This window comes from Carassius gibelio, chromosome B5 (genome assembly GCF_023724105.1).
Source record: "Carassius gibelio isolate Cgi1373 ecotype wild population from Czech Republic chromosome B5, carGib1.2-hapl.c, whole genome shotgun sequence".
NCBI classification, from domain to species: domain Eukaryota; kingdom Metazoa; phylum Chordata; class Actinopteri; order Cypriniformes; family Cyprinidae; genus Carassius; species Carassius gibelio.
In genome coordinates this window covers 25,140,997-25,211,334 of record NC_068400.1, presented here as the reverse complement: position 1 = coordinate 25,211,334, position 70,338 = coordinate 25,140,997, and the positions used below count along the sequence as shown (strand labels likewise).

Sequence of the window (70,338 nt, the reverse complement as noted above, 5' to 3'; positions counted from 1 at the left end):
GCAAGGGATGAGTTACTTTTTATCTATATTATTTTATTTATTATTTATTTATTTATTTGATGTCACAAATTCTGTCAACTGAGGTTAACTTGTATTAAACCCATGATATACTTTTAAAAATGCTGGGCATGAAAGTGCATGAGGAAAATGATAAGGAATGTAACGTGGAAATAAATAAAAAATGTAACCTGAAACCCTAAAGATCCTGAGCTTGCCACATTAATGAAAAGAGTGTTCTGTCTACCCGTCAGAACGTCAGATTTTTTATCCGTACCCAAACTGTTCCTGACTATTCACAGCTGGATTCATTTTCCCGCTCTCCTGTGCCCCAGCAATAGCACATTATTGTAAACATATAATTTCATAGTGAAAGCAGCTCAGGTTGTTGGCTGTTTGCCGCCATTTCATTTAGAGTAAAACTGGGGATGTTGCCAACATCTGGTCTATGTCAGTGTTAAGGGTTTCAAACTGCCAGTGTGAGGATACAACGCAGGTTTTTGTGATTAATCAGAGGTACAGCGTTAATCGTGAAGGCCCCTTGTTCAGTGCAAAGGAAAGCAGGCCAGATTAGAAGGTGTAGAGCTAAAGTGTTTATTCATTTCAAGTTTACATGTTACAGTGTGTCAAATGATTATATGAAATATGACAAAATAGAACACATCTGGTAGGTCTTTATGCTGTGCCATTTAATTTGACATTAGGTGTTAAAATTTTAGAAGTTTTACTTTTGTTGAATATTAGAAATGTGAAGCATTTATAACTGCAAAAACACATAATTGTTACTGGACAGTTTACCAAAATTCGAAAAATCTAAAATGAAACTGAAATCATTTTCATATGGAGGGCCATTTCTACCATGAAAAAAAGAGAGAATAATAATAATAATAATAATTGCGACTATTTATTTCACAATTCCCAGAATTGCGAGTTTATATCTCACAATTCTGAGTTTATATCTTACAGTCAGGCCTTTATAACATATAATTACTAAATGTAAAATTCAAATTCCTTAATATCTTTTTTGCAATTCCAATTACGAATTTTGCAATTTTGTCTTTATTTCTTGCAATTCAGATTTTTTCCCCCTCAGAATTCCTTGCATTTTTTTTTTTTTTATTTCTAAATACTAAATTTACACTCCCAATTCTGTTTTGTGTAAGTATATGTGTCCACCACATAATAAAATTTTTAAAAGATAATTGCGCCTTTTTTATATCACAATTCAGATTTTTTTTTCTCGCAAATGTGTTTGTATCTCACAATATAGACTTTTCATCTTAGCATTGTGAGTTACCATCTCACAGTTCTACAGTTTAAGCGTGCAGTTCTTAGTTACATCTTGCACTTCTGAGTTTGTCTCTCAATTTTGTCTTTTTTTCTCAAAAAGTCTTGATTAACTTTTATTTAATTAATTTATTTAATTATGGAAACAGGCTTAAAGAAATGTTTGGAATGGCGCGAGGAGCAGGCCAGGTGAAGTTTACAATTGCTCAGATGTTACAGTGTCATCCGGACATAGACTTTTACTTAGAATGTGATGGTTTAAGACAAACTAAGTCTAGTAGCTAATTCAAAATATTGCAGATGAACTGCATTAAACCTGCCCTCGCCATGTGCTCTACAACAGTCATGCAGCCTTGTTGTTGTCTTTTATGTATTAGTAGATGTTGAGAGGAGAAGTTTTGGCATCTTATACAAATAGTCACTCAAAGTCACTTTGACAAGCAAACAGCAGATGTGTTTTCAAAGACGTCATGCTAGATGCTTTTCAGAAACCACTGGAGAGAACATCCTTAGATGATTTTTCCTAAACAACTTCAAATATTGGACTAAAAGCAAAATATAAGGCATTAAATATTTGAATGTAGCATTTGGAGAAGATCTGCTTTTCATTGCAACATTTACTTATTTGAATACGTTATATGTTTGCATATGTGTCATTGAATGTTATATATTATGTTACATGTGAAATGTAGTGAAAGAACAGCCAGTAATGTGTCTGGATTCCCATAGCTCCTGTAAGAGTAGAGCATGACGCTAGCGACGCCAAGGTCATGGGTTCAACTCTACTGGAATGCACGGATTGATAAATTGTATACCTTAAATGTGTAAAATAAAATCTATTTTGCAAGCATGCTGAGACTTATGATAGGAGTCAAATTTGTGCTGCTCTAAAATTGGGAAACATTTGGACCAAAACATGTTATTGATATGGATGCTCTTTCGGAAAACACTATCAGCTCTTGATTGTACGTTTTTTCAAGAGCTTTAAGTGCAATCATTAAAAAAAAATAAAAATAAATGCAACCACTATGTCATTTTTTCCCCGCAAGATGGCAAAGTATGTTATTCTTATTATTGTAAACCTTGCCGTGTGAGTTATGGCACAGAACATTCACTCCCTTTGGAGAATTTACTGGCTGTGTTCCATGGCAGCTGGAAGCCATCACAAACTCCAATTACTGTCTGTCTGTGTCAACATCTGGAAACCACTTCTGCTCCTTTGGCTGTCTGCATCCTAGTGTGAGTAAGGTACTTGGCCATATATAGCCAACCTTTTGTATATGGAATGTAGGGACAGTGCCGTAGACGAAAGAGAGTATGTCGCGCCACTTACCTTCCACACTGACTAATGACTTGACAGATCCATCAATATAGTATCATGAATTACAAGGATTTGTGAACTGCCACCTGTGGTTTATGTAGTCTGCGGGACTTGACCTTAAAGAACTTGGGTCTCACTTTAAGGTATTTCCCATCACTAAATCTAGATGATTTAGCTCCCATTGCGGACTTCAGATAAAGGCCTTTTATAGTTCAGGAATCGCTTTACATGAATTTGACTTGTTTTTACAAGGAAAATTCGACTAGGTTCTTTTATAATAAAACTAAATGAGAACATCGCGATCTATCAGAATTTCTCCCTCAGGACTGCTCCATTTTTATCTTCTTGTGAGTTCATACTCGCCTCCACTGGATTTGTGTTAGTCACTAGTTCCTTCAAGAGCTGTGAAGTTGGAATAGTTGCCACTTGTGATTTCAATACGATGGCAGAAATTTGCCCATGCAAATAAAGGCAGTCAGGATTATTGGTTCTCTGGTAGGTATACGACCAGATAAGTGTTTTGCGGAGGTGGAAGATTTCGATGTGCAGCTCCATTTTGCAGACATGACAAAAAGCAGTGTAGAATTTATAACCTTATTTCCCACTCCAAAATAATTATTGGGAATTTTCAAGATAGTAGGCAAAATTCTATTCAGTATTATATGCTGTATTATTAGGGAGAAGCGCATGTTTTCCTCATTTCACGATACGTAAATTGCAAGTTAGAAATTAGGCAGAGCAGTTTAGCCAACACATGTTTTCAATTCACTTAACTGGGATGGATTTGTGAACAAAAAAATCTGGATTCAGGCATTTTCTTCAATTGATTACATTTTTTTTTTTGTATGAGTCAGACATGAGAAAGATCTGACTGGTTGGAGTCCAGTGCATAATAAAAAAAATTCAAGCAAGTAAAGTTAATTATGAATTAACCACAATCTCCCATTGTTTGGATAATTGTCTGGACATAATATTGCATTTGCTCTTAAAGCTGGACTTCCATATGGAAATCTCATCACGTCGCCTGCCAAACCCTCTCTTAAAAAAAGAAGACTTGCATTCCTGTTATTGAATGTCATGATGTATCAAATTCAGTTGACTTTAGTTGGATTAAAATAATACACAGACGGAGAGATGAATGGTCTTATAGTGTTGTTCTCTTGAGGCGTCACTGATCTGGGACTATGGTTCACTGAATAGACAGTTGAAATTGGGACAATCTGTTTTAATACTCTTCTTTTGGCTTAAATTCCAGAAATGCATTAACTGTCAGCTCTGAAGAAAACTAAAGCAAAGTGCAATCTTCCTTCCAAATAGGATGGCAATAAAATTGTTGTTTTTTGAATAGTAAATTATGTTCTTTAGCTTTGGACATGGTAACACAACATACTTCACAAGAATTAAAAATGTGCCTCTTCTGCCCTCCTGTGTCCAGTGGGAGCAGATTCCCTGTGAGGGGGCATTCATCCGTCCCGCCTGGAGGGGGAGCTAAAGAGGACATGAAAATAACTTTACCATTAAATGAACCAAATATTTAGTCATGAAAATTCAGCAAGCCTAGTCAGTGGCAGCCTTCATTCCCACAGGTACATGAAACAACAGTAATTGCAGTGGATTTTTATTACAGTTGTGATTCATCCCAAAGAGAAAAAGAGAGAGAACATTGCCAAGGGCACTTGAAGATCTCCCATTATGCGAGTAATTTATTTGTGACCATTTCTTTCTGTACAATCATCGATGCTAAGTTTAAATAACAGGGAACATGGATAAATGTAGAACAAAACAAATATTTTAAAGATGGGGTCGGCTCTTATGTGAGTGAAAAGTGACGTGACATTCAGCCAAGTATGGTGACCCGTACTCAGAATCCGTGCTCTGCATTTAACCCATCCGAAGTGCACACACAAACACCCCCTGTGAACACACACCAGGAGCAGTAGCCATTAATGCTGCGGCGCCCGGGGAGCAGTTGGGGGTTCTATGCTCTGCTCAAGGGCACCTCAGTCGTGGTATTGCCGGCCCGCGATTCGAACCCACAACCTTAGGAGTCAAACTCTCTAACCACTAGGCCACACGACTTCCCCTAATATATATATATATATATATATACACACACACACACACACACACACACACACACACACACACACACACACACACACACACACACACACACACGCACGTTTATGACTGAAAAATGTAATGTAATTTTAGGCCACTTAAATGAAAGTCTATTTAATTAAAAATGTAACAGTGTGTTCACTTTAATTTGAATAACAGTCAAAGTGCCTTTAATCTAAATCGAGTGTACAATAAGTAGGTAATTATGTTTTTAAATACAATACTAGACAGATACACATTGAAGAAATATTAGCACAACCCAAAACCTCTTCCGATTAATATGGTTTTACTGTTATAATTGCATAACAATACATCAGCTTGATGCTGATTTACACAATAGCTAAATATGATAAAGCTGATTCAGCTACTTTACTAGCTGTCTCACTTCCCCTGTATTTACTCTATCATATCATATCTTATCTCAGTCGGTTGTGTCTTGTGAACTGAAAAGCTGTGTTTTTGTTTAATAAACAAATCCATCATAAGATCATTTAAAGTACTCCTCTATCCATAATACTGCTTTCTCCAGTGAAAAAGTCTTTTTGTCTGTATCAGGAGAGAGGTCAGTAGAAAGGGACATTTTCTTAAACTGTTTACAAGCAAAAACAGTTCTAAACAATGCTGGTGGGTTTTTGATGCGGGAAGATAAGAGAGGATGACTTTTGTTTTTTGTTTTTTTTATTGGAGGAAGTGTTATGGATTATGGACTGGTATTTTGTCCAGAAGCAATACATTTTTACCAAACCTTTAAGAAAGAAAACTTGTGACAACCAACTCGACTCTATCTTCCTCTTCCCGTAGCTTTTCAGCTCAGAGTATATATTAGCTATAATATTTAGCTATATATGTGCTGAGACTTTTATATTAATTTGCAGTAAAATTCCTCATCCTTTCTTTCAGTGAGACTCTAGTAAATCTGATTTAAATGTTTCAAGAAGATATTCTGAATGAATGTCAAGTAAATTAGGGAATTTGATCAATGGTTTGCAGTAACAATAGGCCTGGTTTACGATATAATAAACAAACTTATCTTACTTAAAATGCCTGGTATGATACAAGTACATTTAACATGTACTAAAAAAACTAAAAACTAAAAAAAAGGCTTATTGTCCTGTGAAGCATCACTCTGAAACATTTTTTTTTTTTTAAATACAGTTGAATGGCAAATTAAATGAGAGAACTGTTATTATCCGGTCCCATTCTTCTCCCTTTCCCCAATGCTTATCAGGTCAGAAAGAATTTACTGTGCTTCAAATGAAAGTGAAGATAATATTTGAAATCGTTACTGCATACTGTTTTACAATGTACTTCTAAACACTGTCTGCTACTGCTTGCACTAAGTATTAATAGCATTTGGCACTTAGTGCAAATAAGATTGTAACATTTATTTACACTTAGTTCAAAGAAAACATTGCTATTTTCACCTGCTTTCCACTTATCCTAGTGGAAATGTGAAAGAGTGAATGGTTTAACAAGACAAATACTTTGCACAATTTTAGCGAATGAGAGAAATGTTACACAATAATTTCAGTAAAACATCTGTTTGACCCGCTAGACTTCCCATCTGAGATCATGGCAAAAATAGAAAGTAAGAGTGCTAACAGTTTGAGTTGTCACAAAACGAGGAAACCAGGTAAATAGATCCCTTTTTGCTCAGTTACTCTTACTGTTTTGTCACACATTTGTATTTACTGCTGTGATTAGATTTATGCAGCGTTTAGCTAGACACGTGTGCTTTGACTTCCACATTTACTTTGCAATAGCACAAACCATTTAGCAATTCCTCATCCTGTTTTCAGTGACTACAGTAAATCTAAATCTAGATTTCAAGAAGATGATCTTAATGACTGTAAACAAGTACAAGTAAGGGAAATGAATCAATCATTTGCATTATCAATAGGCCTGGTTTACTCATATAATATAACTTCACTTACTTAAAATGCCTTGTATGATACATAAAGTAGTAAAAAAAAAACAACAACCTTCTATTAAGCGAGTAAATCACGCTGAAGCAAATTCCTGTGCCAAGCAACCAAATAATGTCTCTGATAGTTTTGGAAACTCAGAAACGAAAACCAGGAGATGTTGGGATATCTTTCATACAGAAGTGACTCTTTATTGAGGACTCGCTGTGCGTCGCTGCAGTCATCCAGGTCTAACCAAAGCAATGATACTTTGGAGATCATATAGATTCAAGGGGGAGGGATACATACAGCAGAGGTGGAGACAATCGACTCAATAAAATGCAAATGCAGTTCAGGAATCAGACACTAGCACCAAATGCGTAGATGTTAATCCAGTCAGCCTGACAGTCTCGCCCATACCTTCACATTACCATAGAGACATTAGGCACAGCTGTGCCTTGAGTTTAGCAGTCACCTTTATCTTGGGACCCTGACCTATAGTCAGGAAGTGTATGAAGACAAAAGACTAATGTCTCAGAAACCTGGGCTGCCTGACTTGATCATCTCAGAATGTCATCATCTTAACCTCAAAATGTAAAACACATGTACATAACGTTTTAGTTTATAAACTATTACCTTGGAACCTAGATTTAACATTTTACTTCTACATCACAGTAACCCAGCGTTCAAGACACAACGGTGAGATGTTTCCTGTTTTTGTCTTTTGAAAAGGAAAATCTGGTCCTGTCCATGCCAGAGGAACATAAACACCCCCTGTATCAGTCCTGAGCCTGTTTTTGATCAGTACCATTGTTATACCACCTGCAAACATTTACAGGAGCTGCAGCCGCTCATGGAGAATCCAGTCCATGAAACTAGAGCAGACGAAACAGCAGCCGCAGGGACTTGAGTGGCCAGATTCACCTCAGAAGTTTCAAGCAAAGCTCATGCAATGCGTCTCTTACATTGCTGGAGACATGCCTGCGTTCGGTGAATAGATAAAAGGTACAAGTATAAGTTAGATTAGACCTTATGGGTGAGCCAAAGTTATAAATCATTAATTAATAATTGAGTAAGGAGAGTTACTCCACATGTTTAAAGAGTAATGTAGGTAAAAGCCTTCTTCTGTAACCTAACTAAACATTTATTGCATGAGCTTTGCTTTAAACTTCTGAGGTGCATTTGGCCACTCACCAATGTGCTTTCAAAGTTTTCGATCGTGTGAATTTCTATTTAAATGACTGGATATCACCCATGAACATTTGCTGACCAACAGAAAATGTGATCACAACTTAAGCGCCTTAAAAAAAAAAAGAGAACATGGGTGAGATCAGATCACAGTGAGGTAGATGTAGGATGAGATATAGGACAGTTAAAAGATCCAGTTATAGTGTCGTGTGAGGATGAGGATCACATTGGTTGTCTGCTTTGTGTGCAGTTGTTAAAGGTCAGCTGAGGCCAGGAGGAGAGTAGGTCACTTGTGGTTTGCTAGCCGTTTTTAAAATCACCAAAAACCGCAAATGGAGTGTTATCTATATGGGAAAGTGTACGCCTGGCTCTTCAATGATGTTGAGTAGTTGACCTTGTGGCCAGTATATAACTATAAAGTGAAATTTAGCAGGATCCGTAACCGTAATTACTGCCCTGTTAGACAAGCAGTGTGGGAGAAGGTGAAATTACAGAAGAAGACCACATGAATTAGACATTAGACTGGCACTGCAAAAATGAGAGCAGGTGATCACTCGATCCATGATAACATTTGTGCTTCATTTTAAGTTTTCAAATAACTCACAAAACTTCCTTCAAGCACTAAAATCAAATCTGCATTCTTAAAGTTCTTTTTCTGACATGCAGTCACGGCCAAAAGTTTTGCAAAATTTGCTGCTTTGTTTTTTGTTGTTGTTCTTTAAATGTTTCTATGGTATACTGAAAAACAATGATGAGCATATCAAAAGTTTTTCACGGCTTTAATTGGCAAAAAAAAAAAAAAAAAAAAAGAGGTGTCAAGATTTAAAGTGTTGACAACCCCTGTTCTTCATAACCTTTGCAATTCGCTCTGATCACAGGTTTTCTATGGGATTGAGATCAAGAGAGTAGTCTGGACACAGATCCAAAATTCCAATGCAATGATCTTCATACCACTTCTTTATCACTCTTGCTTTGTGACGTGGTGCTCCATCACGCTGGAAAATACACGGATCATCACCAAATTGCTCATGGATCGCTGGAAGAAGTCGCTCTCGCAGGATGTTTTGATATCGTTCTTTATTCATGGCAGTGTTTTTGGGCAGAATTACGAGAGAGCCCACTTCCCTGTTGAAAATCAACCGCACACATGGATGGTCTCAGGATGCTTCACTGCTCAAAATGCACGTCAAAGGACTCATGATAGCGTTCACCTTTTCTTCTCCAAACAATCCATTTTCCAGATGTCCCAAACAGTCGGAAGTGAGCTTCATCCAAGAAAATAACTTTGCGCCAGTCTTCTGCTGTCCAATCCTTGTACTTCCTGCAGAATTTCAGTTTGTCCTTGACATTTTCTTGGAGAGAAGTGGCTTCTTTACTGCTCTTCTTGACACCAGGCCACCTCTCTTCTATTAACAGTCCTTTTTTACTTATTTCACATGATGTTTTCACTGATTTTTGCACCTAAATTTTTTCTTTGGGAAAAGAGAGAACAAGCTGCCAGAGAAGAGAGAACAGTGCCATCTACTGAAGGTCTCAAACGAAAACTTGCAGAATTTGAGCACAAAACGTTATTTTTATTTCTTTTTGTCATGTATAAAGAAGGGTCAGTAGTTTTCCGTTGTTAAGCGAGACCTTGAAAACCTAGAATCCAGACCCAAAGTTTAACAACTTAAGACAAATTCCCATCAACCTGTTGAAATAAATAGCACTTTTTTTCAGGCATGAGAGGTTTTTCACAAGCCATTTAAAATACCGCAAATTTTTCACAAGCAAGTATATTTTTCCTTTTTTTTTTTTTTTGCCATGGTTAACAATTTAACGACTGAAGTGTGTGCCAAAAATAACTAGGTATTCTTAAAAGCAGCCTCTGACAGTCACAAAGGACGTTTCAGGGGGAAAAATCATTACATAAACTTATTTTGTGAATGGCAGCCAATAACACAAAACACCTCAGGTTCATATGAATCCTCAATTATGACAGAACAAATTCCAGAAAACAGATTCAACAGAAAGATGCACTGTAATTTTAACATTTCATTGTGTTTAATGAACCATATCCAGATGAATTCAGGTAATTACAATCATAACACTTGTTTAAACAGATCCATAGTAGCAAACATGAATACATACATCGATAACTGTAACGCTCCAACCTGACATTGGAAGTGTCCATTACAGCGTAACAATGCTGCCGTTGTCCTTATTCATTTCTATCACAAATACATGAATAAAGCTTATGATCAAGCAAAACTACAACCGCTATATACAAAATGATCAGAATGTACCAGTCATATTTGACATTTTATGAGGTCAAATCACTGAGCTATAATCAAAAACCTGGAAGTAATTTAACATGTGCACTATCATTTGAGACCGTGAGCACAGATTCTCACTCTCGGAACAAAACTAAAAATGTATGTATGAAGTTAGAATTATATTAAAAAATACATGCATAAAAATGGACATTCACGTCAGCAACATCTCATGATCATTTCTCAGTTTTTGTGCATTAAAGCAAAATAATGTGCATGTATTTGTGGACTGTAACATGAGTTTACAAGAAGCTGAATACATGTGCACTTTGACGCATACATTTGTGTGAGGTTGTGACATTTAACATTTTCAAAAACAATTCCTGACAAAAACTAAAATTAAATGAGCACACACACACACACACACACACACACACTTAAATCCTTGAGGAGTACAAATCAATAGCAACCAGTGAAGAATGTAACAACTCTCAATCAGTGATGCGACTTTAGAGCCCATTTTTTTTGTCTTGTGGCAATTTGACAAGTTAACTAAAGCTCTGTACATGAAAACTTGCTCACAAATATATTTCTACATGTCAAATCACATGGGTAAAACCACAGTTTTACTCGTTACCTCTTTTATATGTATTGCAACAGAACTGTGACTGTGCGTAGCAAAACTCAAAATAAAATCTGCACCAAAATGTTTAAGAAATGCTAGTATAATAATTCCAATGACAAACCTTTACCTATATGCAAAGCCTGCAAAAAAAAATACTTAATATACACACTCATCTCTAATTTAAACTCTAAAATACATCTTGTGCAAAGGATGAAAGGTTATGGAACATTTCTAAGGCAAGAGCATTTCCACAGTGTTGGATTCAAGCATGGCAGACAACACACGATTAAAAATTCACCACCACATACAGAAATAAAACCTTGAAATTCAGAAGAAAGGGGGATTGTGATCACCCTCGTGTGGCATAATTTCAGAATTATTATTATTTTTCTTTTTTTGGCAAATCGTGCTAAGCGCATATTTAGGAAACACTGATGGGAGGTTTTGGTCTTTAGCCACCACCATAAAGTAAAAGGGTGTAAAAGCATCATGATATTTTAACAACAACCAGATTTGCCCTGAGCAAGCTGAATCTTTGAATAGTGCAAATAGTGCTCGAGGCCAGAGCCATACAAAAACTGAGTTGGGCCCCAAGTGAACCGCAAAAAGACAACGCATCAGCCTTTTCCCGAGCTGTAACTAACACTAGAGTTATGACACAGGAAATCATATAATGACTATATGGTTTCAATTCACTTTGAACTTGGAGAATAGAAAATACATACGCTTTACAATTCATATCCAGACTTGTTAATTTACATAAGCTCGCATTAAAGGCTAAAGGTTCTCGGCAGATATCTGGCAAGCTTCTGGCTAGTTTACAGCTCACTGGAGAACTCTGAAAACCCTGAAAAGAAATGCTTTTAAATGGCCCTTTACATCCAGGTAAATCTGCACTTCTGTCTTGAGTTTGGCCTAACGTTGTACATTTATGGCTCTGGCTGTTGTGAGCGCATTATCACTCACACCTGACGTCACCTGAGAGAGTGAGAGGCACGACAGAAGAGCCGTCTCCTCCTCACACTATAACCAGGTCTGCAGCGTGTTCAAGTTATTCTCAATCCATCGCATGTTCAGCTTAATGGTCTCAATGGCCTCCTGCACGGTCCTCATCTGAGAACCTTTCGCCCCCAGAGAAGTGAAGAAGTTCTGGGCCTAGACGAGAAAACCAGAAATGTAGTGAAAATACTTCAAGTAACATTGAACTGTTTTTAAGGTATGGGGGATGAACAGACCTCCTCGAGATGTGTTTTTGTGGAAAACTGACTGGTTGCGGACATGATGATGCTCTGAATGGCAAAGGATCCGACAGGAAATCTTGCAAGAAGAAAAAAAAAAACCCACATTAAATTGCAGACCGAATACTTTAAAGTATAAAACATTAGTTCAGTATAGAAAAGGGCTTACATGCAAATGCATCAATAATAATGATTAACAGCAGTACAAATGTACATACTAAGTACACTGAATCAACCAGTTTGGGATCAGTAACGTTTTTCATGTTTTTTTTAAAGAAGTCTCGGTTGCACTTTATTTAACAGTACGTGTACTAACATGTACTTATAGTGTACTTATCTAAGAAAGTTATGGCAATACAAGGTAACTACATGGGGTAGGGTTAGGTTTAGGGGTAGGTTCAGGGTTAGTACCTAGTTATTACATAGTTATTGTACTTACTATAATAAGTACATAGTATGTACATGAGGAAAAAAAATTTTTGTGTCAGTAATATTGTGTAATGTTATTACAATTGAGAATAATAGTTTTACTTTTATACATTTTAAATGTAATGTAATAAACTGATTTTTTAGCAGCTATTACTTTTGTCTTCAGAGTGACACAATCTTTGAGAAATCATTCTCAAATTATGATCTGTTGATCAATGAACTTTTTTTCCATTATTAACATTAAAAACCATAACATATTTTAAAAATGTTGTTGTTTGATGAACAAAGTTTCAAAGAACAGCTTTTTGAAAACTTTTTGTAAAAATGTAAAAGCCTTTACTGTCACTTTATTTATTTTTTATGCATCCTTAAACAAAACAAAAAAACTAATTTCTTTCTCTTTTTTTTTTAAACATTTTTTACCTTTACCCACTAAATAAACACTTTTTAAGGTTTTTTCCTGACCGTATACCTTATCGTGTTATTAGCACATTATATGCATGACTAAAAAGTGTACTGACATTAACATTAAATGTGTCGGTTAAAAAAAAAAGTAACCGTTTAATACAAGTTCACTCACTTCTGAGTGATTTTATCCCAGTTCTCCTTCACAAAATCCCAAGCGTAGAGGTAGCCAGCAAAGCTCTTGCAAATTGTGTTGATGACCAAAGGAAACTCTTGAGTTTGAATCTCACTCCCATCAAGACTTTTCTGTAGAATCCTAAAAGGGGAAAACCAAATAAAAATTCAGGTATGTTTGTGCTGACAGCTCAAATATTTTCAGGTTGTTCAGCCTTACATTATGATTTTCCGCACATCCTGAGTGCTGGCCAAAGCTTCCAATGTCTTGCGCTTCACTGGGTCATTGATGGATTTTTCATACACGCCGAAAAGCTCAACCCATCCTTCATCTGTCTGAGCAGCAACTTTGAAGACTGTTCGCACGAGATCACTGGGAATCCTAAAACAACAAAACGTGCATCACAAGATGTTCCTCTGTTCTCAAGAATAACTGTACAAAAGTCAAGAGCTTTAGACAACAGCTCTCTCCTTCTCCTATTTGCAAATCACAAGATTAAAAGAGAACTGATTCAGCCAAGAGTCAATCAGCAGACAGACTTACTGAGAAGTCTTGTTGGAAGTGAGCCACTGCTCGAACAGATGCTCGGCCCGTGTCGAGCAGTTACCGATGTTAAGAGAACATGCCATCTCCAGCAGAGCAGACCGGAGCGTCATATTTGACACTGAAGTTTCCAGATCCCATGACTGACTCTCCATTAAACCTCCAAAATGCTCCTCAATGTAATGCTGCAAAGAATGAATTCCAAGAAAACATTCAAACAAGATGAAATAAAGAGAGCCATTTGACTACAACGGGCAGACAAGATGTTCCACTAACCGTCATTCTAGAGGCCAAGTTCAACTCGGATCTTTTGTCCAGCAACCTGAAGATCTGTCCAAGCTGGAAGAGAGCTTCGGTCAGAGGAGCCGTCTCGGTCTCATTTTTGATGTAATTCATCAGATTTAAGACCTGTTTGAAAGACACCTTGCCCGATCTGGAGGAAAGTTGAAGAATAGATTTTTAAATTTTCACCCTCTACTAAAAAAAAAAAGAAAGTACACTACTGTTCAAAACGCTGGGGTCAGTGAGACTTTTTTTTGTAAAGAAATGAACACTTATACAGCCAATGCATTTTTTTCTTTTGAGCTTGTTATTGATTAAAGAATCCTGAAAAAAAAAATCATCATGGTTTCCACAAAAATATTAAGCAGAACAACAGCTTTCAACATTTATAATTGTAAAAAATGTTACTCGAACACCAAATCATAATATTAAAATGATTTCTAAAGGACCATGTGATGTTAAAGACTAGAGTAACAGCTGCTAAAAAAAATGTAGCCTGATATCACAGGAATAAATTGGTTTATAAAATTTTAAACTTATTTTATTATATATACTGTATTTTTCGGACTATAAGTCACACCTGAGAATAAGTCGCATCAGTCCAAAAATACGTCATGACGATGAAAAAAAACATAGAAGTCGCACCGGACTATAAGTCGCATTTATTTAGAAACAAGAACCAAGAGGAAACATTACCGTTTCCAGCCGCGAGAGGGCGCTCTATGTGTTCAATGTAGTCTACAGGAGCACTGAGCAGCATAGAGCGCCCTCTCGCGGCTGGAGACGGTAATGTTTTTTTCTTGGTTCATTTCTCTCAGTTCATGTCAAATTAATTTTGATAAATAAGTCGCACCTGACTATAAGTCGCAGGACCAGCCAAACTATGAAAAAAAGTGCTACTTATAGTCCGGAAAATACGGTAATTGATCTGAGTAAAACAAAGAGAAAAAGAGTTTATGTAAAAAAAAATAAAAAATATATCTGAATCACACTCATAATTGATAATGTTGTTTTCAGGTTTTCCAGATCTACCTGGAGAGAGCAAAGATGTTGTTGATGAGAGCTGCTCTGTCTTTACAGGTGAGGACATTCACATCCTTCTTCAAGGCATCGATCAAGTCCGTCCATCCCTCTTCATAATGTACTATGTAGAAGCCATCACCCATGAAGTTGAACTTCAACCACTTCACTTGATCTGGAAGCTTTAACGTGGCTGGAAAAGATTTAAAGCAATACATTACTGAATATTTCCAGAAGTTAGAAACCTCGGTCTATGCCAGTACACTCAGTCCTGAGGACAACACTCACCCGTTTTCTCCTTGAGATGGACCACTTGCTTGCAGGAGCGGAGAACACTACATTTGTCGGTCACGTACGTCAGGGGAATATGCCACAAGCTGCTATGGGTGAATCACAAAAGTCAATCAATTAACATTTGACATCTAGAGAGGGTGAGTTCATATGAAGCTTGCTTTTTAATAGATCAATACTGGGCTTTGACTCGGATCAATAGAAAAGTCCTTTTTTAAAACATTCACACCTTAAAACAAACAAGATTATTCCTTCCCATGACATACACCAGTGGGGTCGGTACGTTTTATTTCGTTTCCATTTTTGAAAGCAGTCTCTTATTCTCACTGAGGCTGCATTTATTTGATAAAAAAAAAATTCAGTGTCACATGATCTTGCAGAAATCACTCCAAAATGCTGATTTGTTGCTCAAGAAACATTAAGTATTATACAAAAAAAATTTGATATGGTTGCTTAAAGCGATACTTAATCTAAGAATGAAAAATTGCTGTTAATTCACTCACCCTCAGGCCATCCAAGATGTATGTGACGCCTTTTGTTCAGTAGAACACTAAAGATGATTTTCAGCCAAAACCATAGTCCTCGGTTATTCTTAAAATGCAAGTCAATGGCTACCAACACTCGAGTCAAAAAAGCATATACAGGAAATACAAAATTAATACCTGTGGCTCTGATGATATCTTATGAAGCGAAGAGATTGGTCTGTGCAAGAAACTGAACAGTTACAAAATTATTACCTCATCATATCATCAGCAGCCACAGATATAAAAAAAATGTATTGTCTGAACATCCTTTTTTTGACCTGCGAAATGCCGGTAGCCATTGACTTGCATTTTATGCAAAAAAAGGACCATGGTTTCATCTAAAATTCTTTGGTCTTCGATCATAAAACACTTTACTTAAAGCCTTCATGTATAATGCATTATAAAGTGTTATTAAAGCGTATAATTAATTATAATTATTCATAGTGTATAGTAATATTTTATATCTTGTTGTTAATAATTCTAACCAAATCTAAAATGCATGTGTAACAATTAATTGATAAGTGTTAGAATGTATTAACTGTGGTTACAATTATACAATTATTAAATGATTGTACAATGCATTACAAGGCATAATTAATGCATAAAAACTACTTCTATAATGCACTAAACAAAGGCTCTAAGTAAAGTGACACCAGATCTTCTTTACTGTTCTACTGAAAATAAATAAATAAATAAATAAATAAATAAATAAAGTAATCTACATTTTGATGGCCTGAGTCGCTTTTATATTTTTGTGGAAACTGGGATACATTTCTTAAGGATTATTTGATGAATAGTAAGAAACACTTTTGAACAACGGATAAAGATATTAGTAAAACTAAAACAAATCTTACTGAACCCAAACTTTTGAACACTAGTTTTTAAATTGCATTAACAGCCAACAGCCCCATAATTCATTTGGATACATTTTTTGATCGATGTTCACAGCTGCAGTAAAAGTCCTCTACCTGTCGTCCTTGCGGTTTTCAGCATTCAGAAGGAAATGTTCTTGAGTCAGTGTCACCTGAGTGCCACTTCTCTTCACCGTGACCAGAGGAAAGCCCTTAAGAACAGTCCAGGTGTTCATCATCTCAGATACACTCAAGTTTTGTTTGCTCACCTATGGAGATCATGGATGTCAGCTCAGTTATGTAGAAGTGCACATTGTTTTGTAATTGCATTCATCACACTCAGAAGATGTGTTTGTTTTGCTCTCATAAATAAAGTTCATCTCGCTTAAAAAAAAAAAAAAAAAAAAAAGAAAAAAAAAGAAAAAAGGCTGACCTGGGAAAGACTGTTCCATAAGTTTTTACTTTCTGTGTTTGATAGTTGATACTTTTGTAAGTACTCAATCACTCCTTTTCGAAACTCCCCATCTCTCAGTGTTGCATTGAGCATCAGCAATATCGAAGCCCCCTTGCATGAAAAGGCAACCAAGAAACATGTTCAAGTTCTGAGAGAATAGCTATACAATCAATAACATCTAATGAACAATGATTACATTCCACCGCAGGAAGAGGGTTTATTAAAGCCACTTTACAAGCAGCAGGTCATTTATGAAGTACCTTCTCATAAGACACCGAGTCAAACATCTCTGCCACCTGCTCAGGGGTGCTCACCACAGTAGACACTGGGTGGGATGAGTTCAATGCATCTTTGGCCAACGCTTTAAAGCGAACATTTAAGAATTCAGTGTCCTGGAAAGGAGAAAGATCAAAAAGGAGCATTATGAAATGACACACATTCTCAAAGTCAACTACCACCATAATGAAAATGTCTCTTTAACAATTTACTTCACATAAAAACCAAGGTCAGGTTTAAAAAAAAAAAAAAAATAGAATATTAATAATACAAGATTGCATTCATTATCACACACTTAATGTATAATTTTTTTCCCCAGCATGAAACATTAAATTCAATGTATTAAAACAACACATTTTTTGCGTGACTGTCCAAATTAGCCCAATTTAGAGATCAAGTTAACTTGAGATGTTGACTAGCCCATCAACGTTATTAGCTACCGTATTTTCCGAACTATAAGTCACACTTTTTTTCATAGTTTGGCTGATCCTGGGACTTATGGTCAAGTGTGACTTATCAAAATTAATTTGACTTTAACCAAAAGAAATGAACCAAGAGAAAACATTACCGACCCAACGCAAATCTCGCGGGAGCGGGCGGGAATGGGCAGCTAAAAAAAAAAACACCGCGGGATAGGAGGTTGCCTAGCGACATGATGGAGAAGATGTAAATAGATGATGTAGAAAAGAACCTAATGTTATTAATTAGTGTTGTTTTTTGAGCACAGCCCCTCGTTGCCATTTGTTAATTAGGTCAAGAGGCGTGATGATGCCAGTGTTATTGAGCAGGCTGCCTAAGTTTGAATGTTTTTATTCTTATTTGTATTTTTCAAACAGAATACCTGCGACATTTGGCTAATAATTGTAAAACTGTTTTTCATGTAGCCTAGTTTATCATATTATGTATATTTTTTCGCGAAGCAGTCTATTTTTATGTGCAAAGTTTTTGATAAAAACGAAATTGTATTTGTATGTATTGTGTGTTTTGTCTTTTTTTTTTTTTTTTTTTTAATACATGCAGGCCAGGGAAACTAAACAAACAACCCCATGAATCTCTCTAATAATGTCAATACAAATACGTGTTTTGTTTTTTTTCCTGCGGGACGGGAGAAGACACAAAATCAAGTTTTGCGGGTGCGGGCGAGAGTGGACATACATATTGCGGGAGCAGGCGGGAGTGTAACGCATACGTTGCGGGAGCAGGCGGTAATGGTCAGAAATTCGGCGGGAGCGGGATGAAGAAAACAGTCCCGCGCAGGGCTCTACTGCTCAGTGCTCCTGTAGTCCACTACTGAGTAGCGTAGAGCGCCCTCTCGTGGCTGTAGATGGTAATGGTTTCTCTTGGTTCTTGGTTCTAAATGAATGCGACTTATACTCAGGTGCGACTTATAGTCCGAAAAATACAGTAGTTGTTGCCAATACCTAATTTTACAGAACTAAAGTCACTAGAAACAGCCTTGTTTGAACATTATTTCTGAAGAGAGAAATTACTATAACATATTCTATAATGAATTCAACCAAGTTACAACAGTTGGGTGATGGCGCTAAATGCCCATAATCATCTCTTCATCATCAGCTCCTTGGGCTGAAGAGTTCTACAGTATATAATAAAAATGATCAAAACAATACAAGAACTATTTTGGAATTGATTCCCCATCACTACATTTAAACATCAAGAACATAAAAAAAGTGCTTAAAGAAGCAAAGGGTATATTTGAGGAGTTCTAATGAAAAAGCCACTAAGTGCCCTTTGAGATTTTCTTCTAAAATGAGCATTTTTCTCAGGCTCCTGTGTGTAGGCTCAGTCATTTCCCTTTAATGGCATTGAATAGTTGATTTTTTCATCATCATTAAAGTGCAATGACTGAACCTACACATAGGAGCCTGAGGAAAAATGCTCATTTTAGAAAAAAAATTTCAAATGGCACTTAATAGGCTTTTGTTTCATTTCATAATTTAGAATAAAACTTACTATGTCAAGGTCTGGGAACAGGGTTTGAACTGACATGTACTGCATGTAGGTTGCAAATCCTTCATTCAGCCAAAGATCGTTCCACCATTGCATAGTGACCAGATTTCCAAACCACTAAACGGAAAAAGAAGAATACATGATAATGAACACAGCATGTCTGACTAGTCTTTTCAGCTAAAATGATATCAAAGACATTACATTGATTTTAGACTCATTATTTGTTTATTTATGCTAGAATTTGTTTTATGTCAGTATCACTATTGTCATTCACTTTACTCAAGAATTTGGAGTAAAAGCTTAAATGAAACTCCAACATGAAAATGGTCATCATTTATTCACTTTACTGCAGTTAAACTGTTGCTTTATTTATAAAGTGAATTACCTGGTGGGCAAGTTCATGAGCAATGACAGAGGTCACCAGTTGCTTGTCTATAGAAGAGGAATTACTCCCTACAAGCAAAGTGGTCTCGCGGAATGTGATCAGTCCCCAGTTCTCCATGGCTCCGGCGAGGAAGTCAGGAATAGCCACTAGATCTATTGATTTGAAGGACATTTGGTCACGTCATGTCACAGAAGTGAACAATTTTAGGTTTGTTATTTAAAAAAACAACATTAGCCTGATTGTCCAACTATTCTAGTTGAAGAGTTTCTTTATAGAAAGTCGTCTCACCCAGTTTGCTTAACGGGTAATGGTAGTTAAAGAACGTATTGTAGAAGTCCAGCAGTTTGCAAGCTGTGTCCAGAGCATACTGCACTTGTTCCTTTTTGTCTGGAACAGCATAGACAGTCACCTGCACAACATTTGAAAAAAATCAAAACCAAAACCATGATGCAACATGTTTCCAATAAATTTTATTAACACAAGACTAATAGATTTTTTTAAGAAGAACACATACCATAGTATTAGAGACGTTTTTACTGACGCTGATGAAATCAGCCACAATAAATGCAACTAGGTAAGTGCTCATATGAACACTTTTCTCAAACTCATCTTCTTCAAGCCCATTTTTTAAATCTGTGGTTTTGACCTAGAAAAAAAAAAAAATAAGAAAAATAACATTACAAAACTTAGATATTATAACGAAGAAAAACTTGCTTAAAAATATTTATAACTATTATGACAATTTTTGTAAAATTACATAAACATAAAAGTAAAAAATAAATTAAAAAATGAAATAAAACAAATATATTATATACGTGTGTCTATGTATATAGCGTCTATATATCTGTAAAAAAAAAATATATCCATCCATCCATATAGATATATTATATATTATATATTATTAAGTCTCAGTTTTCTATTAGAAAGATTAAAATGTAAAAATGTAACAATATAATGACATAACTGAACAGCCATTAAAATGTTTTAGATATTAACGTCATAACAAAAAAAAAATATATAAAAATAAATAAATAACCCAACAACAGAAAAAGAAAAGTATAACAAAATAACTACCTTGGGCATGTTTGAAAGGCTGAGGTACTTTCTTTCTCTGGTCATCTTAATTGTAAAATTTGATTTGAAAGCTGGCTCGTCAAAACAAGGAAACGCCTTGCGGGCTGCCAAGGGCTCAAACTGAGTAGCAGCCAAAACTCTAGAAGAAGATGAAGTGAATTAAACGATGTGACGGAGAGGAATAAAGACACAAGTAAGCAGAAGTAACAGTCAATCAACACACTGAAGCCAAATTCAGTTCAGAAGGTTAAACAAAGGTTAAATGGGCTGCAGATACCTTTTTATACCATTTGTGTCAACATATGAACTGTTGTAGAAGCCATCATAGCTGCTGGAGAAGCTTGCCGTGTAGTTAATCTTCAAAACGTATTGTCCCTTCTTAAGATCTTCTGGAAATTTGAAGGCGATTTGCTGCCAAGGTTTGTACTCCAGGAAGTGGACCTCTTTGCCTTCAAAAGTGGCCTTGGTTATGTTCATATCAGAGCTGTGGAGGACAATATTCTTCGTTTCATTCAAGACTCGCACTAAGATGGATACACTGCCTTGGAAGGTCATGAGGGTCAGGTTGGGATGGAGTGAAATATTGTAATGCACAGGATACACACTGAGCGGTAACCTCAACTCGGCCCATGGGAAAGGTTCACCGTTTGTGGAATTGGGATAGATGTGGTCCATGGTCGAATTGGTCTTCTGGCAGCCCGCTGTGGTGAAAGAGCAGCCTAGCAGGAAGTAGAGGACCAATACCATGGAGACCACCAGAGCCAGGACAACACCACCCATCACCATAGTCTTAGTCGAAGGCATGGGGCACGGCCCAGAATGCTGCTGGCGGGTGTAGGATGAGGCAGCGCTGCGCAGGTTGGAACTGCGATTCATGAAGGACATTCCAAGAAGACGGGCAGACGATTCGTAATCTTCCTCGTCTTCATCCAGGTCGTTTTCTCCAAGGCCCCGGACTAACAGTCGCGAGCTGCGGGGTTCATAAACCACATCGTCCGAGTCGATGGGGTAGGATGGGGACTCCTTCGCCAAATCCACCACATCTGGCTCTTCCTCAAACATGCTGTTCTCGATCATGTTCCTGGGCTGTGGAGCTCTTTCTGTAGGTTATGGTGCAAACAGAAAATGGTGTGTGAATACAAAAGTGGCTTCCTGTTGACAAGAGTGTTGCTGTATAAGACAACTGAAAACCTTTCCGTGAAAACTGTGATTTTGTATTCAGCCCACACAAGCGTTCTACGTCCGAGAGTAAAAAGTAGAAGGCAAATGAAAGTGAAACTAAAGAGGAAAGAAAAGCTACTTTCAATGCATGTGTGCAGACAATCATTAAGACCCTTGGCCCCCGTCTGTCACCCATGTTCAGCATAACCCATTTCATACTCTATTCGATGTGCCTCAACGATTGTCTGAGATTTGTTTAAGATTTCTCAGTCCCCTGAGAGAAAAAGTGTCTGAATTGTTCCTCTTTTGCTTCCTTCTTCAACAGAGAATCAGACTAAATAAATTCAATAACAAATCAAAGCAGTGCCAAAGTTAACGGTTATCAAATTACCATTTAACATATTGCTTTAGCTGTATATTAGTGATATTATATTTTTTCCCATATCGCCCACCCTTAATTACAATAAAAACATGAATTCAGTTTTTTTTTAATTCTTATTAACAATAGTGATCCTCATTAAAATCTCAATACTGTACAACTCCATGACCCAGATATGGTTTTGATATGTTTTGTCAGTTAAACTCTTTTAACACTCAAACTTTCATGCAGGAAGTCAACAAAAACAAGAAACGGAAGGACTAGGTTTTTTTGTTCGTTTTTTGGGGGTCTGCCATGGATAGACAACTGTATTTTGTGACTGTTATATGGTTGAAACTATTAAGTTACCTAAACTAGGAGACAAGTAAAGACAGTCCTAAAAAGTGACAACCAGCTGGCCAGCATGTCAAACTTACACAAGACAATGTCACCTTGCCAAGACTGGGAGGAGATTTTGTGCAAAACATGAACCCTGGGACTCTTTGGAGATTTGGGTCTGATGCACGCAGACAGAAAGATCAGATGTGATGACTTTAATGGAATAAAGTCAAATGCAGATGCTGACAGTAGATCATTGTGAGACATCACGTGAACGACGGTCGGTCACCAAAACAAATAAACCACTGATCTGAATTAGCCTACTGTCATTTCCAAGCCCTCATAAACACTGATACATTTTAATTTAATCAGAGGTCCCGTTACGACCTATTGAAGCACACTATGAATTTTGCAAAGCAGATGCACTGATAGCTATTTAAATTGCATTCATATGTGACTGTTAGCCTACTTGAACAAGCATACATGATATCTTAATCAAACGAGATCATTCTAAAATCATTGACACATAATGAGGATCACGATGGAAGCAAGTTAACACACTATAAGAGAAGTTCTTGAGGAGATTGAATTGCATTATACATAAAGCGACACGGATAACTTAGCCGTAGCATGTTAGCGGATAACTTTTCGCAGTGCACGACCTCGCGTACAAATAAAGAGTTCATATTAGCTGCAGCCTTACCGCTTTCAAACGGATCCATGATGAAATGTTTAAATGCAGGTCTGAAGTAAAAAAACAAACAAATCCTGTTTCAGTTGAAAGCGCGGGTATTTAATTCTGGGAAGGCGGAAGAGTCACACAGTCAACTCAACGCAGGTACACCTCAGATCAACTGGTGCTAGCTTAGCATCGTTAGCCTGATCTACAGCTCTGTCACTTCACCGCATTAAATTAATCGATCAGCGTTTTATTGAGCCATCGCTGCACACTATTTATCGATACGACAGCGGACGCAAGCTGGAAGTAGCAATCAGTGCTGTCAAACAAGCGACACGAGTTTAACTTCCCTCTTTTAGCTGCCCCGTTTAAAGAGACAGTTCCCCCAAAACTGGACCACTGACATGCTGTTCCAAACGCGTATGACTGTAAGTTTTCCTGTGTATTAGAATTGCGAAGAGCGAAATAATATTTGCCAATCATTTATTTTGTATTCTTCTGATTTTGGTTTCCAGACATTCTGGCTAATGTCCCATTTTGTGTTTCAGAAGACAGAAACGCATACGGGTTTGGGACGAGTAAAAGATTATAATCTGTATACAGACTTTTCATTTGTTGGTGAACTATCCCTTTAAGACCCCGCAGCTTCTGCACTCCTCGAGATAATACAGCAGCTGACCTTGCTGCAATATTGGTTATGTTATTTTAAAGACGACATCAGATAGCCTATACAATCCCACAGACACATAAAGATTGACAAGATCTTTGAATAAAACAATTACAAAGTTTTTAAAGCGGATTATATTAATGCAGTCTTAATTTGTAAGAAAAAAAAGTTTATTAAAATATTATTTCATACCAATAGCTCCATATTCCTGCTGATTTAAATGGTTTGCCGATTCCATGTGCTAAAAAGACTGCCATGCTCAACAGTGAAAACTGTAACACTGTTCAGCAATTTGGACAATCACATGCAAACAATTTGACTCTGTGAAAACACACTACAATAGGCTGGTGTATTCTCGTGAGTCTGCAGTGTGCAAGCACATTTGGGCACCAGTGGATCCGTTATGAATAATCAGGTCTTTGTACTCTTAGAACAGCAGAATACTGTTTATTGTAAAGGAACATTGGAAAAAAAGTTCAAATTGGAGATACAATACAGGATTGATTACCCAATATTCTCACCAGACAAATAAATAGTTATCAGAAAACTTGCAATTTTATGCTTGGTACATATTTAGGCTTTTTTTAATCATTGTGCACTAGCTTGATGCCGTTGATTTGGTTGGGAATGAAAATCATTTTAAAATAATGATTTAATTTATTTATGTTTATATTTGTTAGCTGCATTGGCTTGAATGTAGCCTATTGTGAACTGAAGTATAGCAATACTGCCTCCTAGCGACAGTAAAACACACACGACTATAGACTTTTACTGTTCATACAGATATTTATACATGATATAACCTAGCCTAAGTATTTCACAAATGAGGACATTCCCAAAATGAGGTTTTGAGAGATTTAGCTCACTTCTGGGTACAAATTTGTCTCCAAAATATGGTAGGCATACATGTTTATCATCATCTTCATGCCCCTCCGTTTATTTGCTGTCAATTTGTATTACTTTATCAAGTTTTGAAATAGATGAATTTTGGTCTATTGATATCTGCATCACATAACTTGTGATATAAACCAACATTAAACAGTCCGAACAAAGCGAATCTGAAGCAAACCTTATTAGATGTAGCTATATATAGCTGAACACTTCTGAATCAATTCCAGATTTCTTAATATATTTCAACTTATATTTCTTCCTGATACTTTACAGTTGACATAAGTACCTGTGATGACAACAAACAAGACTAGTGAAGGTTAAATGTGGTCAAAAAGGTCAAAACGTGCTATAAGTAAATGAAAACTAAAAGCACTGTTCTTTTAACAAAAGTTTACATTTATTGTCATACCTTAGTTTAATACATTTTCTGTAAGAACACATTTTTGTTTTTAGGCTAGACTAAAAAAAAAAAGTCTAATTATTCCAAACCCTATTCAGTTCATTAATGTTCAGTGTCTTCAAGTATGATTTTATGCCACTAATTAATAGGCAGAGTCCTTTTAACTTTCGTAGGAAAATGTGGCACAGGTGTCAAGAGACCAAGCAGACGCAAAGAAAAACACCAAGACGAAACCATTAGAGGTTTGAAACGGCATAGCTGTTTCTGAACCTCATTATCTAAATAAAAAAGCAAACACATCATGCATTATATGTGACGTTAATCTATTTAAAAAAATGAAAAACAGTAGAAAACTTGAAAAGTGGATGTTTCTGAGCTGATCCTGATACTGGTTAATAACTCAACAATCAATATACTAGTAAAAACTAGTATAGTGCGAAATGTTGGTCTGCTTTTTGCATTTTAGTTGAGTCTTTGCTGCAACCAAGTCCTCATGGTCTCTAGATTCCTTGTGAGCCACATAATGTTCTTCTCCACGTTTTCTGTGGCCACCTGTATGACACGCAGCTGAGATACCTGCTCTGTGATGGACTTGAAGAAAACCTCGACCTCAACACAAAAAGAACAAAAAGCAATGCTGTAAATGAACCATCAAAACAGATGACAATTCCTTCTAAACAACAAATACACAACCCACCTCTCTCAACTCTTCAGTGGATGAGAACTGAGTTACAGTGCCTACAATTATACTTCGGATTCCAAAAGACCCCAGTGGGAACCTTTGATAATGAGACATACAGTAAGTATCTTATATTCATGGTAATGAGCACATCACAGCTAGTGTTATCCTGCACCTTTCTAACCTAAATAAAAAGCAGTGGATGGCACCTACTTTTCTACCAGTTCATTCCAATGTTTCTTTACGAAATCCCATGCTAGAAAATGGCCCACTGGATTTCTGGCCACCATGTATATGAGACTGGGTAAATTCTGTGTTTTTATTACAGTTCCACCCATTCCAAGCTGTAATAATCTACAGGAAAGATGGAGACACGCAAGGCATCATGTTAGACCTCATTAAAATGACCTCATTGCATTCATATCATGTTTTAACCACTAGTAAATAAAGTCCAAAATCAAGCATTGTATATATAATATTGAGCAATCCTGCATTTCATTTTCTATCTGTGTATTTCATATATATTATCAATAGGACTTTGTAATGTTCTTACGGTATAGCTCACGCAAAAATGAAAATTCTGCAATTAATTACTCACCATCATTTATCTTTGGACAACTAATTAAGGTATTTCTGATGAAATCTGAGAGCTTTCTGACCCTGCACAGACAGCAATGTATCTACCACATTCAAGGCCCAGACAAATAGCAAGGATATCTCCAGACAAAATAGTAATATTCTCATAAAATTCTCCATAAAATGACAGTTGAACGGCTGATTTCAAATGGACTATTTTATCGATGCCCTTACTACGTTTCTGGGCCTTGAGTGTTTCAGTTGTTTTGCTGTCTATGGAAAGTCAGAAAGCTTTCAGATTTCATCAAAAATATTTAATATGGGTGGTGTTGGCGCAGTGGATAAGACACATGCCTTTGGTGTGAGAGACCCAGGTTCGAATCCACTGTGAGACACCAATGTGTCCCTGAGCAAGACACTTAACCCCTAGTTGCTCCAGAGGTGTGCAACCTCTGACATATATATATATAGCAATTGTAAGTCGCTTTGGATAAAAGCGTCAGCTAAATATCTAAATATAAAAAGGTCTTATGGGTTTGGAATGACATGAGGCTGAGTAATTAATGACAGAATTTTCATTTTGTGAACTATCTCTTTAAAATAAGTCTAAAATAAGCCTCTGCATTTATTTGCTCAAAAATACAGTAATACTGTAATATAATTCAAATTTGAAATATTATTAGTTTACTGTATTCCTGTAATGACAAAGCTGAATTTTCAACAGTCATTCATTACTCACGATCCTTCTGAAATCATTATATTCTGATTTGCTGCTCAAACATTTCTTATTATTATTAGTGCTGGAAACAACTGTGCTTCTTACTAGTTTTTTGAAAACTGATACATAAATGTCTTTAATGTCACTTTTGATAAATTCAATGCAATGTTGCTCAATAAACAATAATTTCTTCCAGAAACATCTTACTGACCCCTAATGGTAGTATAATTATACATATTGATAACAATGGTAGTTACCTTGATAGTTTTTTAGAGTCCTTGCTGCTTGCTAAAGCTGAGAGAAATTTGCTCTTCTCTGTCTCACACATGGACACACCATACTTTTCCAGAAGGTAGGCCCAACCGCTGTCATCCTGGGCTCCAACCATGTAAACCGTCTTAGACACATCAGTGGGTAAGCTGTATAGATTGTAAAGCAATAGTCAGCTGTTAAGAAATCTATTTCCACAATCATTTAAAATTGGAGGGTAATATTGGAGGGTGTCATTTGGTAAGAGCAAATACTGAAGCCAAGTCACCTGACTGTTCCATTGGATTCCACCCAGCTATTATAGAGCTGCTTAGCCTTTTCCAAACAAGGTGGATAATGGAAATCACATGCAAGGGAAAGAACCGATTCCCGCAGTCTCCGGTCTGAGACTGTCCCATCATCACTCCACGTCTGCTTGTCAATCACATCTCTGAAATACCGCAAGATGTAGGTCTGTGGGATAAAACCAGACGTAAAGTGGCTATACACACAAACAAGATGAAAACCACTCAGACAAGAAGACTTGGAGGATCTCAGCAGGTGGGTCTGCAAGCAACCTTGCTAAAACAAAAGACTCTTTGACAGATACGTGGAGGAATGAGGACAGAAATTCGATAAGACTCCAGGAAATATTTGTGTCATACCTTCAGATTATGAGTAACGTCAGCTATGTGTCTCTTCTCTATAAGCTTGTAGAAGGATTGCAGATAGCCAAGCCCTTGCAGGAGAGGAACATTGTGGGTCTCAGACTTCAAGTAACCGATCAAATCTAAAGCTCTGTCTAGTGACAGTCGTCCTGCACTGGATAACAAAAAAGAAGTAGCATGACAAATGAGCTCATAGGAGAACACAGTTATGCTTATTTTGTTAGCTAATATAGAATTTCCTGTTTTCAGTCTGAGCTGAGATATGCTTCATGAGTCTTGCACATTAACTCACGTGACCAGCTGGAAGGCGTTATGAATGAGGCTGGCTCTGTCCTTAAAGCTCAGAGCAGTGTGGTTTACTCTCAGCAGCTCCGTCAGGCAGTTCCAGCCTTCTTCATCATAATGGACAATATAATATCCATTCATGTCAGTGTTGAGCTTCACCCAGTCAACTTCTTCATCTAGCATCAGCACATCTGGGGTGGACAGATTGGTATATGTACAGTAATAAGTATATACAGTACATGTGTCGGGGAGCTTTTAGACATCTTATGCCATTTAATATTACAGGCAAAATATTTTTTACACTACAAGGGGGAGGGAGGGTTGTACAACTGGAAAACTAAAAACAAAAAAAAATGACAAAAGCATATAATAAAATAAAATGAAAATATTGAATTCCAAATATTACAAAATATTAATCGCAAAACAATAGGTATAAGAGTATATCAAGAATTATTAAAATAACAATGTGAGTAAATTGTCACAATGGGACCTGCCATAAATAACTTACTAGCTTTTCAAATAAATTTAAACAGTAAAACAATTATGAAACAAACAAAAAAAAGATAATCTTACCTGATTTTGTGGTCAATAAGTGCTTCATCTCATGCTCAGAGTGGCTTGTTTTGTATGTCAAAGGGATGTGCCACAGGTAGCTATGGAAAATAATTTTACATTTCTATTATGAAGACTCAGTCAGACATATATTTACTGCCCTTATTGTGGTATACATATTAAAGACTGAAAGAACTACTGAATTAAACAGTGAGCTCATGTCATTTTGCAGTGGTTTACCCTTCTTGAAGTGAATTCCACGAGGGATCATTGGGCAGGACTATCTTTAAGAAGCGCTCTTGCCCAACATAAAGTCTCCTGCCTTCCCGCCTCAGGGTGACCAGCGGTATGCCCTTTTGTAAAGTCCACGTATACATCATTTTCTTCAGGTCTATATGCTCCCCAGCAAAACGATACTGCAATTCAAAGAGTTATTCAGAATGTTAAATATCACCTTCAAGGTGCAAGAACAGACTGAAAAATGTAATTCTCGTTCTGCATTCTGTGTTTAAGGACTGCTGTGAATTATAAATAGCAAAAATGTAATATTTTATTCATGATGTGACATCTTTACCGCATTTTTAGTGGCTTGGGTACTGCTGTAACAGTATTCTCCTGCTGTAAATTCCTCCTCAGAACACGTCTGTGCAGAGAGTATAAAGAGAGAGTGTGAGTTTTTGGATTATAAATGTATGACAGAACAAATAGGCACGGGATGAAGAAGTGACATACTTTAATAAGGCTGTCCCACAGGTCTTCATTCCTGGCATTGCTGTACCTGAACCTCCGAAGGTACCGAATTATGCCACTCTGAAAGCCTTCGTTTGTCAAGAAATTCCTCAGCATATGGAGAATGCATGCTCCCTAAAATATTCAGTAATAAAGCAGATATATTTGATTAACTCAAATAATTCAAAATGGTGAGAATGTTTTCACGTTGTTTAAGTGTTTCCCCACCTTATCATATGACACTGTATCAAACATTTCCTTTATCTGAGTAGGGTTCTCAGCTAAACTGGAAATTGGCCTGGAAGAATTTAGAGAATCCCGTCCAATAGCCCCGAAACAGGTGTCCAGGAAGTGGTCCTCCTATAACATGCAAAAGAAAGCATGTGAGACTCTAAAACCAGTTTGTCTATTTATTTCTTGATACATTTTAATTGATTTATTTTATTTTATTAACTGACTTTGGACATTCTGATGTTATTCACTGTCATCTGCAGCAAAACTGTCCATCAGTGCACTGCTTTGAAATGTCTTGTATCAAAAAGCGGACTCGCTCCCTCTTGTTTTGACATATGATGCCATCTTCATAAAAATTATCATAAAAACTATATAAAAAGCTTAAAATCACTATTTCATATCTATTTATTTTTTTTGTGTGAGCTGTATAATCGGTGTTATTTTAGTACTACTACAGTTTCTATATCATTTAATTTTCATTTGAAAATTAAATGACTTATTGGGGTGATTGATCATTTGTATTAGTTTTATTTTAGAATATCTATATATTATTTAAAAAAAATTTTTTAGTTTTTTTTTTATTAAATCAAATTATGATGATTATTATGACAAAATGAAAATGGGAAAGGTTGTATAAGCATAAATACAATCAGGTGGTTGCTGTCTCAAAATAAACTCCTTCACGGTGATACACGTGGGTCTTGATCACCCAAGTAAAATTTTAGTTTTTTTGGGGTGATTTATCATGTAATGATTTGATTTATCATATCATTACATTTAAATATATATATTTATAGAATTAAATGTATTTTTTAGTTTTAGTTATTTTAGTACATTAAGCTAAACAAAATGAAAATGGCTGTATAAGCATATATAGCTAATGTACAGACAGAAATATCTGAAGCTTGAACATACAACTTTAAGCTCTGGATATACTGCTTCAAGTGAGACAAATTCCATATATCGGGCAAAGCCTTCATTCAGCCATATGTCATTCCACCACTCCATGGTCACCAGATTACCAAACCACTGGGGAGAAGAAAGAAAGAAAGAAAGAAAAAAACTTACATTTAGCTTACAATTACCTGCTTACATTTAATAGTACTTTCCTCCTGTAATTCACTGGCCTAGCTAATAGCAGACGTGATTGAGAATGTATTTTATATATAACCTGATGGGCCAGCTCGTGTCCTATCACCAGTGTAACCCAGAGCTTATCGGAGGCTGATGAGATGTCAGGGTCGTACAGAAGAGACGTCTCCCTATAAGTAGTCAAGCCCCAGTTCTCCATTGCTCCTGACTGGAAATCTGGAATCGCTATCAGGTCTGGCGCACATCATGAAATAAACAACAATGTAAACATCCAAAGGCACATCTCATAACATATGCATTGAAACACTGGAAGGAAAGGTAAGAGATGTACTCACCCAATTTTGGCAGCGGATAAAGTATGTTGAAATATTGTTCATAAAACTCCAAAAGCCTCAAAGCAGCCTCAAGAGCATAGTGTGTCTGATGCCTTTTCTCTGGAACTGCATAAATAGAAATCTTCGGGAGAACAGAAAAAAAACAGCTCATTCAAAATGCATTTCTCGCCCGAGAGCCTGAGAGCAAACTTTATACAAGCCTAAAAAGCTGTTGCGTTCACATGTCTCTGCTTCAGTTTGTTTAACCCTTGCTAAGCTCGAGTCACTTACATTAATTCCGGTTGCAGTCATCCCAGTGACAGATCTGAAGTCACAGACAATGAAAGCCAGCAGGTACGTACTCATCTTCACACTCACTTCAAACTGGTCCTCAAACAGACCATTGCCGATTTCCACAGTTTGTTCCTATAAAAGAAATATTTTCACAATTTTTAAACGATAATTAATTTTTCAAAATCATTTATTCACATAAAAACAATCATATACCATTGAAATTAACTATTATTAGGCCTATTATTAATTTTGAAGTAAATTTGATTCTACAAATGGATCTACACATTGATATATGTGTGTATATATATACACACATAGATAGATGTGTGTAGATAGATAGATAGATAGATAGATAGATAGATAGATAGATAGATAGATAGATAGATAGATGTAAAGAAAAGTAGATGTATAAACGGAGCTTACTAATGGCATGTTGGACAAAGCTATGTGTGACGGGCCCCTCCTTATTCTGACAGTGTAATTAGCTTTGAAAATGGGCTCATCGAAACATGGCAGTGCCATTCGGGCAGATGTTGGCTCAAAGTGGGTGGATGCCAGGACCCTATGGGGAGAACATTTTGACTGATTATTTAGAAATGTATTGCAATCTATTCTATGGTGTTTTTGCTGGTATGATTTATATAAAGTTACATTTCAGCTATTTTTACTCTACCTTGTCTCCCCTGCTTTTGTTCTATATGTACTCTTATAAAATCCATAGAAGCCATCACTTAATGGTGCGCCAAATTCCAAATACAGGAAGTATTTTTCCCCAGAGGTCAGAATCTTTGGGGAGAAGATGGCAATCTGTTCATGTGCAGGATATTCCAGCACCGAGAGCACTTTGTCTGACAGATGGGCCTCGTACTCGTCCAGAACAGTGGCGGTGAAGATCTTGAGGTTCTTGCTGTGCAGCACCACCCAGTTTGTGTTGTTTTTGACATCAATTTCAATCGTCACAGAACCATTGAACATCAGGGTGGTGAGATTGGGGTGAATAAGTAGATGATAATGTACAGGCACTATGTAGTTTGGCAGGCGCACTTTACTCCAAGGGAAAGGGAGGCCATTTGTTGCCAGGTTATCGCCTGCAGGACTATTGCTGTCAGAAGACTGGACACAAAACTGGGACTCCAGAATGAGCAGGATTACAAGCAACAGATGCATAATGAATGTTTTTGGTATTGCTGATTTTGACGGTGATCACTTTGGTATTTTAGAAATTGTCACTGTGTCCTGTGGAGAGAAAAGCAAAGTTGGTGCTCACGTGATGTGTAAATAATTGAAGTATTCTTTGCTTTTACTGCACTTAATATTTTTAAATCACTGTGTATTGGTCCTGCTCTATTTGTGGTGGTAAGTTGTGTCCCTCTATTTTCTCTGAAATAATGTTTTTGTTTCCGTGATGAAATAGAAAATGTAAAAAAATAATAATAACCCTTTTTTGTGTGCATGGTCAGTTAAATAAACATTTATTTGTGCAAATTTTTGTACTCACAGTAGGTAGTTTGCACCATTGCTAACAGGCTAACGGGTGTTTGACTCAAAATCTAAAAAACCCATAAGCTTTCATTTCAATAAATATAGCATATTAAAGCTGCGGTAGGTAACTTTTGACGCTCTAGCGGTTAATAAACAGAACTGCTTGCGTCTTGCGGAAGAACATCGTAGCCGGAACTACTTCTCTCTGTTTATGTCTATGAAGAATCACAAAGGTACTGGGTTACTCCAACGCGGTGCCCCCGAAGCAATCTAAAATAGTCCGAATATAAACACTTATTATAGGTGCACCCTAGTGATTCATGACAAGCTAAAAACACGGTTTGGAAAATTCATGGTGTACTCCCTTATTATATACATTTTTCTACATTTTGAACACAAACAAAGTTACGGACCGCAGCTCTGATTGGTTATTTCTTAACGGGAGCGGATTCATTTCTGCAAATGGCAATAGGACCACTGGGAAGAGCCAGAGGAGCTTGATTTTTTCCCAGATTATCTGTCTCATATTCTACTGTCAGGACATAATGACAGGTTTCACAAATACGTAAAAAATAGATTTTTACAAAAGTTACCTACTGCAGCTTTAAATATTGAACTACATTATTATTTCAAAAAACCTACAAATTTTGCCTTTCGTTGGCCACTCTAACTGAAAAAAAATCACCTACATTTCATCTTTACTTTCCTTCCACACTGAGAATTTGTCATTCACAAAGCACTGTAGAATCTAGCACATGTTAGCATGATCGAAATGCTAATTAAAATAAAAGACAACAATCAAGTGTTCTTAAAATAGCACGCATGGCAACACAGAGCCGTGCTGAGCGTTCTCTTTTGACCTCACTCTGTAACGTGAGCCTGTTCACGCTAATACATTGACATCTGCTGTGATACAGTACGAGCTCTGCTCTATTCTGGCGTGCGTTTGTGTCGCGACGATGTGGTCTCTGTATAGTGGGACAAGCATCTACTAACAACATTATTGAGGAACACGCTTATCTGAACCGTTCAGTGTTGTGTCTTTACCTGAATTTGAGCTGGATCATTGTGTCGTCTGCTTTCATTTTCTCTTTCATTCGTCCTGCCCACAGTTTCCTGGTTTGCAGCAGTAGCTGCCGAGCATGTGCTGTCTGCTCTGGGCTCTGTATTCAAATGACAACACACAGCCGCTGGACAGGGGAATGACCTACAGCCATCAACACGTACAAACAGCCAGGTCACGTCCGTAGTAAACAAGCCGGCTGCCATGTACAGTGACAGAACTAAAAGTTATTTCTTATTTTGACTGTTATATGATTGGCCAACAGATGCTTACAAAATAATAATAATAATAATAATTTGCTTTTCAGTAAATTAGCATACACAGTGTTGTTGTTTTTTTTTTTTTTTTTTTTTTTTTTGAAGGCCACACAACAAAAATATTTGTTGTTGTCATTTCATTATTGACCTTGGCAACATATTTAGTCTATCGCCAATTGTATTTTACTTAGATTTGAGCCAACGAGTCTTTCATGATGTTCAGTAAATAATATAAAGTTTTAAATGTGTTTTGGATTTTTTTTTTTTAGCAAGCCCTGCTATAGGCTATATTGAATCAAACTAGAAGGTTTATAAGCAAAAATACACATTGAATTCAACACAATAACTAGTGAATAATCTTAAAACAAACAAATTAAAATTTAAAGGAAGGTGTAATATTTCATAATTATGTGGAAATACCTACTAAAATACAAGAGTAATGCATCTATCATTTTAAATTGTAGTAATTTTTCATAATAGTAGTCTACTATTTTATTTGTAATCTAATATATATTCACCTTCTTGATACTTCTTTCTAGAACATACAAATTCTTACTAACCTATCTTTTGAACTGTACAAAGTAGAAACAATAGTAAACTGCTAGTAAATTTCACAACTAATTTTTAACAACTAAAGACTGAAACTTGCATGTAAACATACTTCAGTAATCTTTGTTTTATATATAAACTTCACTGTATTTTCAAAAAAACTCCCAGTTATTGCAGAAATAGAGTATGATATAGTGAAATGCTTTTGGGCTGTGTGATTGCCAAACATGTTAGTAACTGTACTAGTTTTACTCTATAACAAGGCACAAACTTCATTGTTACTGTAAGACCCGAACCTGACCTGCAAAAAAATGGCTAATGTCCAGTGATTGTTGCTAATTTAGTTTCATGTAAGAGACTTTCAGTAAAGATCAGGAAGCTTTGACATATAGAGTACACCTGATCAAACCATTCTTTGAAAGTGCTGGTTTATTTCATCCAGATGTATAAAGCAGCAGGTTCAGCCGTTGGTGTTGATATTATCTGTTTCTCACCACAGAAGCAACCAACATAAAACAGGTGCGAATCTTTGGGAAAACACTCCACTTCACACTCTCACAAGTATTTACAATATACCACACCAAACAGAACTTTTTTCATTATTTTTAAATACACACTTTGTCCAACAAGTATTCTGAAATTCACTTCAAGACGGAACTCAAATTGATCAAATTCTACACTCTTTTTAAATGTCGAATTGCTAGTGAGTTATTTTATCCTATGAATGAAACCTGATGCCAAAATAAATGTATCAGCGTGTTTAGCAGCACAGGTCTTTGTGTGCTCATTTTAGCCCAGTCGTACCGTATTTTGGCACAGCTCCCCTGAGAACAACACAAGCGATGGAAAGATTCCTTGGCGGGTGTGAAATCACATGACTGAAAGCTGATAGTCCTCTTCACTGGCGGCTCAACTCACAGAGCTAGACAACATCAACATGCTTCCTACCCTCCTCACCACCACCATGCTTTTTACAAGTAAGTTGTAGACTTTATTGGGAAGCTAGCACAATTACTAACATTTGTAGCAATTACAAAGCTCAAGTAAAGGCACTTCATTAAAACATCATTTAAAATACTGCAATAACGGGACTGTTTTTACAATTTGTTCTTAAAGACATTCCACACACTGTACTTTTTTGATGTTGTAAATATAACAAAGATTGCTGAGTATATTTTACAATGAAATACTAGGTTATTTCAGTCTAGTTATGTTTTACATGCCATTTTTTTTGTTATGAAGTAATAAGTTGTTCTGGTAGTTGTGAAATCTAGCAGTTCCTGCGTGAACATCGGTACTAATTATTTTTATTTTTTTTTATTTTAGTGTAAAGTTAAAACCTTTAGGGTTGGTCAATTTTTAAAATACAGTTAACATTACAATTGAACACTCTGCAGTGTAACATGATGCTTCAGATTTATTCTAATATGCTGATTTGCAGACCAAGAAACATTTAGCATTATTACCAGTGTTGAAAACAGCACAGTATTTTTGAGGAAACCATGATACTGATCCTAAACCTCTTATAACCATCTATGCACAATAATGTCTTATTCTTGTCTTTGAAGTGGGATCTGATGCTGTCCCTTTTGCCATCTTATCTCCACCATTTCATACTGATCTCAACGGCTTGACCATCCTGGTGTGTGTGGTCCATGACATTCATCGAGCAGAGCTGGAGGTCGCCTGGATTTCTAGTGGCACCAGAGGAACTAATCCGCCAGTCTCGAACTTGCTCCAAGGACACATTCAGAGCGCAATGTCTGTTATATCTGTGCCCTCGAGTGAATGGATGTCCTACACCTGCTTTGTGAGTCACAGAGGCTCCGATCAACTCCTGCACAGACATTATGCTGGATTCCCAATGGAGACGACCGGTAAACTCTGTAATTATTGCATCATTATATGGAAACATTAGTCACATCTATGTTAACATTTGTTAACATTTGTTTTTTGGTGGTGGTGGATTAATTACCATTTGTTTAACCACAGTTTTACTACAAATACCATGGTTAAACTATGGTTAGTGTTGCAAACCCATGGCTAATTTGTGGTTACCATGGTTTAGCTATATTTACCATGTTTTTTTGGTTTTATTTGTAGTAAAACATGGTTAAATTTCCTATGCTGTATTTTCATTAATTAACATGAACAGATATGAATTAATGCTGTAACAAACATGTTGCTTAGTGTTAGTAACTAAAGGGACTTAATTGCAAAGTGTTTCTGATCTTCAGGAATGGCTGACGATGAAGAAACCTTTGATACGTGTTTGGACCATCAAAGCAGTTTTTTCGAAGGTATAGTACATTTGTTAATCCTAAAAATTCAGTTCTGTTTGTTCTGTACTCATTTTTCTGTACTGTTGCAGACGTCCGAGCAAACGGAGATCTATTATTTGTTGAAGCTCTCAGGATTCTCCTCATCAAAATCACCATTTTCGACATTTTAATGACAGTGCAGGCCGTCATAAAGTGGTAAGGGCTCATATTATTGCATATGCAAAGCCAGTAGTGAAATAATTTATACTCATTTTTCCCAATTAAACTGAAACCTGTCATATTTCTCATCTGCAAACCTGCAGAGTTTCAAAAACAACTGTCACGGATGTCAGAGTTAATTGGACGTGCTCTTGGAGGAATTCCAGCTGATGCAAATGAGAATCTGGAATGTTGATGTGCGTCTCGATGAGCCACAAGACGCAGGTGCTTCGATATGTGAGCAGATGAGTGTGATAGCTGCTCACAACCACATCATGTACACAATACAACACATGCACTGCACTACATGCTGCTTTTGTAGGCCATTGTCAAATATAAAAGCTTTGAATGGCATTGTCAAGTCAGCTTCCACTGTTGTGACACTGTTGAACTCTGTCTGACAGTGATGAAACTTTGATGAAACTCTTTGTTGCATGGGAATGAGATCATTGTGCATAGCGCTTTATCAAAGATTGAGACACTGTTTCATTTTATTTTTGGGGAAGTTGTGAATGTGACGTCAGTGCTTCATCAAGACTGGAGCATTGAATGTCCACATTTTGTTTTAACTATTTGCACTACTGTTCAAAAGTTTGCTATTTTTTAGTTAATTTTTGTTTTTGAAAGTGTCTCATGCTCAGCAAGGCTGCATTTATGTGATCAAAAAACAGGGAAAACAGTAATATTATCATTATTATTACTGTTTTCTATTTGAACATATTTCATTGTCACATGGTCCCTCAGAAATCATTCTAATATGCTAATTAGCTTTTTTGAATTTGAAATCTTTCTATTATAAATTTCAAAAACAGCTGTGGTGCTTAAAATTGTTGTGAAAACAGCACTACATTTTTCGCAATTCTTTGATGAATAAAAAGTAAAAAAGAACGGCATTTATTTGACAAAATTATTTTGTAATATTATGTAAGTCACAGTAGTGTATATTACAGAAAAATGCTATTACAGAAAATTAGGAAAATGTTATTAAGGAGCACTTGACTTTGGAGAACTTGATTGTTGTTTACAACTTTGCTATAGTGTAGTACAATTATACTTGTGGTCTGATGGTTATACTTGTACTGTGTTGCATTGCCTTGTGTTCTTGCTTTGGATGCAAGTCTACTAAATTACTAAATCTAAATGTAAAAGCCAATGAATGTATATGGCAATTAACCACAAATGAAATGTGTAAAAAATAAATAAAGCCAGTGCATTTATGTATTTTTCATTTATTGTTTTAAATAACACACTTTTTCTTTTTTTTTTCTTTTTTTTTGGAACAGCATCCGTACAATACTAAAACACTGATGTAACAATGGTGACCCACTAGGTGGCAGTACAATCACGTCTCAAACGTTTTTCAACAGCAAGAGTATGAGCTTAACTTCTCTAACAAGACACTATATTTCATAAATAATTTAAGTATAAACATTGAGCAGTCACTCTTTACAAAAACAATGTTCACAACAAAGGTAAGAGAGATCACAAGATCAGATGCGAAATGCAAAAACACAGGATGAAGGCTTTCCATTGCAGCTAATTAATTGCACTGACGCCTTGTTCTAGTATTTAAGAAAAAAAAAATACCCCACTGTACACTGATTTAGGTCAGTTGACCAATCAGATCTCCCAGTGTTCCAAATACAATCGATTACACTCGTCACAGTATTGTAGCAGCTCTTCAGCACGGGCAGTAGTTAAACAGTGACGTCTCTACAGTAGCAAGTCTTGGTTTTGAAAGGCGTGTATCAGGAGTGTCGGCATGGCTTCCGTAGCAGTTGGACAGTAAGTTCCAGAAGGTATACAATTCGATTTCATCAAATGAATTGCGTGTCCACCAGGCCAAATGCCACACTCAAATTAAATAGAGACATGAGTGTTTCTGAATATCCTTCATTTGATTTGAACGCTCTCTGAATGAAATCACTGCTGATGTGCAGTCAGCAAAAGAACCACGGCTCAAGTTGCACTTCTGACTGACGAAATAACTGTTAAAATGCTTGCTGGGTCAAAAAACTATTCCATTGAACATATTTCTGATTTGAGTTGATTTATGGCACTGGCTTGCGGAACATCACAATACAACACCATCATTTTTGGCTAAATGAAACGTATAGGGAAGCTGACAGTACAGTACGTCTGGCAAAAATATCTGATATGTGTGTTGCTTCTGCGTCATATCTTTGGTCAAGGATAAAACAAGGACTTGAGGGAATTTAACACTTTGAACAGATAGTAAATATTTGTTTGGCAAAGTGAGAAAGCTAATAAATGTAATCTTGCAAGACGCCATTCCAGAAGATGCTACAAGTCAGACTAGGAATGATACATGGCCCACTTTAGCACTGTTTGCTCACGGACTATGAAATTAGATGAAACTTTTAGCATAAATATTTTGGTGTCTCTAAAACGCACTCTTCAGGATTGATGTTTTGTGTCGTACACTAGGCAGACTTTGTACCAAACTCAAATTCTGATTGTCATTTATAAAATGGGCTGAAATTCCAACACCCAACAATGCCCATGTTCAACAACACAAACACTCCAATTTGAATTTCTGACTTAAGTGCACTTCAACCTACGTTTGCTGTGTTCGCCTGAATTCTTCATTTTGTTTTTGCTGATCAGCTGAGTACCAGAACTAAAAACACAGATAAAGAGAAAGTCTAGTCAACATGATCCTTCTTTAAACCTCTAGCACACAATCACTACGCCAGCCACATTGTGAAATCTGTTTAACACGGTTCTACGGAGCAAGATGGTGAGGTAAGGACCATTTGTATAGAGGCCTACAGAAATGTATCAAAGAAAAAGCACAGAGAGTTTTCAATTACTGAGCACTGGTTCCGTGGAACACCGTTTTCTAGTTGCAAAAACCAAAAAAAGAAAAGAAAAATAAAGTGCTTCCTTTAAGATTTCCCCTCCTGAGGACAAAAAACATGAAATCTCGAAAAATTCACTCACAAAAATCTACAATATTCAGCTCTCTTGAAAACATGACTTACGCAAAATGTACAGTCTAATGAAGGTTCGTATTCTAACATTCATTCTCCACACAGACAGTATATACAAAGTACCTCAGAGTACTGACTTTTTACAGTCTGGTTTTCTTCTTCGAAACAGTTATCAAAACACTGTACACATTATAAAAGCACAGTGATGAGGAAGCTGGTTAGCAGTGCATTGAGGAGCAATGAAAACGGCCTCAGCCCAGTGGCTGAGTTGGGGAAAATATGCCAGTGCTCCCTCTTGGGGTGCAGAGTCTCCATGTCCTTCAGGGCATAGTAGGCAGCAGTGGTGAAGTTCGCATCTCCTGTGGTGAGCAGGTCAAACACGCAGGAGTGGAAATAGATGTCCTTAACCTCCAGTTGCTCCCTGCACTTCCTGGAGGCGCTTTCGAGGGTGAAGAGCCCTCTCTGGGCTTCGACCCTCGCCTGCTGCTGAAAGCTGGCTTGCTGGAGGCCCAGCATGGGCATCTGAAGTTGTCCCTCCTGGTCGATGCGTTCTGAAGTGGGACAACCGTTCATGCAGAGCTGCAGGTCCTGCGTTTCGTCGAAGGCCATGGCAAACTCTTCCGGCATTCGCACGGCTAGCGTCAGGTAGCGGCCCTGCTGGCGTATGATGATGGTGACACCGATGTACGCGGCGTGGATCTCTACGTGCTGACCTGGTGACTTCTCCAGGATCCAGATGCTGCGGGTCTCACTATCGCCCCCGCTGATGGTGCCGTCCACAAAAGCGGCTGGAAGGTCGTCTGTTACGGCCTGGTAGACCTTCTGGTCCGTGCATTCTTGGTATGGTTTGAAGATTATTGTGATCTTAAAAGAAGCACAGAGGGCATAGTTAAAAACTCCAAAATGCACTAAAAACATTCGTTGACATTAAAAGGATATTCACCATATCTATTTTCTAAACGCATGTTATTGATCTTATTGTGATTATTAATTCATGCATGGTTCCATTTTTCTTTTTCTTTTTTCTTTAAGTCAAACTGTCACAACTAGATCTTCTGGTGAAACAACAGACTGCTGGACTTCACCAATCATTTAGTCTGCTTGAGTTTTTTGATCATCTTTTTCACTCTAATATATACAAATTCAGAAGAATAGATCTGACGTTACTTTTATTTATTGCAGCTTTGATGGTGAAGAGCAAATATTCTGCACCAATAGCCGAGAATAGCTGATTTGCTTTTTATGACCAATATCAATATGGATACATTTTGTAACATAAAAAAGTTCAAACTAAATTATCAAAAGATTACAACAATAAAAAACATGCATTATTATTATTAATAATACTGTTATTCAGACCCACCAAAATGTGCTTTTTAACCCCACCGCCACCAAATATTTTATTTCATCAGTATATCTGCACCTCTGTAATAACAAATGGGAATTGCCAAAATAATGACTGTTCTCATACTGGTTTCCTGAACATTCTCCACATCTGCCATTCGCTGGACAAATAGATAGTCTCGCCACAAACACATACCATTGGTTGAGTCAATGTGGCTCTGTTGGTCCGGTCAACAAACAGAGGAATGTTTTGATAGCACCACAGTCTTAGTTTTTGGAGCAATCAACCTACAAATGGCCTTTTTACTCCCTGCATATTAGACTAGGATAGAAGAATGTTTTTTAATGATGAAAATAATTACACAATTCACCTTTAAAGGACAAAAGCTGTTTTATGCCTGGGACTGAAAACTAGAATTACTCTATCGTGGTAAAACAAGACGATCTGTATACGGCAGTTGTTTAGAAAATTACATGTATTTACAGATCCGCAAACCCTTTCGCCCTGTAAGTGTTAACTATAAAATGCAGCCAGTATACAGTCCTTATACTGTGAAACTCTAAGACTTGTGGGAAGCAAAAGCACTGGCTAACAAGAAGTGTGGTGTTACATTAGCGGCGGATGAATAGCAGCTTTGTACACAGGACAAGGATGAAAAATGATGACCAGTTGGCCATAAGGTGAGGCAGCTGAAAAGGCCTCAGTTAAGCAGTGTATACTAATAATTACTTGCAAATGTTTAATAATGGCTCCCCACCTTCAAGGTCAAGGGGTCAAATGGGAAGTAATTAGCATTGGCGGCCAAATTTAGCATTTGAAGCCACATCTGTCCATCGATGAGCTCAGCTGTTTAAACTTGGAAAAGCAAGTATCTGATGATTGCAGTCTGCTCAGGATGTGATATTCTCAAGCTTCCAGCTACTTCAGGTTATAAAAATCTGTAAACATGATCGCCAGCAGTCAATATTCTGCATCAGCAGATTTGAAATGGGTGTGTATAAGCCGGTTTGTTTTGAGTGTTTGACTTTAAGTCCCACACCAGGAGAAATGAAGACAGAGGCTTCTTTCAAAGTGATCTTATTATGGGTCATGCCACAGCCCAGGCTTCATTCAGTCATTAATAATATTAGAATTTCACAGACACGTTGGTCACAAGTGTAAGTCATAAGACTAGAGCTGTTTGCTTTGTTTAACTTGCACCTGTGAATTCTTGGTCAAAGTTGAGAGTTAGAAGTCTTATCTGCTTTCTGCAGCTCTTTCTGATAATCTTATCCATATATAGAGAGACATCATACACTTCAAACAAAGATAAAAACAATGCAACATTGCACAACGCACAAACATTTTTTACAATATTTATTAGAAATAAAAAAGGAAAACTTCGGCTCAAAAGTTTCAAGCTCTGAAATAATAGAAAATAATTTTAAGGATCTGTTTGACTTGGTTAATGCTCATTTCTAACATTATGAAAATTATGAATAATTTGTATAAATAAACGTTTTCAATTACGTAATGTGAATTAACAATGAATACAAAATCATCAAATTAACCTTGATTAAGAAATTCTGTAAAGAAAACATCATTTATTGTTAGTTCAAAGTTTATGAACCGGTGTTATTTTATTATTATTCATATACTATTTTAATATTTATTCCTATTTTAATATCTTTTATTTGTATAGTTTCAGTTTTAATTTGTTATGTGTTTGGTTTTATAAATTTTAGAACTTCAACTTATTTCTTTTCAGTTAGTTCTCAAGGCAACATTTGTAATTTTCGTTTGAGTTTTTTTAAGTTTGAGTTTCATTTCAGCTTTATTCCAATTAACGAAAACTATTTTTAATAGTTTAAAAATAACAACAGTGTGTCAAAGTACTCAGTAGTTTAAAGAAACATTAAAATTAACAACACTGTAATGCACTAAATTATAAAGTGATGTCCTACAAAACTTTTATTTTTCATTTTGTGCAACATATGCTGCATGTCTGAGACACTTCTGACAAACGAAACAACTTTTTCCAAAGAAATTAGCAAATAATTCTCCACATTAAAAAAAAGACAAAATAGTTCTATAATAAATAAGAAAACGACTCACCTTATTGGTTGCTGTGGCACTGGATCCGTATACCACTGGAACATTTGTGACCTGCACTGACAGGTAATTGTTATCAATCAGGGGCCATGCCCCTTCAACCTTACAGGTCTGAAAATGGTCTTTGAAAGTTCTTAGATGAGGGTCCCCAAACAGGCCACAGAACAGGTAGGTTGGTCGTGGGTGCTCTGGAGCCCCAGTCCCTGTTCCGGGCCGTGATGCTTGGTGATGACGGCTGTGATAGTTGCATGGCTCAATAGGGATGACGGGATGGGTAGACGACGTGGGGCCGTCTTTGGAGCAGTTCCTCTGGCTCATGAGGTCACTGATGCCCAGCATGGCAGAGTGGAAGACCAGGTTACCCCTGCAGCTCTTGGATGTGCGCTGGGTGCAGGCGGAATAGGCTCGCAGCGCCTTGCAGAACTCAATATCAAAGCCATCCAGTGAAGGGTTAAGATGAGAAGTGAGAGAGACAAAGTCAGTGGTGCACTTCTGGATACGGCACTGCGGGGTCTGGACCTGGCTCTCACCTGAGACACGACACAAAGACACTTCATTTCAGAAAAAAATCATTCTAATCACATATATAATGATCGCTTGAATACACCTCTTCAATAATGAGCATGTTTTTAATTTCAATTAAATATTTGCTAAAAAAAAAGTAATCATGATACAATAATAAGGAGAGAGAGAGAGAGAGAGAGAGAGAGAGAAAAGAGTTTAAAAAATCTTATTAAATGGTTTGATATGATATTTTATTTCTAATCCTTTAAAAAAACAATGAAAGACATTAAAGCAGTTTTGATATAATATTATTTATATTTGAAATAACTACTCATCAGAGTCAGGTGGTGTGACTAATAAAGTTGCGTGGTACAAGCCAATTGCAGAATTGTTTTTTTTTATATTTTAGAAAGGATCCATGACCTTCTCAAGGTCAAAAAACCTAAAATAGCAGACAATTTGACCTTTTAAATGACAGTTTCAGATTGCAAAATGTCGTCGTAAAAGTATATAATATTTTTATGAATTCATGAGATTTATAAAAATACACTTTACCTTACAATTATATTTTAAAAACCTTTTGTGTACAGCACACTCATAATGTATTCACTTTGCAAGAAAAATATGTCCGGACCTTTTACTTGATTGTTATACCACATAACATTTAAAACTGAGAAACGTCTTGAAAATGGTACAAAAGTGTTTCAAAACCATATAAAACCAACAGTAATTCAAAGACAACATTTGGCATACATTTTAAACTAGACATTTAAAAGAATACTGACTGAAGCGCACAAATACTCTAACATCCATTGTTGTTACTCATGTCATAAACCGGTTTAAACTGCTTAACCATAATAAGGTGTGCAAGTGGACTGTGCGTTTCCTCCCGGCGTGGCTCCGTGTGTGTTTTACATTAAGATCTCGAAACATTAACAGTCGGCTCAACCAGGGTGTGAAGCCTCCTGTTATCTACAAAGGAGAATGCTTATGGCCGCAATAAAATCAAATTAAACGGCACTTCAAATAAGTAAAAGAGCACAGGAGGCTTTTCTGGCCACAGAAAGCCAGCACATGTGCTTGTAAGCACAAAAGAGTCATTGCATGCAAACTACATGCAACTATTTACCTCAAAGCGTCATTAGGGTGTGGTCCTAGTGTAGCAATTAAAAGTGTTTTCTTTGAATACTACTTCACTTGGAGTCCACCCAATGACACCTTTATGGTTTCATACACATTTGTTGTCGAAAATACACTCAAGATCTTGTCGTCACGTCCCGGTTAGCCACCAGTGACACGGCACAAGCAGAACAACATCTCCCAGGGAAGGCCAACAGCCTCCACACTGCATCACTTAGAGTCTTAATGCCTCACTTTTGAGTGCAGCCCAATTGCATTAGCTCAGAGAGAGGCTGTCCTAATCTGATATCAGCTGCAGCCTCTCCATTAACACGCTTGTGATGACTCTATCTTACACAGTCAGGGCCACCCATTTCTGCCTGCCAAGCCAATAACTCCGACCGCAGCGGATTCAAATGCATCTGATTTGATTATCAGATGACGCGGAGTGCTGTAGTGGATCAGATCTGCAGTCGGCGCTGGAGGAGAAGAGGCATGACAAAGCACGGGCTAGATTGGGTTTCAGTAACACGCTGTAAGACAATACGGTAGCCTGGCTGAAGCCGTGTTGATGTTGTGCTGGAAAGACATTGGCTGGAAAGGAGAGGAAAAAGGCAGTCCCCGCTCCCATCCACCTCCCGCTGTGTTTTATCAGGCAAGGCTCCAGTGACATCTGTACCAGAACAAAAAAACTCAAATACTTGGCAAGGCATGCAAGACAAAGCCATCTCCGGCGCATTCCCATTTATAGTCTGAGCGGATGCTCCAAGCAGATGCGCACCAAGTAATATCCAAGGACCAACAAACAGCCGCTTGCTCGAAAATAAAGAATCGTGACCCTGGCAAATGGGCAAGGGTATGAAACCACAAAGGCCGCGCTGCGAACGTAACCGCATTAGGTAGGTATGTCCTACATATCACGGAGAAACAGAGAGGCTTTTCATGGAGCCCATATGTGACCTGGTCGTCCATCGAATGCATGTGCCTCCATTGTTTCTCTAAGCAGCTCGGCGTGAGGTGTTTGGAAGGCTTTCTGTTTTTAAATCCATGATATTTTGTGAGGAATAGGGTGGTATCTGGGTGGAAAACTCTACACATGTGTGTGCTTTCAGTGCATGAAGTAAAGCGACAAATCTGCCACCCGTCCATAATCTAATTCACAGCGATCCTGGTTGTTTTTGCAGGCCCCTTGTTGAAACTCGTCACCTGACAATCGCCTTAGAAGCGGTTGCAAACTGAATTCCCAGTCATACCCTCAAAAAGAGCAGAATAGATTGATTTTCCTTATATCCTTCTGACTTCATCTTCTGTGCAAAACACTTTGCGAGGAATGTCTTAGGGGACCCCCAGTTGGGGGCAGCAGATCCTAAGCTAGTGGCAGATGAGGGAAAAAATAAAAAAATAAAAAAAAATCACACTTTGTGTTAGAATGTCTCAGTGTCCTGACAAATGTTTAACTTAAACTCTGAAATGCCAGACATCTAAAGAAAGAATCATTTGAATCACTTCATAAAGGGGTTTAATGTAAGGCAAATCCTAAAATATCCACAAACCCCAAATAAATATATATGTTTATAGTTAATGAGTCTATAATATCAGATACATAAAATATCAAATTATTAAAACAGTTTTCAGAGTGCATATTATTCTTCTAAAGAATACAAAGGCAGTGTAAATCATAGGATGGAGAAAACACAAGGTTGATTTCACAGGTTCGGTTCATTTCTGCGATCCTGCTGCTGGGGTGATCCACCTCGTTTTGAGCACACTGAACACCCTTGTTGCTATTAAGTCTTTGGAAATATTTTCTCAGGGTGGCCTGCCGTTTGAGCAGCCATTCTCAGCTGTAGAGGGGCCCACAGAGTGTGTGCGGAGTGAAATTTCAAGATGTGGAATTTGGCCAGGGCAGGGAGGTCAACAGGCCCACGCCTTCTCCAGGAGTCAACGTGAAGACCTGGAGAAAGCAGTGGGGTTTACAAGACTCAATGTCTAAATGACATCTCCAGCCATACTGTGCTGCACTGAACTTTAGAATCTGCTTTAATATGCTGCGTTGTCAGCCTTTCAAGGTTTTCATAGCCTTGCTACAGCATAAGACAAATAAAAAAAGAAATCATGGTGCAGTAATTTTAGTAAGTATTAGTAAGACTTATCATAGTAAACCACAAAAGAATCTATTAAAAAGTTTTAAAAGGCACCTTTTTACAGGTAGCCTGTAAAATCATACAATCGTTAAACAATAAAGCACTATTCCAGACATGAGAAAAGACAGAGACAGAGAGAGAATGAAAACAAAAAGAAAAAAAGAAAAACGAATCTGAACAGCTGCAACTGTCTCTCGCTTCTGCCAAGATTATAATCCAATCAAATACCACCGAAGGGTAGATGTATATTTGGGACTAAAGCAATTGAGAGACAATACAGCCAGATTTAATAGCCAAAGATGAAATCAAAGAACAGCAAGCATCCAGTTGCTCTAAAAAATTTAATAAAAAGATGACTGTTTTGTATGTATGTTTTCTTTAATACTACATTCCTTATTTAAAAATGATATCCTTATCAAATGAAACATTCAAAATATATCATAGATCTCTATATATTATATTACAACTTCAGTATATTGTCACTGAAAAGAAAGCAAACATTGTCGAAAACCGAAGCCAATCAAGAAGCATGAGATGGACAGACACTTGGAATGGTCAAACTAAGTACATTTCATGCTTAATATAAAATACTAATACATTTATGGAACATTTTGCTTATTTCTTCTGAAATTAATAAAAAAAAAATAAAAAAGTATACATTTAGGTTGAGCCATATACATTTTTTCCCTCATTGAAGAATAGCAATGTGCCTGACTGCCCGGGGTCCATGTTAAATTAATTATGAAGGTGTGACTGCTCAATGGACACCCAGCAGCATTCCATATCCTCTTAATTCACAATGGCATTAACACAGTCTACGGCCAGGACACCCAAAGTGGAGCGCTTGACAAGGTGCCAAGTGAAAACAGGGCACCAAATGTGTAGCATTCACAGTCTCCTGCTCAGAAGCCAACCCCATTTCAACAAAATCATTTAAGACTGTCCCAACTGGTCAATGGCACAAAAAACAACAACAAAAAACTGGAATTAGTAGATAAATACATAGATAAACAAACAAATCGTTTTGCTTACTATAACTGAGGAGTATTTTAATTAAAAAAAAAAAAAACATTTATCAATATGCAAAACCCTAAATAAATAATAAAACAGACCAAAAGCTAGATGGACGTGAACAAATGATCACCATCTTACTGCAACTGACAGCATGCTGTCTGCCATCAACAAAAAAATCTAAATAAAAAAAAAATAAAAGGGAATCAAACAATCACCCCTGAATACGAATCGAAATTAATTAATATTATGATCACTCATAAATATTTAATTTCCTTTGAAAAGCACCCAGTCCAGTCAAGCGCAAGAGGGATGCGTAGATCAATGCACTTCATTTATTGGAAATAAAGCTGCAATAGGCCTAACTGTGCAAGAAGACACGGATGAAGGACACTGCCCCAGACTGTAAAACAAGAACTACAATCCACTTTTTTGTGAGGATATATACTGTATGTATATTAACCAGCACTATCATAATAGCACGTAAATACAACTCTATATTTATACAAGTGAGAATTAAACATCCCCTCCAGACAAAAACAACTTTTTAAAGGTGTTTTAGTATATATTTAACTTGTTTACGTTCAATAAATCATGCATAAAGTGTTAAGCCAGTGTTTACCTATGTGAGTGAGAGAGGAGAAGGTGCACAGCACTAGCAGATGCAGTAGCGGAGAGATGAGGCGCTCAGCCCCGGGGTAGTAAGGTCCTGCTCTCCCCATACCCATCCATCCATCCAGAGGGACTCGAGAGTACTCCACGGATCAAGAGATCGGGCCTCGCTTCTCCGAACTTCACGTACCGTAGGGACGGACGCGTACCTCTCTTAAGACGCGACTACTTTTAGGTAACACAAACCGTCCGTAAGAGAAACAAAGTAGTGATTTTGGCAAGTCCGATCCGAAACACTTCTTGGAGCACGGGAGAAGAGTGCTATTTCATTTGTTTTCGGTGAACACAATCAGTCCGAAACAATTCTGTTAACGAGCTAAAATTAATCTGCGCCCCGCAATCGCCCGATTCATGTTCCCTACACATCAGATTTCTCCGCCACAAGGAAATCTAGCCCCGTCTTTCCCCAATGATCGATAGTGAATCAACCTAACCCAGAGTTTAGCGGAAACCCCGCCCACACAGACACACAAACCCCGCCCACTTAACTATCCACCCAGCCGCAGATTGACAGCAAAAGCTCTCACTTTCAGCAGTGAGAAAACAGATGCAGTGTTCCTGATGCGTGTTTTTGTTTGTTTCCTTCATATTTTTGAGAATAAAACAAAGCTGGCTATCAGGACAAAATACTATCAACATCCCAGACACTGATTATTTATTATTAAGGAAATACATACATGTACTTACACAGCCTACACACGGTAGGCTATCAGTAGATCAGTGGAAATAGTGATCAGTGGCTAAATGGAAACCTGTAGCAGCTCATAAAATGTAAACAAAACCTAAACGAAATAAATTAGCTAAAACAAACAGAACAATTTACTCTCATGACTCCAAATATAGCTATCTAAAATAAAGTGAAAAATGAATATGATTTATTTTCAAATTCTAGTTTTTGATATATGGTTTAATACAATTTAAAACCTTTTCAGCTGTGCAAAAGAATGCACAATTCTTTATAATAAACCATTCAGTTCAAGATTGTGAGTGTGCACATGGGCTTTAGTTAAAGATAAAGATGTTAATACAAACCTAAAACTGTAAACGTAAAACTAAATTGAAACAATCGATCACAAAAAATACATAAATTAATAAATAAATAAATGAAATCTTAAATTCAAAGTTTGATACAGTAGCAAAAATGGGCACAATAAAAAATATTGATTATTACAGTTATTGCTACAGAGATACAAATCTATTTAAATGATGTATAATGGAAAATATAATAAGACTACTTTATGGACTTACACGCAAGTTATTAATGATATAAACAGTCATAAGCATGTAATTATGCTGCTTTTTTATATGATGAGAATCAGACAATGAAACCTGAGCCAATTATAAGATGATATCATCAGCTGATTTATAGCAATAACATACTAAGACCACAAGACTTTACAAGACATTAATACAGACCTACTTCCTGTGCTGGACAGCTACAGTGCAAGTGGTATTTATAGAGCAACAAACTCCCTCTCACTGTAGAGAAAGCAGCGTGACTGCCGTCCAGCAGGGGAGCAGCAGTGCTAGAAATCCAAGACCAGCTCCACTCTGTCAATACAATACAAAATCAATTCAAAGAGAATGAAGGAGACCCAACATCAACCCATTTTTATATAAATACACAAAATTGGGTTATGCTGTGCTAAATGGCTCACAGGGATTCCTTGTTTCAAATGATAAAACTGGACATTTTTCTGTGTTTATGTGTTTTTGTGGTTGAGGGCAAAACAGGCTGTTTGTAATTTGATTAGTATTGGAACAGCAGTTTAATGGGATAGTAGCGTGTAAAGTGGGGAGGTTTAAGGGTCATGCCTTTAACCCAATTCATTTTCTTGCACTGCTTAAGTGGTCAGTCAAAAATCAGGCGAGGTGTAAGAAGTACTTTGCCAAGATGTAGGATTAGAGGGATTTGGGATTTCTTTTGGCCATAATACTGACCTGGTTCTCACTTTAGTGTGACACCGCTTGGGAACCGGATTATAGAATTATCATCCAAAAGCCCTAAAATGTATTTTAGTTGTGGAAAATATCTAAGTTGTCTAGATTGCATGAGCGTTATATTGGAGTCTTAAACTGTCCCATATAAGCCTAAACGATACACAGCGTGTGTATTGTTAGAGTGCAGTGATAATGGCTTATTGATTGGTCATGGAGAGCATGCATTCAGATATGTCAGGGGCTCAGCTTGGTCCCCTCTGGCACATCTGAATATAGCTCAATGGCCAGTCACTATTAAAACCTCGAAGTGCCCCTACAAACCATAAAATAATTCTGAGGCATAAACTTTGACATTGGATTTGTTATTAGATAATTTGATGGATGGTATATGCAAGCTTTCATTAACACTTTTCTTAAAAATCCTTGTGGCATATTGTGACCCACAGAAAATCTAAATTAATTTTAGTACAGGGATTAAAAACATGCTCAATCTGAAAACAGGTGTTTCCTAATCACGGAATTGGAGTTAAATAAAACATGAAATAAATATATAAATGTTACTTAAACAACTTTTCTCAATTTAATTTAGTTTAACATGATGTACTGAAAAAAGTAAAATAAAAACCTAAATATTAATATTATATATATATATATATATATATATAATATTATATATATAATATAATATATATAATATAATATATAATAACCCTCAGCACCTGTATGGCCTTTCAGTTACTGGTTATTATTGTTGTGAATGCTTGTGTTCCCTTCTGTCTTGGATTAACTTTCATCATCCAGAGATATTATTAAAAGTCTATATTGTGTCATCTTTGTGTTTGTGCTCTTGACCTACTGTAAGCATGACAGAAGCATCCATAATAATAATAATAATAATAATAATAATAATAATAATAATAATAATAATAATAATAATAATAATAGTAATAATAAAACAATGTGTTAATTGGATTTTATGTGTGTGTGTGTGTGTGTTTAACAGCTTACTTAATATGATTACATTTACCACTACGCTTTGAAATTTCACAGGCAAAGTTTGGTCATTCCAGTACGAATCTTTGTGATTGGGATTTTCATGTGACAGTAAAAAAGTCAATTCTCATTTTCAGATAGACAGACATTTAAAAATCCAATAATCACAAAGGCTGAGTGTGAAGGCTTGTTTGCTTGGAGATTTGCTACATCTATGCAAAACAGATGGTTTCACAAGTGCGTCATCCAAACCTCTATAGTGGAGCTAATAACCTCAATATGAAATCTATATCGGCAATCCTATGCATTAATTCCTATTTTTAACTAAATATAAATTTTTGAAACAGAGTTCCTTTGTCAGTATCACAGGGCATTAGGCTTAAGGCCAGTCTTATTTACTGTGCTTTGTCTGTCCAGCTGGCCTAGCTGCACTTCTCCTAATACGTCAATAGACAAGCGTGAGAGCATACCATCTCCGGACAACAACCCTCCGCACAGCTGCAAGAGGAAGGGCCCGAGTCTGAACCCAACTCCCACAAAGAGCTGACCCTAACATTTCAGCTCAGTGACAACATCAAGGCAACATGGCTGAACTTGCCTGAGACTTTCATGTCAGTCAGAGAAAAAAGCCGAGCCCTGTACCATGCCCTCCACGGTAAGAGGACAACGGGATAGTCTTACAGCCCCTCCGCCTCCCAGCAGGCACCCTTGTTCTGCAGCTGGACATGTTTAATGTATAATACATCTTACTGTCAGAATCACTCTTGAGGTTGACCTACAAAATCTTGCTTTAAAAGACTGTATATTTTGATTTAACAACACCATTGGGCTCACTGATTTGACACTAATTTGACGTGTACAAGGACAAACGATGTATAATCACGGACGACATTCGTTTTACCATTAGTAATTACTCTACCTCATTTTGCGAAGGCTCTTGCTGTGTTTAATGTACAGTGTAGAAAGAAGCACACTAAACGAAGCACGCTAAATTAACCATTCTAATGAGTTTTCATTGTTGTGATCGACAAATCACCCGGTAAAGGACCAGGAGAGCGTTTGATTACGGCAGATAGGGCTGGAAAACATTGTGGCGACCATAATCACACCGATGGGACCACCTAAAGGTCATGTTACCACAAGTTATCAAACCTCCATGTAGATACATGTCATTGAACCAGTGGTGTAGCTCTTATCATTCGAACACAGGTTATCTTTGATTGGTCTTGTTTGGAGCAGTCAACACAGTGGTTCCTTTCATTCAGCGTCCAGACACAAAGCCGCTCTTTTATCTTTACTTCCCCCCTTAAGCACCTTTGGGAGAAAACAACGAAGCTCCTGTTCCAAAGCATCCATTTTAATTAAAAAGAGAGGCAAACATCAGATGATGCTCAATCGTATCAAATGTAGTGAGCAGAAAGGAGCGGAGAGAGTGTGTTCGGTGTTCTTTGACCTTGTTTCCCCATTCCCAGCCATCTGTTTTGGCCACTGTCAAAAGCCTCTTTGGTGGCTCCCTGGCAAGGCCTCACCCCTCGCTAGACTTCCTCTATGCTTAGGGGACATTTAATATGGTGTCTGATACATACTGTTCTGTGACACCTTTAGACAAGGGTCTCTTTGTGCTGCTGCAGGGTCTCTCTAGAAGGTACTGCGGGGCTACCGTCACACACAGACTGGCACATGGCGGACACACACTCACTAATACGAAAACAGGAGCATGCGCCCATGTGCTTGGACCACGCATAGACCTCCTGTTGGGCTTGGCCGAATACACAAGCTCTCTCTTTCTCTCTTAAGCACACACATAGAAAGTTAGGGGGAAAAAATGCAGCTGAAGAAAAAGCTAATGAGGCACATCTCTTGAATTCCTGCTCAGTTTTTGGAACTCAAGGCATTTACCACAGTCGCACAAGAGAGCCTTACAGGTGTTGGCTTTGCAATAGCACCTGGCAAAAATGAAAGCGTTTTAAGCCATGGACAGTAACGTTCAGTGAGCATCGCCTCAGCCAAAGCAATTACTGAAAATATGCAATGCATCCAGTGCTGTTATATTCGGCAAGGACATGTGATTTTCCAAATGGGATTGAATGTTCTTTGGCAAGTTCACAAAATGATTACTGCATGCTGATAAAAACAAAAAACTGTTTCATGCAACAGTTAGTTCTGGTCTTCTTCTATCTTCTATTATTTTTAATATTTAGCTTGTTTGTGTTCTCAACTTTCAAAAGCAGATCGGAAGTGTAAAGGTTTGTGCTTTCTTGCTTCAGGATCTTTTGTAGTGGGGTTTTTCTCATCCGTGAGCATGAAAACCTGGAGTGGAATTGGCTTCAGTTTGGTCTGTAACACCACTTTTGCTCCCTAATCAGTTCCTACAGGATAATTCAACCCTGAGTTTCCTTTTTTTCTTCTTATATCCTGATTTACTCAGAAATACATCATATTGCGTGGTAAAATGTGTTGCAATTAAGGCTGACTTTAATGTACAAATGTGTGCAAATTTCTGCTGACAGCAAAAAAAAAAATACAAATAAAAATAAAATCTCACATTTTATTGAATATCTGCATGGTTGTGATTATATGTGGCTCATGTGATAATGCTTAAAAGGATTTTCACCCCCCCAAAAAATGAGAAAAAAAAGAAAAATATGTGTTTTAAATATCTCCCTTTGTATTCCACAGAATTACAGAACCTTGCACATAACGTGGAGGAAAAAAGAAAAAGATACTGAGGCCATGCACTAAAAAAAGGTGTTTCACAGGTTTTTTACCCATAATTTGGATTAGACATTGTATTGTGTTGTGTTTTTGGTTATATAAAATATCTGTAATTGATAATGTCCTGGCAGAAAATCAATAGTACCTTTTCTGTTCTTCTGCAGATTTTGCTCTTAGAGTGAAAGAACTTTCCGACAGTTCATTTGTTTCTTCGATTTAGGTAATAGTGACCAGGGAATTAATTAGTTCAGTGTGGCCATGATCGAACTTAATTGGGGGACAGAATTTATAAAGCGTGGCACTGAATGAACAAATCATTGAAGCGAATCCTTTTGCGATGTCTATGCGGGATACCGTACAGAAGAAAGTCAGGCAAACAGGCTTAGAATAACATGGGGGTGAGTAAATGAGAACAAAATATTCATTTTGGATGGACTATCCCTTTAAAGTGCCCTGTTGGCTGTAACTTACATTATTGACTGACTGTTGATCATACAGTATCTTCATCTGTTGACCAGGCTCCAGCACCATCTCATCTCTTTTGCTGGTCTCTTTTTATTCCATGCTATCCAGAAGATACTCATGTATAACGCATACCCAGTGCATTGTGACCAAACAGGGTTATGAGTCAGATTTCAGGCCAAGGCCCACAGCATAAATTCATCTGTATTTGTTGTGTCGGTGCTTGAGTCAAATCACAGTCTGAATAAAAAACAAACCCCTGACTCCATAGATATGCAAATATAGCACAACTGACAGCTTCAATCCTAGTATTTTCATTTTTTTTATTTTTTCAGTGCATCAATAGAAACCCCCTCATGCAGTCCCAGCCTCAGCGCATCATCTACCGCTGCCTCCTGGGACAGCAGTTTTCACAACCCAACATATGGGTTTCATGTTTAATGCATAAGTTCAGTATGAGCCAAGTGTCTATTCTTCAAGCACTGTATGGAGGTTTGGGCTCCGAAGACGAGTCTCTGTCGTAATTATAATATTAAATATCTCTTCTAGAAGCAACATTGGATTGCTTTCATTTGTGGTGCAGACACCAAATGTGTGGCCATTATACCATGGCTTGGGTAATGACAGTGGAATAAAGACAGCTGTCAATCTGGATCAGCACTGAGCTGAGCACACTGTTTTTTTCATTAATGAAGCAGAACACTTTTAAATTGCAGAAATTCAGCCTTGTTTTGACTGGAGAGACAATGTAAGAAAATGTCTTTCTTTAATAAGAGCATCTCAAGGTTGACTATACAAGATGTAATGTGCAAGACGTGTGGATTATGTTTCAGCAGTGGTGTATCAGATACTTCAAATACTCATTGTTTCACCATGACCACAATCATGCTGATGGTGATGTTTAATTCCAGTTTGTAATGCACAGCCATTAGAAGATCAGCCCACCTTTATGGGCCTCTGGCGATACTGTCTCATATACTCTCATCAGTATCTGACGGAGAGCCGTGCCGTTCACAAACATATTCATCACATATGTATTTCTCTCCAGTGGATTTCAGTTTATTTTCCTGGTAGAAATGCAACATAATTCAATAGATGGCATTAGAAAGATACTCTGTGAATTACAATTCATTGCTAATGGTTTTATATCACCGGTTAATTCCCAAACACTGCTGACACATTCATTATTATTCTGACAAATTCAATGATACCCTCAGGGTTGCCAAGTCTGCAATATTCCTGTGGAATTGGGCTACTTTTAAACTGTTGCCGGGGTAGATTTTTTTAATCCATAGGTTAAAGGTTTGACATATTGCATAAAATATATTTGATAGAAATGCTTGTGTGGGAATATTTTACCAAATCTACCGAATTGATATTCTACCAGTGCTAAAATATGTGCTAGATAATGAGATTTTTGTGAGAGAGAGGTACTTGTAGGGAGCCTGAGTCTGTGTGTGTCTGTTTTCATTTTCATGGTAACAGATTGGCAGGTCTCTCCAGTTGTAAAATGTAAATGTACTTTTCAAGTAGTTCAAAAACAAAGGATTTCCACTCCCACTGAAGGATTTTGTTCACAAGCTGTCAATCTTAAGGTAAGATGATTTACAAAAAGAGTCTATCTGTGATTACTACTACTCAAAGATTTTCGAGTTGAATTTGTTTTTAATGCTCAATAGTGATTGTAAAATATATTTAGGTATGGGAGTGGCATACTTTAAGTCCTGTTTTGGTATTTGTGCTAGATTAATTATTCATTAGGGTAGTTTTGATTAGGCAATGGGGTGGTTTTATTACCCAGATTTGGCAACCCTGGATACCTTCCATTTCCAAATCAAACTAACTGAAATCAGTCAGAGCAACAGCACTATTGACATTGCTTACCATTTGAATTAAACTCTTTGTTTCTCAAAGAATCGGTTGAGTCAATGATTCAATGACTGGACTCATTAGAGCGGTCGCTTGTTTCAATCCTTAAAGGAAAAAGCAACCATTTTTCCATATTCCACTCACCATATTCCTTCAGCTTAGACGAGTTGATACGTACCTCTCCCGTCTCAGTGTGTGCACTCAATAGCTGTAACGCACGGTCACTATGCTAGAGTTTAGCTTAGCACCATTCATTCCTTAGCATCCAAACAGGGATGAATTTAGAAGCCACCAAACACTTAAAAATGGTCACATGAGTAGTTACACAAACATGGTCACACAAAATAAACAGTGATTTCCTAAGCGGATAAAAATGATGACTATAATGTATGGTGGAAGAGAACTTCGCAGCACTTTGACCTCAGCACAGTAAAATCACCAGTGCCGCAAAGTGCTCTTCCGCCACATACATTATAGTCATCATATTTTAACCATCTTTAAATAGGGAGATGGGAGAGGTACGTATCAACTCGTCTAAGTTGAGGGAAGAACATAGTGGAATATGGAAAAATTGTGGCGTTTTCCTTTAAGGCAAGACACTAAGAACAAAACCAGTGTTTTTTCACCAGCGGGTCAATTTTGAGATTTTAAGCTCTTTAAAATTTCATAACATCACAAAAAGTGAATGATTTGTTGAATTAAAATAATAACTTCAGCGTGGAAAATGGAAATAACTATGCAAAATTGTGGTATCGAGTAGAACTCTGTGTTTCCCACTTGTAAATACAACTTTGTCTGGTCATTCATGTTCCTGTAACTTCTAAGTATGATTTACTTCATTTGAAGGCCAAAATACCAACGTCCCAGACAGTTCTGTTGTGGCACTGTATAGCAGCAGTCTACAAACTCTGCCAATAGAAATCAATGGCTGAAACAAACTGTTGTTAATGCATCTTATTAGTAAAGATTATACACAAACTTAATTTATTGTTGTGGGTAGATTACACTATGATTCAATAGATTCACCCACAACCCATAATGTACCACACTGCCCCATGCAGCCTTAAAGTGCAGACATCAAATCATGTATCTGAAGTAGTTTTAAAACCTAAACCATCTTTCTGTACTAACAAGTTAAAAGTGCCAATAGCCTGGGACCCGTTCGCATTTAGTTCACATCTACTGGGATTGTAACCTCTTTTCCAGAACTCCAATCACCAATGCAAATACCCCTGTCACTGTAAAACACAGGAAGTGTGGGATTTGTTGTTCAGGAGTTCTCCACACATCTGTGCTCCCATGTGTGCCGGGGCAGATGTCAAAATTCCTCAGACCCTTTGGGAATGGTTTGCACTCTGATGAAAATAACCAGTCTGCACCGGTTTACTCTGCTCTGATTTCAAAAGCAAATCTGCTGTCGAGACTCATAGTTTATACAGTATCAGTCATGAAAGCTTTTGAGGTGGATGTTTACAATGTGTCTTGATATTCGTCAGGCAAGTTCTTGGAATATGAGCGGAGGCAGCAGAGGTGTGTGTGTGTGTGTGTGTGTCAGTTCCATCGGGCTGGTGTCGAAAACAAGTGAGCTTCCCAAAGTGCTGTTGAGCAGAGCTATTCCCACCCACCCCCTCAACACTTGCTACATTGTCACCGGGCTCCATGAAGGGGAGATGAGCCAACAAACGAGTCGAGCTGAATTCCTCACAGCTGGCTCTAGAGAACTCTTATCCAAGATACATCAGCATTACTAGCCAGTTCTTACTGGCCAGTTATTGATTTTAATATAGACCATTCTTTTATAAACTGGCTTTAATTGGCAAAATTTGGTTTAGTAGCTTTTTTAGAAATCATTTTTAGTCTAGATTGGTTTTCCCTTATGGTGAAGCATCTGTTGTTCTGTCCTCCAGGGCTCCGTGTAGAAAACCCGAAAAACAAATTAAAGTGAACCATCCTTTTCATATTAAGCAACGTGTTCTTTTTTTCCCCTCTACAATATAATATCCCTGTGTTTCTTTTTTATGAGTGTATTAGATTCAGAGAATCCCATAAGATTCAGTCGAGCAACCATCATTGATGTATAATTCATTTGTAGCTTATTCTGAGAAACAAATGTACCATGGAAAATCAGCTCTGTGTGAATTCACACAGACGTGTGCAGACAAATACTGCCAAGTTATTCGTTTAAAGTAGGGTTATTAGCTGGACTTTGCTGATTATGACAAGCTGACATCGTCACATAAAATTTCCAAGGAGATAGCTGGAATAACTTCCTAAATAATTAATAGATGTAAATTTTTTATCAGCCTGTCAATTGAAATCAACAATAAGTGAAACTGAAGACATTGTCTCGTTGAGTCAGCATCAGAAGATGTGCAAAAATGCAAAGAAATCTGCAGTTCTCTCCCTATAAAGGTCCATTCTGGAAGCAATATCAGCATTAGCATTCACTTTAAGACAAGGACTGTTCATTAATCACTTTAAACTGCTTTTTAAAAAGCGAAACTCTGAGTCTCTTTTTACACATGTGTATATGATTTGTTTCTGGCAACAGCTTAAATCCAAATGCACAGCAGCCATTACTGTTACTCAGTGTCTGTGACGCTCGAACTCTACAGTATCACTTTCAGAACACCAAAGTACTCATGCTTTATGGTTTGCAGCAAATTATAATTTGTGTAAATATTTGAGGTGAATTTTTTATTGAAAAAAAGGTAAATAGGATGGCTTTAATGAGCAAGCGGAAAGACAGGTGGTGTGGAGGATCCTGACTGGCAGAAGAAGAGAGGCTGGAAAGCTGGTGAGAGTTTCAAAATGAAAGGCAGGTTGATTTATAATGCTTTTCATTTGACCCGAGGCCTGTGAAATGTGTGCTGGCAGGAGTGAGTCTACAGACTCTGCAACCCGTCTCTTTGTTGTTTTGCTAGGCTGTGGAGGTCTTCCAGAAGCGTTTGAACTGCCGTACACCTTGTGCTCTCCTGGGGACAAGTGAAGCTAAACAAACATGCATCAGTGTTAATGACTTTCTGAGATGATCATAACAGACTATGCTCATTTCACAGACGAACTCCTGATATCTGGCTCTGGGAGCAGCTCCATGTCTGCTTCAGAGATTGCCATTTATGTTTTAAAGTGTTTTAAAGTCTGATCTTCAGACAGTGTTGGTAAGATGTCAAATGCTGGAGTCCTGGGGGCTTGGTGCTGGAGTTCACACTGTCCCACCGTTTGGGCCCGCCTGAAGCTTTGCAGGCAAGTTGAGCTTGAAACAAACTATAACCAAACTCCAAATCTAGCCTCTTTAACCAAACAAAAGTTCATGACTGTTGATGAAATGGTGTTCTCTGGCAACTACAGGGAACTGGTTTATAGTGCAGTTGTCTGTATGTAATGTGCATGAAACCCTCACTGCAGTGGATGGACTCGCATAGGTTTTCATTACATGTAGTATTAAACATATTTAATATGAAACATAAGATGTTTTACTGGTAACTGTTTATTTGTTAAATTAAAAAAATAATTCAATATAGTTCTCATTACATACTTTATGTATTTAATATGAAAAATATCAGGGTAACATTTTATTTTAAATGTATTATTTATTAATCAATTATTTATTTAATATATTTTATTTAATGACATACCGTTTAATTAAGTATTTCATATGAAATACAATTAATATTTTAACAATAATATGTATGTAATAATAATTTATTTATGTTATTATTATTATCTACTTAAGTTTAAGTCTTTGAAATTTTTGAAATGTAATGTTTAAACAAATTATTTTTTATAATTTCTTTATTGATTATTTAACTATTAAATTAACCATGTAGCTTTCATTACATTATTAATTGGGTATTTAAAATAAAACATAACTCATGTTTTAACACATTTCTTCCATTAATACATGATACATGATTATTTAATTAATATAGACTTCATTACATACAGTAATTTTTATTACATGCATGAAATAAGAGACACAATTGCAAATTATTGATTAATATTTATTTAACATCATAATTAACATATTATTGAACAGATATCGTCAAAAAAATATTATAGCTTATTTGTTCAAATAATAAATGAGATCTTTATTGGTGCTCAGTTAAAATAGCAGTATATGGAAAAACATTTTAGAACATTTTATTAAGGTAAAATAATATATACAGTAATTATGCATATGATATAATTGCCTTTTGTTGCTGTTATTGAAATCTGGTATATCTGCTTTTAAGGTTTGTCACATATTAATGAATATTTGACAATTTAACCACACATAATGGTTTTGTGTTATTCACTGGGTGATCCCTGGTGAATTGCAAATTACCAGAGACCCCTCTCCTCCACCTCTTTCTAAATGGAGAGATCGTGGGTGTCTGATTAAACCATAATTGCAGCCATTTGGCTTAAGATTCACTTGTCTGGCTGGGAGAGAAGTAATTAAGGTGGGTATGGATGCAATGATTTGCCAGACCTGTCTGAGACTCATGCTCCGATCACAATCCAGGGTCTGGAACAGAGAATTATTCTAGTCCTTAGAGACTGTGTGGACGGCCTAAAAATGCCATTTTGTAGTAAATAAGCCAGAGTAAACTTAGCTTAAGGGATGGTCTGAGCTGAATCCAGCAGGACAGTGCCAGGATTTAGTCCTGGTTTGGTGATGCTGAGCAGGACCTTGGAGGCTTCACTCAGCACTCAATTAATAAACCTGCACCTGCGAGCTGAAGGATCAGGCCTCGCATCAAACACAACACTTGAAAAACAAAATAAGAAGCAGCAAAGCTATCTTGATAAATTAACCTTTTAAATATGTGACAAAAGGTTTTGGTCTTTTTGTTTTCTGTAGTAGCTTCTATAGGCCTCCATTTATTTGCCAGGATTTATTGTGCTACCAGTTTTAAAAGCTCATTCTTAAAGTGTTGGACTTACCCAAATATTTACTTTGCCTTGACCGAGCTGAACATCACAGTGTTTCTTAATTCCTTTGCCAAACGCTATGAAGGTCCCTTGTGTTTCAAAGGTTAGGCCCTCTCATTCTCTTCATAATGCCTTGGACAGCCATTGCGACCCAACCGTGACTATGAATAAATCTCGATGGTCTATATGAATCATGCATTAATCAAATAATTGATCGACTGGATGAGATTCCAGTAAGCATGTGACCACAAGAAATTGGATTAATGTTTTTCCTGCTGTAAACAACGATATCTTGTGGTCGGAACGCAGTTTTCATAACAGTCCACAGTGAGCTGCATTGCTTTGAACAAGTAATATATCGCTGAGACAATAATATGAGTTTGTTACGCAACAGCATTTCTAAGGCACATTATGAATCAGTTCTAAGAAATTGCTTGGCATTCAATACACAACACTCTTTAGTATGTTTTCAAACCTTATATTAAAACATTTATGACACTACTTTTCTGTATTGAGATTTTATAGATCATCTCTCATGCAGCAAGACAATATGACAAAGCACTATAATTTAAAGAAAGAAAAACACGCATTAAAAAAAAGAAGAGAGATGAGTTAGATGTGTTTTCCACCATCCCCCTGATGTCTAAGAGTGAAACTCAAGCTGAGATTCCTCAGGCTGCTGTCAGTGCTGTATATTAGACTGTGTCCTGAGGCTGTGCACCTGGGTGCCGCTGACACTACCAACAGCAATGTTGACAATATTTATGGTCACTTCAGGGTGACCACAGATGTTTGAACATCTTTTGCATTTGTCTGGGACACTTCTGGGCATTTGTCTGCACTGGCTTCCTGAGTACAGAACAGTCCTGAGCCTTGAGTTTTTCCTCAACACACACACACACACACATCTCTCACATTAACCCAGCCTTATTACACAGCAAATGATAGTGCTTGAACTGTCCAACAGGCCATGAATCATACATGTAGCCCCTCCGACAGACTTCCATGACACAGATCTGTGTTGACATAAAGAGAAAAATAATAGAAGTAGTACCTCCAATCGGTCACCTCAGAATTTCTTTTTTCATTGCATAATAATCACATAATTTCAAAGATTTAAATGTAGTCTACGAGACCTTATGATCATAATTATTACTTCATGGAAGCCTGTTCCTGCCAAGTTTACAGTCTTGCAATTTTGACCTTTTTCTCATAATTCTGAATAATTCTCGCAATTCAGTTTTTTTTTTCACGAAGCAATAAAAATAAGTAACGTATTTGCAGTTTTGCAAAAACAGTCAGAATTGTGAGATGCAAATACGTTATTTATTAAAAAAATTCTGAATTGTGAGTCGCAACTTCTTTTTAATTAATAATAATATTTTTTTTTATTTAGTGGCGGAAATGGGCTTCCATACTATATGATGCTGATTTCTTATTATAATATCCAAGCGATGTCATTAAAAAATATACATATATCAATTACATTTTTATTTTTTATATGAAATATGTCTATATAGCACTATACAGGGATAAACTGTAATGAAAGACTACTGGGACTGAATAGTAGTCATTAGTATTTGGGAAACATTTCTTATCGTATTGATATGCGCTAGATGTGCAAGTGTTCTTCCCAAGGTGATTTTTTTCAGTACTTTTTTCACAGTGTTTGTATGGCCTTGGTGCAAACAGTAAGAGTGAAGTCCTTGGGACTTACAATACGCAATTCACTAGTGGGTTTTAAGAACGTGAGATGAGGGCAGGAATAAAATGCCTTTTAAATTATTGAGAGACTGTAAAAAGTTGCTGAGGTTCACATGTGCCTTAGCGCTGGGCGTGGAGGAGTAAAAAATTTCCTGTTCCTGTCCAAATGAAGCCATGTCTGTGTGATTGAGGTTTATAGAGGGAGGTCAGCAGAGCCCGGCCTATGGGCTCGGGAGCCCTCTGGGCATCATAAATCAAGACGGGGCAATAAACACGGACAGCAGAATTTCTCAGTATGAAGACAGGTGCCTTTTTCCCTGCCTGGACTGTTCCAGCATGAGGTTCAAGGTCAAGGTGAGTCCTAATATCACTGGGGCAAAATGCCTTCTGCAAGACCTTAAATGACATCTATGATACTGTTAGTTTTAGTCTCTCTTTAGCTCTCTCTCTCAAAAAAAAAAAAATTATATATATATATATAAAATACACTTTTTATTTATATTTCTACAAGTGCTATATAAATTTATTCTGCAGCTGTTACTGATGCTATATTAAGTATATACAATTAAAAATGACATGTGTTTGTAGCTTCTTACATCATTCACATGCCAGTTTTCATTTTCTAATGCCAAGTGTGGTCAGAATCCAAAGAAATGTGTTGGAAAAACAAAGTAAGAAAACCAGGAAATTTATAACTAGGCTTGTTTTGTTTCAGTGTAAAGAATTTTTTTTTGACATTCTTACCAGTAGAAATGTTGGAAAGTTTAAAATATTATTTAATTGTCTGCTGATCTCATAAATAGACATATTTCAACTCATAATTTCCATAGTGTCCCTATTTTGTCTACAATATACTGTCATTTTCAGATAATACATAAATTAAGCATAAATTACACTGTGAAATGTTAATCAAGTGTGATACATTATTTGAAAATAATGCAGTAATAAAATATTCATGTTATTAATCATGCCCTCAAAAGATATGTAAATGCAATAATAAGTAATTTTTCCTCAGAGCCAGTCTTGCTTGAGTACATCTTCATGTTTTTGTCCATAGTCAGCAAAGCTCACTTTCTATTACAAACAGTGTGTGAAAAATGGTGTGAGATACTACAAAACAGTAAAACCAAAGAGTGCAATCTGCAGACACACTACAAAAATACATGCTGTATTCATGGCCAATCACTTATGGTCACATTTACTGTTGTTCTATGACTTGCGACTGAAATGTAGTCATTTCAATACTCCAGGCAATCAAGGATTTGGTGGATTCTGAAGAATTTGCAACTGTTCCAAACTGGATTGAAAAACTGTGGAAAGCTGCTTTGTTTGAAATTTGAATTCCGTGTGAGTTTTGCTTCAATTCGTACTATGCTACGTTCTCAAAAAAAAAAAAAAAAAAAGCCTACTGTAAATGGCACACATTATTTAGTTCCTTAGTACTTCCGTGCATGAAAGGTTACTACCCCAGTGACATGGTGCCTTTTTTCTAAACGTGTACAATAATGACAATAGACAATCAACATTTCTTTCACCCTTGAAATTTTTCTAATGCGACCACATCTTCATAAAAATACAAAAGTAAAATTCAAAATGTACTGTTTCAGTCTTAAGCTCAGTTATTAAGAAAATAAAGCATATACTGTACTGTTCTACTGACTTTTAAATCAACTTTGTCCAAATCCAATGTCTTTGAATCAATTTTTGAATCATTTTCAAGCCTCATTAAAAGTATAATTTATTGTATTTAAATAGATTAATTAATCAGCATATCATGTTAGTCATGATTTTCATCGAAGAACCTTTAACATCCGTGGAATCCTGCTCTGCACAAAATGTTCTTCATGTATTAAAATGTTCCTCCCAATTAGTAAAAATGATTATTTTACCTAAAATGGTTCTTCTATGACATTTTTGTGAAACAAATCTTTTGGAACCTTCAAGGTGAATGCATAATGCCATGAAATCGGGCTAAGATGTGGGTTATTTCCCTATAACCTCATGTAAGGATGCTAGAGCAACCCACATTCAGCCTTTAATGTCTTTCCGCACAAATCAAACGTGCTCACATGCTAGTCCCCCTTCTCTGGCCTTTGTCCTCGAATTCACCCAGACAAAATGGCGAGGAAATTAAATTCATGTCACAAACCTTACGTTTTTTTCATTGAAAAAGCCCTCTGCGACAGGCCATCCTGGAGAGCACTGCTTCATTATTCACTATGAACTCTACAGGACCTCACACATACTCCCTGTGTGTGTGTGTGTCTGTGTGTACCGTATGTCCTGCAGTAAGTGGCTGAATTATTCACTGCGGTGCGATGATGAAGCAGCTTGTCTATCGAGCGAGTGCTTCATCCTACACTCTCTCACAGCCTGAGTACTGACGCATTCATTTATTCAGCCAAACAGGAAAGAAGCCTGCAGCAATTTAATTCTAGAAGCAGCAAAATAGTTAAATATCTCCAGCCTATTAATGACAAACTTCTTGTCTAGCTACTACTTTCCGTAGACTCTTTTTCTGACATTATCTCGAGAGCATACGCTTTCTGCTAAGCCTATTTGTGAAAGAGATTAACATACATTTTAGGCAGTAAAAAAGACAGCTTGTCATGAATAAGCCGGGTTTAAGCTGTTTTTTAAATTCCATATATTCCGCTCAAGGTCTTTTGTTAGGCAAACATTGCCACATGACCACTGCAATTAATAAGCTGAATACATCTGCATTTATTTCCAGAAGCCAGAAGGCTTCCAGAGGCAGGGCTTAAATTTAGGATCAGCACTGGAGCAGGACCATAATTCCATATCATCCCTTCTGAGCTCTGAAGTCGGGTTCCCCTTCACTTGTTTTTGCTGAATTAGTGTTGTTCCAATGATGCAAAGCTACCTAAATTACACGTGTGAATGCTCAATACCTGGGCAGCACCTCCCCCTTCAGTGCTAATTGCTCCATAGAGTATAACATTAGCCGCCTCTGACGCCCCCTGAGGTTAACGGCCAATCAGAGCGCAGCTTCTTTGAGCAGTATGGGGCAAAGACAGAGCTTTATCTCTTTCTTTCTTTCTCTCTGCGATACTGGCACCAATTACCTTGTTACTTGTACCTTAATTACTTTAACTTCAGTATCAACTTTAATTTTGTTAATACCAAAATACAGATACTAAAATAACTACGAAAAGATGCTAAAACAACTAAAACTAAAGTACAAAATACATAATGTGATTAAATAATATAATTTGATTACACTATATAATTAATTACTAAAACTTTAACTAAAACTCAAACTAAAACTAAAATAAAACAAAACAAAAACTCTAAATCTGGTATCTGAGTGATACTAAAATAACACTGCGTTCTTCCGCCTGCTTGTCCAATCTTGTTTTGAACTTTTACTTGACTGTTTGTATTTGTATTCTTCTCAGTATATATCATTGCTCCAGAAGGGGTTTAATTCAATGTCCCATGAAATTTCATCATGAACGCTTTCTCATAAACAGAAGAATCAAGTTAAACAAGTTTTAGAAATAAAAGAAAAAGTACAGATTAATCACTGAACTCAAATGGAAACAAAAGGGGTAAAGCTCTTCCTGGTGTACTGTAGCAGAACGGAATCACTTCTTACATTTGAATGCATATTAAACAAAAGCCTCAGTAAATCTCCCCAAATCCTTTCTCACAACTATGCCAAATGGCTCTGTAAGAATTGCTCAAGCAAAATATTTACTGAGACAGCTCAACTAGAAAGTCAGATCAGCACAATTTGGCCAGTTACTCAAAGTCAAACATGGGAACATGAGGCGGGGTTGAAAGTATGGCGGTTGTGAAGGTCCATCTGTGGCCTCAGATAACAGGCCCCTTAAGGATCCAGAGGTAAAATAACCACAAATATACAGTAATGCACTTCTGTAATATCATACTTTATTACAAATGGTATTTACATAAGCTCCAGTGGGCACCAGGTGTAATGATGAATGTTCTATAGGGATTTTTCAACAAGAAACCAATGATATGATATTAAGTTTTTGTACAATTTGTAAGTTCTTGTGACATTCGTACTGTGTAAATAAAAAAAAGGCCCCTCTTTATATTAGGAGGCCTTAGTTATTATGTGCTTACATTTAAATTAATAATTTGTTACAATGTACTTATTGTGTACATGTTTTTACATTGTATTTTGTACATGTTTTACAAAAATACCTGCATGTAATTATATCTGTAATTAATTTCTATAATTATATTTATAATTACACGGTTGACCCATCCCTTACATGTTTGTAAATGAAGAAAACAGAAATTATGACTTTATTCAACAATTCTTTTGTCAACAGTCTCCTCTGTGTCTCTTCATGTCACTCAAACTGCCTACGCTCTCCTGTTTCAGCCGTGCCACAAGGATGTGCTGTTTTCTTTCAAATCAAATCATAAATACACATAGAAACAGTGCATCCTTGTGGCACGGAGGATACAGAAGAGCATACGGTGATATGGAGAGACACAGGGGAGACTTTTGACAGAAATTGTTGAATAAAGTTGTTATTTTTGTTTTATTCGCTTAAAAGAAGTATTCTCGTCACTTTATAACATTACAGTTGAACCACTGATGGCAGATGGACTATTCTGATGAAGTCTTTCATACTTTTCTGGACCATGACAGTGTAACTCACTTGGCAGTCTATGGGACAGTCTCAAGCCTCCCGATTTTCATCCAAAATATCTGAAATTGTGTTCCGAAGACGAACAAAACTTTTACGGCTTGGAACGACATGGGGGTAAGTGATTAACCTTTTCAGTGGTGAGTTTAAAATATTCTAGCGGTGTCCCAGGATGAGTTTTTTTTAAGTCAACCGTTATTTAAGAACTCTCCCTTACTGTTTCCATGGCGACGCGTCGGGCTTGTCACGTGACACACCGCATGTACAATAACACTGTATGACAGCTGTATCACTTTTATTTAGTTTTTCCTTTTTTATTTAAAATATTCACAAATTTGCACCCATGTCATGAACAATCTGATATTCTGATTCATAAATAAGTGTAAATGATTGTGTTTGGTCGTTTAAAAACCTTTACATATATAATCTTAATCGTTATCTGAAATGTGCGATCGGCGCCGCCATGTTTGTTCGTGCTGCAGTTCAGAGAATTCATCAATTCCTCCCAAAATACAGGTAATAAGTGGTGGGTGAACTGGGTGAAGAATAGAGTGAACGTTATAGTTACTTACAACATGTGTATCTGATATGAATAAAACACATCTGCAAATTAAATTTGAATGGATTGTTATTGTTGCTTCCATAGACATATGCTTGTATTTTCCAAACTCTAAATGAGTTTTACTAGTATTTATGTGCATTTAAATGTCTGAAACCTAAAGTATGCATTATGTGGTTAAGAACACTGCATAGTTGTGATATTATGACAAAAACAGTGCACGTCTCTCTCTGGCTCAGCGCCAGCCAACGACTTTGACAGTTATGTGACGTCACAGAACGTTCTAAATCCCATCTGTGGGACCATACTCCCGGGGGCACAGAAATAAGAATCCCATATGTGGGACCGTACCGCTCAAAGGGTTAATGATGAAATTTTCTTTTTGGGGTGGAGTATCCCTTTAATAAAGTGGGACCTAAAAAATTGTTTTTTTTTATTTTTATTAAAATGATAAACTATGTAAAACAATCTGAAGACAGCATATTGCCCTGCTGATTTAGCTTTTTTATTAGTAGGGTCCGAATTGTCTGCGCTTACACATGCACTGTTAGCACAGACTAAACAAAACTGCAAAGGCTTTCTGAATCACTGCTAAATACATATACCAAATATTCATTACGGAACACTTTTCACAGTATATAAAGCAGTTTTCCAGAAGACATATTACTATCATACCCCAATGAGCACCTTTGTTGCACAGAGAACAAGTCACACTGTCTGGGGAGCATTTAAAATGAAGAACAAATGTGAAATTGTCTATGAAAAACATAAACATATTAGGTTCATTAGGCATCACAAATACATTAAATTAACATTTTAAATAATGCAAATGCTTTTGTTTCATCCATATCTCCCCAACGAGGTACCAGCTATAGTAGTAATTAAACAGTGCCGCATCCTCAGTTTCATTAAATGACACAAACCGCTCGGTTAAGCGCCTCCTCATCTGGAGGGGTAAACCCCTGCAGTCTTTTCCTTTTGTTTCCGTCCTTGATAGTGGAGGGAGCCCAGATTAGCATAGCTCAATCATTACAGGATTGGATCGAGGTTTTTTCAGCTTGATGATATCTTTGATGAGCTACTGCACAGCAAGCGGAAAGCTGCTTTGCATATTAACAAAGATTACGGGCCCAGCTGAGCCGCTCTCACATTAATTCTCACAGCAAAGACTGATATGCAAACAGAGTCTTTCCATTCACGGTGCATCTATACCTTGTAGTGAGGAAATACATTAGCAATCAAGCTTTTTTCCCCTCTCTCTCAGTGAGTAAAGAGAAGGTCATTTCACTCTGCTTGTGAACACTGATGAGGAAATGATGGCGATACTGTGTCCACATAAATGTTTAACCTTTTCAAATCTGTT

At 37.0% G+C, this 70,338-nt stretch overlaps 4 protein-coding genes across 7 annotated transcripts; 1 reads left to right on the top strand and 3 right to left on the bottom strand.

Moving 5' to 3' along the window:
* Positions 1-9,839: 9,839 nt before the first annotated feature.
* lnpep (leucyl/cystinyl aminopeptidase) lies at positions 9,840-24,130 on the bottom strand. Of its 4 annotated transcripts, none has more exons than XM_052555477.1 (18): positions 24,007-24,130; positions 20,888-21,710; positions 20,611-20,749; positions 20,051-20,182; positions 19,825-19,945; positions 19,537-19,688; positions 19,155-19,268; positions 17,168-17,299; positions 16,887-17,018; positions 16,571-16,722; positions 15,076-15,167; positions 14,800-14,980; positions 13,762-13,918; positions 13,486-13,670; positions 13,162-13,323; positions 12,943-13,083; positions 11,931-12,012; positions 9,840-11,850 (listed from the first exon to the last, which is right to left on the bottom strand). In XM_052555477.1, the coding sequence occupies exons 1-18, from the start codon at positions 24,050-24,052 to the stop codon at positions 11,719-11,721; spliced, it is 3,075 nt and encodes a 1,024-aa protein (XP_052411437.1). In that variant the 5' UTR covers positions 24,053-24,130; the 3' UTR covers positions 9,840-11,718. The 4 variants fall into 4 exon arrangements, with proteins under 4 accessions (XP_052411437.1, XP_052411438.1, XP_052411440.1 ...); XM_052555478.1 differs by having other exon boundaries at positions 15,076-15,164; positions 24,007-24,129; XM_052555480.1 differs by lacking the exon at positions 24,007-24,130 and adding an exon at positions 23,172-23,518 and having other exon boundaries at positions 15,076-15,164.
* Positions 24,131-25,080: 950 nt separating this feature from the next.
* Positions 25,081-34,188, bottom strand: LOC127957099 (endoplasmic reticulum aminopeptidase 2). Its single transcript, XM_052555481.1, has 19 exons — positions 34,025-34,188; positions 32,169-32,731; positions 31,919-32,057; positions 31,493-31,627; positions 31,223-31,343; positions 30,967-31,121; positions 30,711-30,824; positions 29,790-29,921; positions 29,565-29,696; positions 29,407-29,475; positions 29,073-29,248; positions 28,854-28,933; positions 28,288-28,471; positions 27,993-28,149; positions 27,617-27,801; positions 27,336-27,497; positions 25,998-26,138; positions 25,803-25,884; positions 25,081-25,714 (listed from the first exon to the last, which is right to left on the bottom strand). The coding sequence occupies exons 2-19, from the start codon at positions 32,660-32,662 to the stop codon at positions 25,568-25,570; spliced, it is 2,805 nt and encodes a 934-aa protein (XP_052411441.1). The 5' UTR covers positions 32,663-32,731; positions 34,025-34,188; the 3' UTR covers positions 25,081-25,567.
* A 1,518-nt stretch (positions 34,189-35,706) lies between these two features.
* LOC127957101 (pre T-cell antigen receptor alpha-like) lies at positions 35,707-38,543 on the top strand. The gene is made up of 5 exons (XM_052555483.1): positions 35,707-35,823; positions 36,415-36,723; positions 37,084-37,146; positions 37,218-37,323; positions 37,431-38,543. Coding segments are annotated over exons 1-5 (519 nt in total). The 5' UTR covers positions 35,707-35,783; the 3' UTR covers positions 37,432-38,543.
* A 36-nt stretch (positions 38,544-38,579) lies between these two features.
* LOC127957100 (repulsive guidance molecule B) lies at positions 38,580-49,595 on the bottom strand. The gene is made up of 3 exons (XM_052555482.1): positions 49,117-49,595; positions 43,720-44,246; positions 38,580-41,144 (listed from the first exon to the last, which is right to left on the bottom strand). The coding sequence occupies exons 1-3, from the start codon at positions 49,220-49,222 to the stop codon at positions 40,470-40,472; spliced, it is 1,308 nt and encodes a 435-aa protein (XP_052411442.1). The 5' UTR covers positions 49,223-49,595; the 3' UTR covers positions 38,580-40,469.
* Positions 49,596-70,338: the final 20,743 nt, after the last annotated feature.

What these genes read in the sequence shown, in the direction of transcription:
- lnpep (XM_052555477.1), bottom strand. Translation starts at nt 24,052, where the DNA reads ATGGAATCGGCAAACCATTTAAATCAGCAGGAATATGGAGCTATTG. An exon ending in TATGGAACAGTCTTTCCCAG is followed by an intron (nt 16,723 to 16,886) that starts GTCAGCCTTTTT and finishes TGATCTCCATAG; the next exon opens with GTGAGCAAACAAAACTTGAG. An exon ending in CCATCTCAAGGAGAAAACGG is followed by an intron (nt 14,981 to 15,075) that starts GTGAGTGTTGTC and finishes AATCTTTTCCAG; the next exon opens with CCACGTTAAAGCTTCCAGAT.
- LOC127957099 (XM_052555481.1), bottom strand. Translation starts at nt 32,662, where the DNA reads ATGCATCTGTTGCTTGTAATCCTGCTCATTCTGGAGTCCCAGTTTTGT. An exon ending in TTATCCGCTGCCAAAATTGG is followed by an intron (nt 31,122 to 31,222) that starts GTGAGTACATCT and finishes GATGTGCGCCAG; the next exon opens with ACCTGATAGCGATTCCAGAT. An exon ending in TGGAATGAACTGGTAGAAAA is followed by an intron (nt 25,885 to 25,997) that starts GTAGGTGCCATC and finishes TCATTATCAAAG; the next exon opens with GTTCCCACTGGGGTCTTTTG.
- LOC127957101 (XM_052555483.1), top strand. Translation starts at nt 35,784, where the DNA reads ATGCTTCCTACCCTCCTCACCACCACCATGCTTTTTACAA. An exon ending in CACCACCATGCTTTTTACAA is followed by an intron (nt 35,824 to 36,414) that starts GTAAGTTGTAGA and finishes TTGTCTTTGAAG; the next exon opens with TGGGATCTGATGCTGTCCCT. An exon ending in TCAAAGCAGTTTTTTCGAAG is followed by an intron (nt 37,147 to 37,217) that starts GTATAGTACATT and finishes GTACTGTTGCAG; the next exon opens with ACGTCCGAGCAAACGGAGAT.
- LOC127957100 (XM_052555482.1), bottom strand. Translation starts at nt 49,222, where the DNA reads ATGGGTATGGGGAGAGCAGGACCTTACTACCCCGGGGCTGAGCGCCTC. An exon ending in CTCCTCTCTCACTCACATAG is followed by an intron (nt 44,247 to 49,116) that starts GTAAACACTGGC and finishes GTCGTGTCTCAG; the next exon opens with GTGAGAGCCAGGTCCAGACC. An exon ending in GTGCCACAGCAACCAATAAG is followed by an intron (nt 41,145 to 43,719) that starts GTGAGTCGTTTT and finishes GCTTCTTTTAAG; the next exon opens with ATCACAATAATCTTCAAACC.